The 68,887-nt window shown below is 56.1% G+C and overlaps 2 protein-coding genes and 1 long non-coding RNA gene across 3 annotated transcripts; 1 reads left to right on the forward strand and 2 right to left on the reverse strand.

Annotated features, from left to right (window-relative positions):
- Positions 1–12,847: 12,847 nt before the first annotated feature.
- XKR5 (XK related 5) lies at positions 12,848–34,934 on the reverse strand. Its single transcript, XM_072775802.1, has 7 exons — positions 34,855–34,934; positions 33,288–33,471; positions 24,714–24,898; positions 23,614–23,823; positions 21,595–21,764; positions 16,682–16,793; positions 12,848–14,482 (listed from the first exon to the last, which is right to left on the reverse strand). Exons 1-7 carry the CDS (start codon positions 34,910–34,912, stop codon positions 13,344–13,346), a joined length of 2,058 nt encoding a protein of 685 aa, XP_072631903.1. The 5' UTR covers positions 34,913–34,934; the 3' UTR covers positions 12,848–13,343.
- A 2,419-nt stretch (positions 34,935–37,353) lies between these two features.
- LOC140605434 (uncharacterized) lies at positions 37,354–38,349 on the forward strand. The gene is made up of 2 exons (XR_012008095.1): positions 37,354–37,781; positions 38,092–38,349. It is a non-coding gene; the product is annotated as an uncharacterized lncRNA (long non-coding RNA).
- A 5,850-nt stretch (positions 38,350–44,199) lies between these two features.
- Positions 44,200–55,328, reverse strand: DEFB1 (defensin beta 1). Its single transcript, XM_072775803.1, has 2 exons — positions 55,125–55,328; positions 44,200–45,038 (listed from the first exon to the last, which is right to left on the reverse strand). Exons 1-2 carry the CDS (start codon positions 55,183–55,185, stop codon positions 44,890–44,892), a joined length of 210 nt encoding a protein of 69 aa, XP_072631904.1. The 5' UTR covers positions 55,186–55,328; the 3' UTR covers positions 44,200–44,889.
- Between the last annotated feature and the right edge of the window lie 13,559 nt (positions 55,329–68,887).

The raw sequence follows: 68,887 nt of genomic DNA on the forward strand, positions 1-68,887 counted from the left end.
CCCTGGTGTGCATTCGCGTCCACTGTCGGCGTTGCACGCTCCTTGGGTTTGCACAAAGGCATGAAGACACGTACCCCCCATCATGGTATCATGCAGAGCAGTCTCGCTGCCCCAAAACCCCTCTGCGCTGGGTCTACTTACTCCTCGTTTCCCCCGACCCCGGCAGCCTCTGCTCTCTTTGCCGTCTCCATCGTTTTACCTTTCCCGGACTGTCACAGAGGTGGGATCACGCGGTGCGTGGCTTCTCAGACGGGCTTCTTCCCCGCAGTGACCTGCGGTTAGGGCTCCTCTGTGTCTTCTCATGACCCGACCGCTCACCTCCCTGCAGCGGGAACACTCCTCCCCTGTCTGGATGGACCGCTGTTTCTGTGTCCGTCACCTCCCGAAGGACATCTTGGCTGCATCCAAGTTTGGGCAACTGTGGGCGAAGCTCCTATAAATACCCACGCGCAGAGTTTCGTGTGGACGTAAGCTGAAAACCCCTTTGGGTACGTTCCAAGGAGGGCAACTGCTGGGTGGCGCCGTGAGAGCGTGTGTAATCTGTGAGAAGTTGCCCACCGCTCCTCCGGGGTGGCGGCCCGTTCCCCAGCACCCCCCGCCCCAGGGCTGAGCCCTCCTGTGGCTCCGACGGCCTCCCCAGCGCCGGGTGTGGCCACGGCTTCCAGATTTCGGCCACGCTTGCGGGTGGGGAGGGCTGTCTCCTGGATTTCAGCGGCATTTCCCTGACGACATGCGACGTGGAGCGTCTTTTCACATGGCTTATTTGCCATCAGGACAGCTTCTTCCCCACACAAAGGCAGATGCAACGACAGAGTCGCCCTGGGCCGTCACCGGGACCTGGATATTGGCCGTGTTCTCAAATTCTCCATTCCTGAAATTAGTACAAGAGCTTCCTGAAGACAGAGGCTGTACCTCCTGCCTAGGTAGCAGCTTGGGCCCGAATATTCTGGGCCGTGTCTGCTTGTGTGGTCACAGACTACTTCACCAACCTGAGCCTCCAGCCCCTCATCTGGGAAACGGGAGCATAACAGGACCTACTTTAGAGAGCTTGCTAAGAATATACACACCGTAGCTCGGAGCCCGGCACGTGGGCCACACTCAGGAAGGACAAGCTGATGGCTCGTTATTTGGAAGAACACCTAAATTCTGTGAGTTCAAAGAAGAGCTGAGCCGAGCCAGGGCAGCCGATACCATTCTCCGATACCAAGAAACGTGAAGCCGGCAAGTGGGGTGATTTCTTGCATTGTTTTCTTACAAATATTTTTTTCCTAAAAGAGGCGGCCTAGGAGCGTTTGGGTAATGGGTGGCTAGAAAAGGTTAAAACAAACAAACAAACAAAAAAAAACACGCCATGGTGGCAGCTCACCGCAGTCTAACTCCCAAAGCGAGCGTTTGCTGGAAAAACACAAGTTATAATTTCAGAATTAAATTCAGAGAGCAAGAGAAATTAAGCTAATTTTGGGACTTCACCCCGGGAGTCTGGCTGAAATGTCAGCAGAGGGGTCAGCTGGTTAATGGAAGTCGGGTTCCTGTGGCTCTTACTCACTTTCTCGACTCCGCTCAAGGCCAGCCCTGGCCTGGCCTCCTTCCTCACACCATTAACACGACAATTAATGAAGTGCTGGACCAGGCCCAGACGAAACACTTGTTTAGAGCACTTCCTCTCCACTTCACCGGCACAAACATCTATTCTGGGTTTGGGCTGTTTTCCAAGCTGGGTTACATGATGATAAACAAGTTTTTTTTTGTTGTTGTTATTTTTTGGGTTTTTTTGGTAAGTGAAATTTTAACCGGGCACTTCACAAAACACAATTAAAAGAAAGTTATTTGGAGAAACCATTGAGCGGAAAAGTTAGAGACGTTAAGAGTTGCAAGTGGTTATAAAAATGTTTTCCACTAAGCTCTGTTTATTCCTTGGCATTTGAAAAGACCTGCTGGGACACGTTTCTGACCAGCAATATGCATTTCCCACAGATTTGGGGGCTTTCTTATATAGACCATCAATAATTATCTATCTTCTTTTAAGGATAAAAATGGAAAGTGAAAAGTTCAAGAAATCAATTAGCTGGCTTGAATCTGCTGAGAAATTCAGAACAACGTTCATGGCCGAATTTTACGAAGTAAATCAACATAATATGAAGAAGTAAATTAACCCAGAATGACACAATGAAAGGATAGTTCCCATGTAACCTCATAAATTTCCTGCTTGATGGATTTCAAGTCTCTGATTTCTAATAAAATTCTCATGAGAACATAGTATTGCTCCATAAAAACTCCTGAACTCTCCCCATGAGAAACGGCTGGTTTATAAGGGCACACGGGTTCATGGCTGTAGTTTATTTATTAAAAATTTCTCAGTAAATATATCACGGTCCAGCGGATAGCGCCCCACAATTACGGGGAGGCTGTGTATCATTTCTCCTGTCCCCAAGTATGAAGAAAAACAAGAAGAAGCACGTCAGGAACTCTCTAAACCAGGAAAAAAACAAACAAAAAAACCCCCCAAGAAACCCTGTAACCTTTTTTTTCTTTCTAGGAGAAAGTTCTATGAGAGCTGCTCCTTGATGTTACCTTTGGCCCAAAAAGGTCCCATAGGATTTTCACGTTTGCCTTAGCAAAGTCTGACCGTGCCCGCCAGATGGTTGACAGTGAGCCCCGAAAGATGCGGGACGGAGGCTTGGTGTCATCGTTGTCCCTACCGTGGGGCATGCCCTCCCGCAGAGGACAGCGCAGGCAAAGGCTGCCGACGGGGTATGGTAAGTTTTGAGGGACTCGCACGTCTCGGAGGAAAGTTGTGTCATTACATGTAGTCACAAAGACCAGGAGGTCATGGCTTACATCTCTTCACATATCTGCCACCTGGAAAAATAATCTTCACTACACGCTGTGCTTGTAATCTGTGTCAAATACTTGGCCAAAAGCATGTTGGGTCTTAGCCTACTTGATTTGACACACAATCCTAATATGTCGGCTGTCACTGTCACCCCTGCTGTGGAGACGGAGACTTTACCCAGGAAGGTGAAGTCATGGACCTCACCAGGAAGGGAGCAGGGATTCCAACTCAGGGAGGCTGCTGAATGTCAGTGCGCTACCCACCAGCCTGGGCCTCCAGCTACCCTCCAGCCTGGGCCTCCAGCTACCCACCAGCCTGGGCCTCCATGGTGCACTACCCACTGGCCTGGGCCTCCAGCTACCCTCCAGCCTGGGCCTCCAGCTACCCACCAGCCTGGGCTTCCACGGTGCACTACCCACCAGCCTGGGTCTCCAGCTACCCACGAGCCTGGGCCTCCATGGTGCACTACCCACCGGCCTGGGCCTCCAGCTACCCGCCAGCCTGGGCCTCCAGCTACCCACCAGCCTGGGCCTCCAGCTACCCACCAGCCTGGGCCTCCACGGTGCACTACCCACTGGCCTGGGCCTCCAGCTACCCTCCAGCCTGGGCCTCCAGCTACCCACTAGCCTGGGCCTCCACGTTGCACTACCCACTGGCCTGGGCCTCCAGCTACCCTCCAGCCTGGGCCTCCAGCTACCCACTAGCCTGGGCCTCCACGGTGCACTACCCACTGATCTGGGCCTCCACAGTGCACTACCCACCAGCCTGGGCCTCCAGCTACTCACTGGCCTGGGCCTCCATGGTGCACTACCCACCAGCCTGGGCCTCCAGCTACTCACCGGCCTGAGCTTCCATGGTGCACTACCCACCGGCCTGGGCCTCCAGCTATCCACCAGTCTGGGCCTCCATGGTGTACTACCCACCAGCCTGGGCCTCCACGGTGTGCTGCCCACCAGCCTGGGCCTCCACAGTGTACTACTCACCAGCCTGGGCCTCCACGGTGTGCTACCCACCAGCCTGGGCCTCCACAGTGCACTACCCACCAGCCTGGGCCTCCATGGTGCACTACCCACCGACCTGGGCCTCCACAGTGCACTACCCACCAGCCTGGGCCTCCAGCTACTCACTGGCCTGAGCTTCCATGGTGCACTACCCACCGGCCTGGGCCTCCAGCTATCCACCAGTCTGGGCCTCCATGGTGCACTACCCACCAGCCTGGGCCTCCACGGTGTGCTGCCCACCAGCCTGGGCCTCCACAGTATACTACCCACCAGCCTGGGTCTCCAGCTACCCACCAGCCTGGGCCTCCATGGTGCACTACCCACCGACCTGGGCCTCCACAGTGCACTACCCACCAGCCTGGGCCTCCAGCTACTCACTGGCCTGAGCTTCCATGGTGCACTACCCACCGGCCTGGGCCTCCAGCTATCCACCAGTCTGGGCCTCCATGGTGCACTACCCACCAGCCTGGGCCTCCAGCTACCCACCAGCCTGGGGTTCCATGGTGCACTACCCATCAACCTGGGCCTCCAGCTACCCATCAGCCTGGGCCTCCATGGTGCACTACCCACCAGCCTGGGCCTCCAGCTACCCACCGGCCCGGGCCTCCACGGAGATGCCTCCTTACCCCCAAAGAGGATGGTGTGACTCCTGAGGGCTTTTCAGGATTGTATCCTATTCACCCAGGATTCTCTTCCAACGATCCTCGGGTTCCCAGCCAACATTTGCGAAGCACCTGTGATGAGTTAATGGAACCTGTTCGTGATGTGCCACATCCGATCTTCCGGGCGAGCCTACAGAGGAGGTGAAGCCTCTGCCTCTCGTGTAACCCTCTTCTGCTGGGCTCCATACCCAAGAGCTGGACTTCATGTTTCCAGCACCTGGCACTTACAGGTGCTTGATCTATTGTTTCGATAGGAATTAAGTTTTGGGGATCCCTGGGTGGCGCAGCGGTTTGGCGCCTGCCTTTGGCCCAGGGCGCGATCCTGGAGATCCGGGATCGAATCCCACGTCGGGCTCCCGGTGCATGGAGCCTGCTTCTCTCTCTGCCTCTCTCTCTCTCTCTCTCTCTCTCTCTCTCTGTGTGACTATCATAAATAAATAAAAAATTAAAAAAAAAAAAAAAAGGAATTAAGTTTTGGTCCATTGCTGAGAAGAGAGCATAATTAAGATGGTTGTTGTTGTTGTTGTTTGATAGACTATTTTTTAGGGCAGTTTTAGATTCACAGCAAGATTGGGGAACAGTCCAGAGACTTCCCACGTCCCCTGTCCCCACCATGCACAACCTCACTCGCTCTCCACATCCCTGCCAGATAGTACCGTGTCACCACTGATGAACCTACGCCGACTCATCACCATCACCATCACCAGGCCAGAGTTTCCATCAGGGCAGGACAACGCTTGATGTCGTCATTCTACGGGTCTAGACAAAGGTCTAATGATGTGGATCCACCATATAGTATCATACGGAAGAGTTTCGCTGCCCTAAACGTCCTCTGTGCTCGGCCTGTTAACCCCTCCCCACCAGACCCCTGGCAGCCCTTGATCTTTTTACTGTCTCCATAGTTTTGCCTTTTCTAGAACGTCCTGTGGTTGGAATCACGCAGTGTGTGGCTTCTTCCTTCCACTTAGTGATTTGCTCTTCGGGTTTCCCTGTGTCTCCTCAGGGCTTGACGGCTCATTTGTCTTCAGCACCGTCGGCTAAGAAGAGCATAAGTCTCCCCTTGCAGAAATGGGAAGCACCCTCTAGCTCCGTGGACTTCAGACTAAACGTGGGAGCCAGAAACGCCCTAGAGCTGCGGGCACATTCCGGACTCCTCTGTCCCTAACGAGACATGGAAAATGACTTTTTGTCCTTAGTGGCAGCAGCAATGGGCGCCTGATCCACAGGTCCCCGTGATAATAACGCACCCCGTGGGGCAGGTCACCCACCTGCAGGCCGCTGTCCCGCACGTCTGGAATCAAGACTGAGCACGCTGAGCTCCACGAGTTGAGGGGCCTGCAGGGTATTTCACAGATGCTGACTTCAAATTCAAGGGCACTGGCTATTGAAATTGGAAGTTCCTTGGACTCCTTTCCTGGGAAATGGATAACCGCGGTTTGGAGCACCTCATTATCTCAATCAACCTTTAAGCACAGGATTTCGACAAAGACAGGTCCCCCGCGGAAGGCCCCCAGCGCCCTGAGCGCCCCCAAGGTCGGGGTGCAGCCCCGGGGTGCTTGGGTGGGTGACTGGAGGTGAGGCGCTGACACCTGGAGGATGCTGCAGGGGGAGCACCGGTGGCGAGCCTGGAGCGGCTGGAGGGGCCACAGCGCCACCTGCTGAGCGCGCGGCCCTGCGTGCGGGGGTGGAGTGGGGGGTGTGGGCAGTGCACCTGCAGGGGCCGCGGCTGGGCCGCCCAGGGCTGGGCTCCGGGTCGGGGTCAGACCCCCCTCCCCCCCCTCGGGGACCCCAAGTGCCTCGGGACTGTGAGGTGCACAGAACGCCTCCGCCCGCAGGGTCAGCCAGGCCCGCGGCCTCCCAGGGCGCTCACCTGTGCGCGCTGCAGGTTCCCACCCAGCATCCCTGGTTGTGGCCCAACAGGGTCACCTTGGGGGGAAGTGAGAGAAGAAGGCCCTTGGCCACTTACTTCAAACCCGAGTCGAAACCGAGCCAGACGGAGCTTTCGGCTGGCAGGCAGTTAAGACAGATCGCCCCAAGATCCTGGAAGTTTCTAGCACCTTACAAGATGCACCCTGGACCTGTGTCTGCCTGACTCAGAGGAGCCCCATTCCTCCCTGGCCACTGGGTGGAAATAGATATCGGCCCCCGGACTCTGAGACCTTTGAGGATGGGAGGTGGAGCCCGAGGGTCTCCGAAGCTTTGCTGCCCCCTCCGGGGTGGCTGGCATCCCGAGCAGCCGCCTCCGTGGTCCACAGCTACAGCTGATCCCCTCCGTGTTCCCAGAGCTTCCGGCGACGCGGGGGGCACAGGCGCCTGACACCATGTGGATTCCCTTGTCGCGTGCCGCTCATCTAATCAGGGCCACTTTCTCTCCCTGTGAGGCCTGCAGGGCCTGGGAAGGGTCTCTGGCCCACCCTCTAGCCACCGATGAGGTTTCTGCCTCTTGGGCCAAGCAAGGTCACGAGACCAAAGCAAGAGGCCCCCAAACGATGTTACGGCTTTGGAGCAACTACAGGGAAGCTTTTAGTGAAAACCAGCGTGCCTCTTCATCAGGATCCAGGATGCATCTGCTTGGGGACCAGTCAACACCCAGGATGGGGGTGGAGGGGGCTCTCGTGGTCCGTGATCCCAGGAGGCCTGTCAGACTGGGTGCAACTCTCCGGAGGTCGTCTGCGTGAGGGATGGAAAGGAACAGAAGGCTCCTGTCCGTGGGCAGGATGGCTCACCCTGCGCCTCGGTGGGCCTGAGTGAGAATCCTATAACCTAGCCAGGCCAACCTATGGTACCCCCTACAGGAGAGGAGCCTGAGGGTCAGGGAATTAGGGAAGGAGTCCAGACGGAGGCCCCGTCGAGTATCTCCCACCCGGTCCCCCCACCACGCTGCGTCGCTCCAGGTGCAGAGAGCCCAAAGCTCACGTCTGTGCTGGACGAAACTTCAGGTGTAAGGACAAAAAGCAAAAAAAAAAAAAAAAAAAAAAAAAAAAGGCAAATCTCTGTTCTTTTATCAAACATTCTGTCTTTTAAAGTGAATTTAAGTGTTGCCTCTAAATGCACAATTATCAGGTCTACACGACATCCTTAGTTGACCTCGGTGGGTTGCTGTTTGTGTTTTCTTAGTTTCAGTTTAAAGAACACAGTAAGAACAAAAGTCCATAGTGTTTATTCCGTTCCTGGCCTCAGCTTCCCCCTCGCCCCCTCCGCCCCCACCCCAGCCTTGCCAATTTGTAAACAAATCAGAAAAATCCCCAATGGGCTGAAAACCTGTCCACGGTTTACTCCAGCTGGAAAGAATTGTGCTCCACCAGGACTCAGACCCCGTTTATAATGGAAACCCTGACGGGCAATGTTGTGATTATAGCCTTGCCATAATGAATGGATCTGTGTGGTCAAAGTCACGGATTTTTCCATGGTATTTTTCCATGGGAGATTTCCTCCCTGAGAGATGTGAGCTTGAAATCTGGATTATAGCTTTGACTTTAGAGCAGGATCTCCCCTGGCATCCAGATACCTTGAAGTTGGTGATTATATGGACTCTGGTGATCATGATGGGCAAGAGGGGATCTTAGTCAAAATGATTTTTTGGCAAGATTGATGAGGACAGGGGGTAGGGATTTGGTGTCAGGAAACTTGTACCATCTCCCAGATTTTTAGCCAGGGAGGGTGGACTCTGCTCTCTGGGCCGGTGGCTACGTTCAAGGACAAAAAGTGAATAGGGCTGAAGGGTATTAGGGTGACCAGCCATCCCAACTGGCCTGGGGGCGGTTTGGTGTCAGCCCTGAAATCCTGCATCGCAGAAAACCCTCTAGCCCTAGGGAAACCAGGATGGTTGGTCATCCTAAATAGTATGGAAAATTGAATTAAATTCAGGAGGGCAGAAAAGTACTAGCCTGTTTTACAGAGGTTTGAAGTACAATCCTTTCTTGATGCCTAAAATATCTAAGTATAATCAGCATTTAGCTGTTTATTCAGGAAACAGCCAAAAAGAGCATTTGAATGTCCTGACTGTGCGGCACGATGTAATGTGAAAAACCACGCCAACCACTATGATGCTGGCTAACAACTTCAGAGCTTAACCTCTCCTCCGGTTTTATTTTATTTATTTTATTTTATTTTATTTATTTTATTTTATTTTATTTTATTTTTATTTTATTTTATTTTATTTTTATTTTATTTTATTTTTATTTTTATTTTATTTATTTTTATTTTATTTTTATTTTATTTTTATTTTATATTTTATTTTATTTTATTTTATTTTATTTTATTTTATTTTATTTATTTTAATTTTTCCTCTGGTCTTTTGGAGGCACAAGCAGAAGGAGGCACAGCACGGGGATGTCGGCCCCCCCAGGAGGCTGCCGCCAAGGGTTCCGGCACCCCGGGCCTCTGCACGGTATCTTGGCTGCTCTGCAAACACCTCTGGTCTCTGCAAGAGGGATGCGGGAGAGAAGGCAGTCGGAGGCGCACCGGGGGAGCTGGGAGCTGGGGTTCGCTACCTGAGCCCCCACCTACTGCCCTCCCCGAGGCCCCGTCTGGATCCTCCCGCAGTTGCTCTGGCTGCCTCCTCAAGGGCTCTGAAAACCGCCCTTCGGGACTGGTATGCTGCCTGGGATCAAGGGGAGGGAAGGAACACAGCGTCAAAACTGAGGCCAACGCGGCCGCGGTGGGGCCAGGACGTGGGGCCAGGACCTGGGTCTGGAACCCCCGGGCGGGCCTGGGGTGAGGTGAGGGGAAGCTGTGCGGGACCTCGTTTTCTGGCTTCTCAAGAGATTCTCCAGGACACGACTATCGAACCTCTCTCCGGAGTCGCTAACACCGAGGTTTGGGATATGCAGAGCATCTGCCTCTGGATTTATAAATTCTGAGCCTTGGGGCACCCGCGGGGCTCAGGGGTTGAGCATCTGCCTTCGGCTCGGGTCGTGACCCCGGGGTCCTGGGATCGAGTGTGGCACCGAGATCCCTGCCGGGAGCCTGCTTCTCCCTCTGCCTGGGTCTCTGCCCCTCTCATGAACAAATAAATAAAATATTTTAAAAAGATAAATAAATCCAGAGCCTCATCAGGCGTGCATTAACCCCTTCTGCTGTCGTCAGTGCTGCAGCCACAGGGCTCAGGACCCTGGGACACGAGGCAGCAGTGGGGGACCGCCGCGCTACCCCCCGCCCCACGGACGTTGGGCCTGGCCACACGGCTCGTTGAGGCCATGGAGCGTGGGCAGGACTGGCAGGGCACACGATGCCCCCGGTCCTTGGGGAGTTTCTGGCCAGCGCGTCCACTGTTCCCCTCCCCCGGGCACGTGGGGCACACGGCCTCTGACCGGCAGCCTGAAGCAGAGCGCTGGGGACCCCCGGGCCCCGGAGGGAAGCCCAAGTGCTTGCTGCTTTAGGCCGCCCCCGTGTTTCTTCGGCACCCGTGGCTCGTGCGAACTTGCCCGCACCTCCTCAAATCGGGTCCCTCTGCAGGTGTAGCGCTCCACGCGTGTTACAGAGCAGCTGTGACAAGGTGCTCCACACTTGCCCTTGTCCGAGGCTCCCTCCTGAGGTCATGGGAAGACACAAAGCTGTTGTGCTTTCGTAAACATCGAGCTATAACCGGACACACGTTTTATCAGTTTCAGGTGCACATCACGGTGATTTGACGTTCGCCTCCGTTATGATCTCATCTGTCCCCTCGCAGTCAGACTTTGTAGATAGAAGGTGCAAGACAATGAGAAGCAGACGCATATTTAAGTGGCCACAGCCGTGGGGTGGGGGCACTCCTACAGAGACAAGGGCCGAGGGGAGCTCATGGTGGCGTCACTCTGCTCCCCTCGGACGGGGGTCTGCACCTGTTGGGCCGCGGGAGCCTCTTCTGCACAGGACTCGGTCGCATCCTCCCGTCCTCGGGCATAGGCAGCAGTAGGAGGAGAGCAGGGGCCAGGCGCTCGCTTCCTTGGGGCTGCCGGCCGGTCACCCCGGTCACCCCGCGGCTGGCTGCGTCCTCGCCAGCAGCACAGAGGGGCTCTCCGGGGCCCAACAGCCGCCCTCCCGGGGGGGCAGATGCAGCCAGCTGGGGTGCCTCTCCTCGGTTTCCAGAACTCCACCCCACAACTTTGCAGCAGGACTCACGATTCCCCCACGTGAGCAGGGGACAGGCTGTCCTGCCAGAAAGGCAGGGGGCACGTAGCAGTCCCACGGACACCTGCTTCCAGGACGGCTTGTTCGGAGGGAGCCTGGCCGGCTCAGTCAGTGGAGCGTGCCACTTTGGATCTCGGGGGTCGTGAATTCGAGCCCCACGTCGGGGTGCAGTGATTATTTTAAAAAGCAAAATAAGAAATGAAAGCAAAATGGGACTTCGGAAAGCTTTGCTTATGGAAGTACAATCCTTGGCCATCCAGGAAAAAACTAGAAATTCGATTGCCCTCACTGGGTGTTTACCTGCCACGCGCCGCCCACCGGCTTACTCAGTCCCCAAGACACATGCTGCCACAAGCAGCGTGCAATTGCTGCACAAACACGGGCATCAGCCCTAACTCCCTGCAGGTTCTGGAGAGCCTGGGTTTCCCAGCTCTTTAAGGACGCCGGGAGTCCCTTTCCTGCACCCCGTGTGGCTTCCTGGGGCACAAAGGAAGGGAAGCAGCCTTAAGTGAAGGAAACCATGCGGGCAGGTGCAACAGCAGACGGAAGAGAGAGACCCTTGGGGCTGAAACCACGGAGTGACACTGGCGCCCGAAGTTCTGGGGAGGGCGACTCGCGGAGGCAGTACTGCCAACAGACTGGATGCACAATGTGGTGCTGAGCTGAGCCAGCGGCTTTTAAGCTACTACTGAGGGGCGCCTGGGCGGCTCGGTCGGTGAAGCGTCGGCCTTCAGCTCAGGTCAGACTCAGGGCGCTGCGATCGAGCCTGCTCAGAGGGGCGCCTGCTTCTCCCTCTCCCTCTGGCCCTCTCCCAGCTCATTCTTTCTCTCAAATAAATAAATAAAATATTTTTTTAAGCGATTACTAATATTCTAGGGAGAGACGCGTAGCCTCTGACGTCTGGGAGCTGGGCCGGTGCCCACAGTCAGGTCACGTCTTCTGTCGGAAGCACACGAGGTCGGAATACCTGCCGCAGACGAGGCCATGCGGAGACGGAGGTAGGAAGCCCACACCCTCCGAGCCCTTTCTCTGACGGGTCCCTGGGCCGCCTGCAGGGGTTCGCGCCCCCTGGCTGTGAGGGGTCACGTGCGGCACCCCCCCCACCCCGGGCTCTCGGCCTCCAGGGCCTTGGCCCTTCCCTCTGTGTGTCTCGCTGGTGCCCCAAAGACCCCGACCGCAAAGACTGAGACAAGGGGTGTAGTGAGGTGGAACCGTCTGTCCGGTCGCTGATTCAAGGTAGCGAGGGCATTCGGTCCCCGCTGGGCCCCCGCACGGGGGGTGACAGGCCAGACGTCCTGGCTCAGAGAAGCGCCTTCTCCCGTCCTGGGCAGAGTCCCCAAGGCCGTAACCCACGCCTTCCTGACAAAGAGCCTCCCCTTGAGCAAACCCTACTCAGCCCCCCCACCCGAACTTAGCAAGAATCCTAAGTCGACGTGAGCAGAAGCCTCGCACTGGAGGTCCGACCACCATGCGCACCTGGTCCAGCTCCCCGGGCCGTCCCCAGGTGATGTGGGGCCCCTGGCCTGCCGTCACCCGAATCCTCTCTGGCTGCTTTAGCCAGAGCCTGGCCCTTACCCCTCAGGAGACTTCCACCCCCAGGTCCCCTCCCTGCTCCTTGGCCGTCAGGCCCCGACCGTCCACGCCGTACCCGGGACGGAGGCCCATGTGGGCTTTCCTCTTAACCCCTTACTGCAATAGTCCTTGGTAGCTTCTAGTTTTGAGGCTGTCCAGCTCTGGTTTCTCTCCGACACCCCTTCCCGGGCAGCGGCCCGGGGCTCCTAGGGCTACCTGCTGTCCCCGAAGTCCTGAGCCACCGTCTGCCATCCCCCATTGGCGTCTGTGGCCAGCAGCAGGGACGACGACAGCCTGGCCGCTCACTGTGAAGTCCCCCTACGTGGCCTCTTGGGGCCTGAATAGTGTCCCTGGACCCAGAGGTGTTCGGTCAAGGCGGAAAGGACCACCCGCCGGCAGCGCCCCGCCGTCCGTGTCTGCACGGCCTCCTGCATCTGCGGGTCGGGACTGTGCTTTTCGAACCAGCTCAGAAGGAGGCCCACGGAGAGGACGGAAACGCCCGTCCTCAGGAACCCATTTCAGGGGAGAGCTGAGCTCACAGGGAGCCTCGCACATGGACCAGAGTGGGGGGACCGTGTGGGGGTCAGGGGAGGAGAGGAGCCCCCTGACTTAGCTGCCGGCCGGCTGGCCTGGGGGAAGGAGGCCTGCGTATTCAGCAAAAAAAAAAAAAAAAAAAAAAAAAAAATTTTAATTTTTTTTTCCTGCTAGAGGAGTCTCAGGATATTTGCATTTTCACGTAGGCCTATGATTGTAAGCACCGCTTTCTCCTCTGCATCATCCTCCTACGAGGTTTCATGGAAGAATGCAGGAAGAAGACGTTTTCAAGAGGTTAATGACCACTCAGTGTCGGGAGAAGGGAGCTGGAGTAAGAAGCCGGATGGAAACAGAACCAGAGTTCTGCTCTGGCTTTGCCTTTGAGTTTCCTAGAAGCCACAGCAGCAAAAGTAAAGTGAAACAAAACACAATGGGATCATACGGTTCCTAAGAGAAAGCAGGCAACTTTGACGGGACGCCGCTGTGTGTCCTCCCCCGACTCTGACGGGCGCGTGTGCCTGTGCACACGTGTGTGTGTTTGCAGGGGAGCTCACAAATGGCCTGGTCCAGTCCCTCGGGCTCCAGTTGTGCAAACTGAGGTCCAGAGGGGATGCGCTGGGGGTTCGGGTGTCAGAAATGGGATTCTCGGGTCTCAAGGCCCAGCGGGTGGCCGGCCTGCTGTCCCACCCGCCGGGCCGGGCTCAGATGAAGACACCCGGCCAGGTGGTGAGCCGGGCCTCCGGCTGCAGCCCCGCGGGCAGGCTCACACTTGGGAGTGGACGTGAGGCAAGGCTGGTCTGCGGGCCACAGGCTCCGCTTTGGCAGGGACAGCAGTTCTGGAAGGTTCCGGTCCGTCGTGGGCTCCCGCTGCTCCCCACGCTCCGAGCTGCCCGGGGCTGTGCCCACGAAGCTTCTAGAGAGGCCCGGGCGGAGGATCGGGCTGATGTCGGCCATGGCAGCAGGAAACGGCCGAGGGGCCGGCCGAGGTGGGGACCGTGGCCTCCTGCCCGGGGCGCAGGTGTGCGGAGTGGCCTGGCCGCCTTCCTGCTGCGGGGACGGGCCCCCCTCGGCCGTGGCGCTGAAGTCCCGCGTGGAGCCCTCCAGGCCCTGCGCTCCTGTCCGCGCCCCCGCAGCCCTGCCCTGCAGCGGAGAAGCCGCGCCGGCTCCCTCCCCCGGGCGGCCCTGCGTCGGGGCAGGTGGCCGCTTCTGGCCGGGCGCTTGGTTGTGCTTGTCGCCGGCCAGAGACGTGAAACTGGACGCTTCCAGCAGGTCGGCTTCTGCGCTCAGGACACCTGGAATGCCAGAGCCTTTCTCCGAGGCCTGGGGGCCGGGGGGTGACGGGGGGAGCTCTTGCTGGGGAAACAGGGGCGTCCCCTGCTGCGCGGAGTGCTGGCCCACCCCCCGCGCAGGGGGACCAAAGCGGCCAGGACTGTCTTCCCCAAAGGCTGCGTTGATCTTAGACATGTTCCCCGTTTTCAGGGCAAGTTTCAGCAACAGCCAGTGATGGTGACTGAAGAAAGGGTCCTCCCGAGCGGTCAGGCTCTCCAGCCCGGCCTCTGGGGGTCCCCACTGTGGGCCGGGGGCCCTCCCCAGCGCGGTGAACTCGCCGCCGTCCTCCTGGCCTGCGCCCGGGCTTCCCCGTGCTGGAGCCGGACCCCGGGGACAGGACTCCGCGTCTGCTCCATCCCCCGCGGCGACGCCTCGGCCCTGCCGGCCGCCTGCAGACGGAGGACGGAGCAGCCCGTAGGAAGTTACCAGCGACACGCTGCCTGGAGAAGGAGACAGAGAAGCGCACGTGGTGACGCTGTGTTGCACCCCGCATCCTCCCCGCGGCTGGAGAATTCCAGAGTCTGGAATCCTGGACAGAGGAATATAAATGGGATCCGCAACAGCACCGTTGGGGGCACCTGGGTGGCTCAGTGGCTGAGCATCTGCCTTTGGCTCAGGTGTGACCCGGGGTCCTGGGATCCAGTCCCGTAAGGGCTTCCCTGCAGGGGGCCTGCTTCTCCCTCTGCCTGTGTCTCTGCCTCTCTCATGAATAAGCAAATAAAATCTTTAAAAACAGAAAAACAAAACAAAAAAACCCCAGGACTGTTGTTGGAGCATCAGAAATGGATATCTGGGGGGAAGTTAAGGAGGCTCCAGCTTCTACAAGCTGCAAATGTTTCTAAACTGAACCAAGTAATAACAAAGTTTAATCCTATTGATACCATGACTTCTTTCTTAGGGCAGCTGTAGCTGAGCCTTCTGGGTGCCTGTGGGCACACGTGCACATGTGTGCGTGTATGCGTGTGTTTGCGTGTGTGTGATGTCCAGTAGAAATGCTGATTTTGCTTTCAAATAACTGGATCAAATACTCAGAATGCAGCCATCCACACGCCAGCTGATGGAGTCCAAAACTGGGGGGGGGGGGGAGGTAAGGAATAACCTCAAAAACAAGACCCAAGGAAAGGTCAAACATATCCATCAAAAACCCCATATCAAGGAATTTCCATGAGCAGCAACAACACTTCCTTTGTGCATAAACATCTTAATCACATTGTTGTCAGTTTAATTTATTTTGATCAGAAGTGTTGACTACGGCAATAATTTCTTTAACAGAGCATTCCAGTAACCTCCCACGTTATTTCCAGTTTCCTGTTGTACTAGATCAAGTGCCTGGTTTCAGGGCGCTCGTTATAAACAGCATTTCTTGCTGAATTACCTGAAGTAGAGGCGGGCAGGAGCCGCAGGGGGGCTGGCAGACTGCTGTGTGTGGAGCTGGGGGGCCCCGAACAATGATCCCTCCGATCCTGCCCGAGGACTTTTGGGGGGATGAGGCATGGGGGGGGTGACAAAGCAGGCCTCCAGCGGGGCATGGAGACAGCCTTCCCGCGGAGGAGTGTTGGCTCCGCGGTGACCCCTCCAACCGCTTCCACACATGATTCTGAATTCTCACCGTGCCGGTGGGGAGACGGCCCCTTCTTTTATAATGAGCCACCCAAGGTCAAAAATTTGGGCAACTCACCCCCCTCCTCAGGCAAGTCCAAGTACATGCATTTAATGAGTAGCCTTTCTGCGAGGCCGCGTCATTCACAGGGCTCTGGGCTGCAAACCCAGCCTGGCATGCAGTAGGTGCTCAATAAATGTTGGTCAAGGGGGGCTCAGGATGTGAACCAGGGCTGTCTGCTTTAGAGCTTGAGCACCTTGACGGTAGCTCACCCACCATCTCAGGCCGTCTGGGCCCCCAGCTGACCTTGCCCCCGGCTCCCTGCTCCCTCTGCCTTGGGTTACTGAGAATGAAAACATCTCTCCTCCCTCTTTAATTTTTGTTCCCCAAGTGCAGAGGGCGGCTCCCTTTCAAGCTTACACTCGTCTGTCAGCTGGGGGGGCACAGGGGGCTCGGCACCCGGAGTCCTTCATTCATAAAACTGAGCTAAGTATCCAAGCCCACCAGGCACCGTCCTGGATGCCGCACGGGAGCAGCGTGTGAATCCCTCGTCCGCCGCCCACAGAACGTCTGATTAGGGGACACTACCTAACCTCCTCTGTGCCACCCTCCTCAGGTCTGACCTGGGCGTAATGCAGCACCCATGTCCTAGGGCTCCTGTTGGTAGGTAGCACGTGGTGTCACTTCTGGGGACCCCTGCTCTGTCTCTCCCCCAGGGCTAGGATGCTGGGGTGGAAGGGACAGGAAGTCGCATGCTTGACCCCAGCCAGAACCCCGGGGACAGGAGGCCCCACCCACGAGTCCTTTAGGATAGAAGTGGACAGTCTGGGTCCAGCGGGTCCGAGCACAGTCCAGCACGGCACAGGAAGGCCGGGCTCAGCTCTGAGGCCCTGGTGTGGACATCCTGCAGCTCCCTTCGGTGCTCCGCACCTGACCCGTCCCTCCCCCTGACCCCCCTGAGCACATTCCCGCTCTTAGAGTTAGTGCACTGTAGAGTTGGCCGGAGGAGGGGGAGCAGGAAGGCGACACCGGGCCTTACCAATCAGAAATCCAGACGAGACTCCAGCGATGGTCCACAGGCTGGTCTGGGAGGCGCCCTGGAGAAAGTCGGTGGCCAACAGCAGAAGGACGATGTTCTCCAGCAGCATAATCTACGGGACCAAAGGGAGAGTCAGCACCCTGGTCGGGTGCGCGTGGCCTCGGGGACAGTGTCCTTCAGCCTTGGAGGCTCTGTCCGCGATGTCCCCTGGGGTGATGCCCACGGCCCACCGGGCCCCCCAGAAGCAGGGCCAAGGTCTGAAGGAGCGTCTCTGGCCCCAGTTCTCAGAGCAGGTCACTAAAGCATCCGCAGAGTCATGATGCACGGGGGATGCACGGGCGCAGCCCCCGAGGCCACGGCGGTCCCCTCCCCGCGTCAGGCAGGGCGGAGGGAGGAGACGGCCACTTCCAACCGCACACATGTCACGTCCGCACCTTCACTGTCCCCGTGTACCAGTTTTATAATGCGATCATCGCACGTATCTGCAGGGCTCACCCTGCCACTGCGCTCCAGTAAACTAGCGTCACAAACTTCCCGAACGGTGTTGGTATTGCTTTTTCGATTATTTGCCGCTTTAAAGGTAAATTTGGGAGGCTCTCCCGCTGGCCGAGCCCGGAGCCTTCGCCCGCCGTCCACCACGGTACGGTGGCAGCTTTTACAGAAGGCTCTTGGCCCCCCTCGGCTAGGCTGGCTTCTTAATTTGGGTTTCTAGCTCGGCTGTTTTTTTTCTTTTTCTTTTCTTTTTTTTTTTTTTTTTTTTTATATTTTATTTATTTGACTTTCCTGGAGTTAAAATGGTGCCCATGAACAACCACGCAAGGCTTTCGAAGACTATTGGCCCAAGGGCGTGACAATTCAGTTTTTCTTAATGCCTCATACATGGTGTATATCATCTTCTTCTTTTTTTTTTTTTTTTTGGATTTTATTTATTTATTCATGAGAGACACACAGAGAGAGAGGCAGAGACACAGGCAGAGGGAGAAGCAGGCTCCAAGCAGGGAGCCCGATGTGGGACTCGATCCCGGGTCTCCAGGATCACGCCCTGGGCTGAAGGTGGCACTAAACTGCTGAGCCCCCCGGGCTGCCCTAAACATACCATCTTCTAATTATGCCCATTTTATTTCCTTATTCTGAAAAATATTCTTATATGTATAAAAACTGGAAACCAGGGGCAGCTGGGTGGCTTGGTGGGTTGTGTCTGTCTCTTGGTTTCAGCTCAGGTCATGACCTTGCAGTCAAACCAGGAGAGAATTAAAAGCATTATGAAAGCGACTTAACCATCCTAAGAATGCCCACTCTCCCCAGGCCTTTGGGGCGTGGGCGGCACCGTCTCGAAGGACCGGCAGGCATTATTTCAGTACTGAATGCCCCTCTCCATCGGCCCCATCCCTCTCTACTCTTTAAATCAACTGCGCAGCTCATCAGCTATCTGGTCCCGCTGAGTCACATTCTTAAGTTCGTCTGCAACCTCTTGCCATTTTCATAGTCGTGATCCTATCGCTTGCTGCCTGGGTCCTACGGTTTCCTCTGTCTTCCATTCCCTGCCCACAATCCCTCCTCCACGCCACTGCCAGATGACCTGCTTCCCCTCAGGTCAGACCTTGTCATCCCTAACACACCTGAACGTAGCCCCATCTCACCTTGGGGTGCTCAAGACCCCGCTCCCTGACGGTGCGGGCCATCTTGTTTACAATGAGTCCCCAATTTTCCTTTCCAGAGTCCGTCCTCTTCCAACATGCTGCCCCCACGATGACTGTGCGGGCTAACGTCACGGGCCAACCCGCCTGGGCTGAGGGACGCCCGGATGCTGGTAAAACGTTATTTTGGGGTGTGTCTGTGTGGGTGTTTCCATTCGAATCTGCAGACTGAGTAAAGAACATGACCCTCACCCCCTCACCAGTACAGGGGGGCCCCGTCCAATCTGTTGAGGGTCCGAATAGAACAAAAAAGTGGAGGAATGACAAGTTCTCTCTCTTCTTGAGCTGAGACATCCATCTTCCCCTGACCTTGGTCATCGGAGCTCCCGCTTCTTGGTCTTTTGGACTCGGACTGAATCACACCACGTTTTCCTCGTTCTCTGGCTTGCAGGAGGCAGGTACCATGGCCTGTCTCAGCCTCCAAAATTGCATGAGCCAATTCCCCTAATAGATCTCCCCCTACCTCTGTCTATAAATCCTGTTTGTTCTGTTTCCCTGGAGAACCCTGACCAACACAGGGACGTTCCACCGATGAAGACTCCCTGACCAAGCCTGACGCAGATAGGCATCGCTAAGCCCTCTTCCTGACCCGGCCTCAAGCCTGGCCTCTAAAAACTGCAGTCACGCAGCACGAATGCCTTTGTCGGCCTCCCTTCCCCCACCCCGCTCACATTAAGAGACTTGAACAGTCACACAGCTCCCAACAACTCAAGGCTGCATCCCTAGGGTGATGAGCTGGCCCCAGTTAAGCCTCTGCCTAAGAAAGGTAGCACTGCCAGGAAGATTCACTCTGTTCCAGCCGAAATCCGGTGAGAGACAGACAGGCCGTGAACCCCCTTAGACCCCTTAGGTTAGAAAGCTTGTGCTTACAAATCCTTCCTCTGCCGTCCAGCCCTGCCTCCTCAAGGACCTGCGGGCTGTCTCTCTGAAGCACAAACATTCCAGATCACCCTCCCCGCTTGGGATGGGGGTGGCCGTGGGGAGCACCTTGCTCTAACTTGCAAGAACACTGCCCCCCATCATCAAGATATGCATGTGCACTACTTCCCCTCGGCTCCCTGAGTCTTTATTTTGCTTCTGCAGCTTTGCCTGACATGCCCCTTCCCCCTTCTCCACCCTTCCTTCAGGCCAACCAGGCTCATCTCCCGAGACCAGCTCGAATGTCCCCTTTTGTAAAGCCTTCTCTGATGCTCCTCTCTCACCCTCTTATGTTCCTGGGGTTTTGGGACCATCACTTCTCTGGTCACAGAGGCTGCATTCATGGGTCTATGTCTTTAGGGCCACGGAGGCTCGATCTGCCCACACTCCAGTCCCTGAATCCATTTCAGGAGGCTGTACATGCACGAGGGAGCTGGTAACAAGGGCAAGAGGTCAAACCTGGCTTTCCAGGGTGTTCCCAACTCATCCCGAGGCCGGTCTCCCCCGCTGCAAGGGAGAAGGTAAGGGGAGGCCTTCTCAGTGAGGCTGCCCGTGGGCACCACCTGGCACTGCTTCTGAAGGACTGATGCCAGGGCCCCACTCAGACCCGCTGGGCCAGAATCACTGGCAAGGCACCTGTGATCTACGTCCAAAGCTCCCTGAGTGCCTCAGACCCCCGGCCAGGCTGAGAAGTGGGGCCCCGGGGCCCTCCCGGCTGGAACACGCTTGGCTGCGCTTGCCCGGCCACGTGGCCTGTTGGTTACGGCTGGACTCGCAGCATCAGACCAGCTGCCTCTGTCTCACTAGATGCCTGACTTTGGTGGTGGTTGTGGTGACAAGAATCAAAGAAGACTTTATTGATAGAAGAGTCAATCCACCAAGAAGATGTAACAGTTATAAACCGATGTGTTCCAAACATCAGAGGTCCTAGATTTATTTATTTTTTTTAATTTTTTAGTATTACTTTCGGGTAGAGGTCACTGGTTCATCAGTTTATATAACACCCGGTGCTCATCCCGTCACATGCCCTCCTTCATGCCTGTCACCCAGCGACCCCAGCCCCCCAAGCCCCTCGCCTCCAACAATCTTCTGTTTGTTCCCTACAGAGTCTCTCTTGGTTTGTCTTCCTCTCTGATTTCATCTTGTTTCGTTTTTTTCCTCTCTTCCCCTATGATCTTCTGTGTTGTTTCTTAAATGCCACACATGAGTGGGATCATATGATAACCGTCTTTCTCTGACTGACTTATTTTCGCTCAGCATAATACCCTCAAGTTCCATCCACGTCATTGCAAATAGCAAGATTTCATTTTTCGGATGGCGGAGTCATATTCCGTTGTATATATAGACCACATCTTCTTTATCCTTTCATCTTTTGATGGACTTCTGGGCTCTTTCCACAGTCTGGCTATTGTGGACACTGCTGCTATGAACATTGGGGTGCAGGTGCCCCTTCAGATCATTACATTTGTAATAAATACCCTGTAGTGCAATGGCTGGGTCATAGAGTAGCTCTATTTTCAACCTTTTGAGGACCCTCCACACTGCCTTCCAGAGTGGCTGCACCAGCTTGCATCCGCACCAAGAGTTCAAGAGGGTTCCCCTTTCTCCGTGGATGCCTGGCTTTTTACACCTCAGTTTCTGCATCTGTAAAATGGGTTTCATCTCACTGAGTATTGTGAGAAATAAGACAGTTGATGAGCTTAGGACGGCGTCTGGTGCATGATGATCCTGCCCAGAACGTTAGAATCTACTACTGATTCCATCATTACTCCCAGGCCCTGAAGACGAGAACAAGAAGCCGCCGGAGGGTAGGGATAAGTCCTAGCACAGAACCTACAGAAATTCACATGCTTCATACTTTTGTTGAGTGAATCAGTGAAAGAAGCAGCCCAGACCTTCCCGCTTTGACCTTGGGGACACGGTTTCCATTATTTAAGCAAAGCCACTAACCATTAAAAGCAGAGCTGCTCCAAGCTTCCAGCCCCATCCTCCTTAGAACGTGGATTTCCAAATACTCTGCAGTCTTTTGGCTTTTAGAACAACAACAACTACTACTACTACTTTCTCTTTGCCAGCACAGCACAATTTACCCCAAAGGGCGTACTCATGGATTCAGAGCTTGTCATCTCTGTTCAAGACAGTAATTCCTTTTAGAATTTTTCCTAAGACCAAGCTGTTGCTGGTCACAGAGATATGCGTGCACGACTACACACACTCACACACACATGCACTCGGAACGCACAAAACCAGTAAAATCAGGCATCAAGAAAGCACTTTCTCGCTTTCGCCAACACTTGCCGTATAGAACATGGCCATCCGGTGTCTGGACGGGCTGTCCCAGAAGTTGAGGTAGCAGAGGATGTACACGGCCCCCACGAGCAGATTGAACAGCCTCCAGTGGCAGGTGCTGTCGACGACGTCACTCTGCTGGGCCACAAGCCAGAAGGTCATCACCAGCCAGTGGGCACCTGGAGGAGGCGGGCCGAGGGCGTCAGGGTGCGGGAGGGGAGGCGGGGAGGGGGCGAGGCAAGGACACGGTCCTCTCTGCTCTGACCACACCTGACTCGGCCTCCAGGAAGGCCGCTCAAAGCCCAGAGGAGATTCCAGGAGCACGGCAAACCAATACCTTTTATCTTTGCCCCGATTATCCCATTTGAGCCTCATAAAGGGCAGGGAACCGATTTGGGGACGAGAAAACAGAGACTAGCTTCAGTGACCCCTCTGCATCGTCGCTCCCGGGCGCCCAGCACTTCTAGTTCCCGGAGGAGACCGAACCTCGAGGCTCCCCAGGTGTTTAGTCACCGCTTCGAGAGCCAACGGCCTCTGCGTCCCAAGGAACAGGCTGCACGTGGGCCAGCTGTCATGTTCATTCCTGTATTTTAAGATGAATAATATCTCCCTGAAGTCTGAGCTGAATTTTTTTAAAAATGGGTAAAACAGCTAATCTTTCTTTGGGAGCACAGTTTCAGGAGTTTCTCCTTTCTGCCGACAGGTGTATTCATGCTCATTCGGGGCTCACGTCGGAACAGTTCTCAACGCCTCCTGTCCTCTCGCAGCACGAGCACACCGTTCCTTCCTGCACAGCGTACTCCCTGACGGCCAGAGGAGACAGCTGTCCGTGGCAGGGGACACCCGGACCCCTGCGGGGCTGCTGTCTGTACCCCGTGCGTCTAGACTGAGCTGGGGACGGGGGGCTGGCTGGGTGGAGATGCCCTCCTGGAAACAGAGAGGAGGCCCCAAATCTGGCATTCAGAAGGACTCCTGGAGGGATCTCAGAAGCTACAGTGCGTGCCATCTGCCGTTGGATGGGGTCAGGACAGGCAGGACCCTGTGCCTGTTTCTCTACAGGAAAGATTCCAGCCCGTGATCCAGAGCAGGGTCTCCGAGCAGGCCCCACGGCAGCTGCAGGGGGGCCCCGGGGCGGGCAGGGCGCCGAGGGCTGGGCTATCTAGGTATGGGAGCAGGGGCGCCTGGGGGCTCAGCGGTGGAGCGTCTGCCCTCGGCTCAGGGCGGGACCCTGGGGTCTTGGGATCGAGTCCCGCGTCGGGCTCCCTGCAGGGAGCCTGCTTCTCCCTCTGCCTGTGTCTCTGCTTCTCTCTGTGTCTCTCATGAGTAAATAAATAAAATCTTTAAAAAGAATAAAAAGTGGGCAGCCCAGGTAGCTCAGCGGTTTAGCACCGCCTTCAGCCCAGGGTGTGATCCTGGAGACCCGGGATCGAGTCCTGCATCGGGCTCCCTGCAGGGAGCCTGCTTCTCCCTCTGCTTGGGTCTCTGCCTCTCTCTGTGTCTCTCATGAATAAATAAATAAAATCTTAAAAAAAAGTAAAAAGCTATGGGAGCAGATCCCCAAAGACAGGTACTCACAGTCGCCTCCCTGGACACCCGTGGGGCTGCAGTCGACCCCACGCTCCTGAGTCTGGACTGGGCCCGACAGCTCTGACAGGCAGAGGGTGGCGGCAGCCGTGCTGACCCACAGCCGGGCCAGTGTGAAGGGACTGGGAGCCTCCCGTCGCGTCCCCCTCGAATTCCCAGCAGCCACGTCGCAGCCCCGCGGACTCTGCTGCAGAGAAGGGGCCCAGGAGGCGCCCCGGGACACCGGGCCCGGGAGCCGAGACACCGTGTGCACGGCAGCCCTGGGCAGCCTCCCAGGAGTCCAGACAGCCAGCATCCTACTGCACCCACCCGCGATGCCCCCAGGTGCCCGGTGAGCCCCCCAGACCTGAGGTTCCTGGTTGCAAACGGTGCCTTTAAGGCATGAAGTTCTGGGAGGCGGTTTGTGACTCCGCAAGTGACAGCTCGACCGGAAGCGCCGCTTACCTCCAACCACCAGGACCCAGGCGTGGTAAGCCCTGGAGAAGAGGGCCAGGCTGAGGACACGGGCCCCCAGCATGCCCATCCTCCAGAGCTGCTGGCAGAAGAGGGCGGCCCACGGGGCGGGCAGGCGGCCCGGCTTCAGGAGGCCCGCGAGGCGAGCGTAGCACACCAGAGCCCAGGACAGCGCGGCCCAGGAGCACAGGGCGCTCACCCCTGCAAGGGAAGCGGACGGCTAAGCTCGCCGGGATCGCAGGGGGCGTCCCTCACCAAGCACCCGGGTGGCCGGGTAGCAGGACAACTCTGTGCACAGACGCGGGGACACGGGGGAGGTCCCTCCTCTGCAACGCGGTGGGCGCTGCGCCCCAGCAAGCGAGGGGAGCGCTTCCTTCCTGGCCCCCGATGTCTCGGCCCAAGCAGCCGGACGGCCCTGAACACCGTATTCCCTCCCCCAGGTGCCTACACAGGAGCTTTAGTCCCAGAAATAAAACCAGGACATAAATGGTGCCAGGCCCCACAGTAAGGACGACAGGAGGACCGCGCAGTCGTGACTTTTACGTATGTCGTGTAAGCGCACGCAAGAGCGGACGCTCGGCACAGAGGAGGAGGAGGAGGAGGAGGAGGAAGAGGAGGAGGAGGAAGAGGAGGAGGAGGATGGGGGAGAATCGGGAAGTGCCCAAGAGAAAAGAAAACAGAGAGAGAGAGGCAGAGCGAGCCTTCGCCGTCGCACATGCAGGCTGGACCCACGTCTGCGGGCCAGAGCCGCTCTATGTCCACGAGGCTCTCGGGGCCCAGCGCCTGGCTGCGCCCAGACGGCAGGGGAGAAAGGGACGTACTGGCCCGGTAAGGAGCAGCGTGGGCCCCTCCCCAGGCTGTTTTCAAGGCAACGCGGCCACCTACACTTTCTGCTGTGTGGACGGGCCCCACGCAAGGGCTGATCCCAACCACCGTCTCGTGCTGCTGAGCGCGGGCTGCCCTCTTTGTCCCAAGCAGGGGCCGTCTTGGAAGCCCAGGCCTCACTAGTCAGGCGCCCACTTCTAGTCCCCTCCAGAGGTCAGAGGGTCTGGCCTCGGGGTGGGGGGGAGCGGGGGGTGAACTCTTCTCACCTGGCACCAGCTCTGTGAAGTCTGAGGCGAGGAAAACATGCGTCTGAAGCAGCAGGTGGGGCCCGGTCTGCATCAGGGCTTCCAGAAGGCGGAGGGCAGACAGGTCGGCCTCCTGCAGCAGCAGCTGGTCGCGGCGGGAGGCTTCCCCCTCCTTCGACAGAGCGGAGGACGCAGCGTCCCAATGCCTGAGGAAGAACGGGGCCGGGTGCAGCCTAAACGGGAGGCCCCACACCCCTGCCTGCCTCCTGGCTGCGAGACGTCGGGCGTCGCACCGCAGGAGCTGCCCTGTCTCCACAGCAGGGCCCCCACCTCGGGCTGCACCCTCAAGTCATCAGGCCTAGCCCAGCTGTGCCAGGGCCATCCTGCTGCGGGGGGCTGGCCGGAGGCCCACTGTGCCCCACGTCGGGGGGAGGGCAGGGGACGGAGCGGCCCGACAGGCCTGCCGGGGCTGCCCCCTCCTAAACTCCTCTGGGAAGCTCTGCTCCGGGGACGTGGGGACGGCCTCAGGAGGCGGGGCTCTGGGGGGTCAGCGGGGCTGGGTGAGGGCAGCAGGTGTCCCCTGATGGGAGCAGCACCCGTCTGAGGGGGAAGAGCGGCCGCCGCCCTTGGCGCTCCGAGCCCCCGCTCACACGCCCGGGGAAGGCCGCGGGAGCACCGGCAGGGTCACCGTCTGCAGCCCAGGTCCCGGGCGCTTCCGTCCTCCGGGGCGCGAGCCCCCTGCCTGTTGTACCGTCCGCCGTGTGTGCGTGTGCACACGCCACATCCCTACGCGTGTGTCACCACGTGCGTGTGCTGGAGGAAGGAAGAAGTGATGCAGCTCGGGCGACGAGGGAGCGGCGGGGACGGCAGGAAGGGGCAGGTGAAGGCAGACGGGGACCGGGCGGCCGACAAGCAGACCTGGGCTTCCAGCCTCTGCGGCACACTCGTGTGTGGGAGCCGGTCCGGCGGGGAGGACACGCGTCCTCGGAAGCAAGGCAGAGAGGGGCCCGGGTGACGGTGACGTGTGAGACTCGGGGACGGGCAGGCAGTGGCTGTGGCTGTGCGTAGGCCCGGGTGGCCCGGGGACACCGCGGCGGGACAGTGGGGGCGCATGCACAGAGCCCGGGGACCGTCCCCACTCAGGGGCCCGCAGGAGAGGGAGAGGCAGGAGATGCTGGGGGGACAGACGCAGGACGCAGGGAGCGGGCGTGGGGCCCTCATCAAGGGCCACGGGAACCGGGTGACGTGCACGACGCCAACAGGAGGCTGGGGCGTGCAGGGCCTCGTCTCCGGAGGCAGGCGGCCCAGAGGCCAGTCCGCAGCGGTGCAGCTCGGCGGTCACGCGCCACGGGGACGCAGCAGCCCCCCCAGGCCGGGCCACCTCCCTAGGGCCGAGGGAAGGACTCAACACCAGGGAAGCTTGGGAAGGTTCCCGTTTCACTCTGCTTCCCATGCACCCACCCAGGGACCTGTGGCCGGGCTCCCGAGGCTGCTGGAAGGGGCGTGGGTCCCCACCCCCTGCCGCCCCAGGAGCCGTGTAGCGTCCGCCAAGATGAAACCACCGCCAGGCCCACTCGGCGCCGTGGACCTGGGGCTGTGGCGCAGGCTCCTCCCCGGTGCGCCCCCGGCCGGCAGCGCGCTCGGGGCAGGGCCAGGGCTGCTGACCACACCTGGCCCTGCTTCTCCCAGGGAAGAAGAACCGGAGGGAGGTCACTGTAGTCACCTGCTCCTGAGTCAGAGCAAGCTGCACCTTAAGGTCACCTGGAAAGCTCCCCCCAAGGGTCCCCCTTGGACCCTGGCTCTGCCCGCGACAGGCCCCACTCTGATCCCGGGCCAACGGGTCAGGGGCCAGCGCGGACGGGGGTCCCCTTTGAAAGGGGTTTAACCCTGGTTCCCAGGGCTCGGGAAAGATGCCCCAGGAGGAGTGTTCCTTTTTCATGACCTGGAATCCCAGAGGGAGCAGTTTTCTTGCTGAGTCTTTGAAGCCGTGATCTCTGACACGAACATCATGTCAAGAGAAAACCCCAACAATGAGGACAACAAAGAAGGTCCCGACTAAGCATCAGGGGCCGCAGCTTTCCCTCCAGGCCCGAGCCATGTGTTCTCCCAAGGTTGCTGAGGCCTTGGCCCACTCAGGGGGCTTTGCCACCTGCTGGAGACCACAGAGGTAGGCCCAGAGGAAAGGGGAGCCTGGCCTGGGAGCCCCACGCCCGCGGGGGGAAGAAACCGTACGCCCTTGAAGTTTAAGCAGGAAGAAAATCGGATCTAACGGAGCCGCAGATCCCGGGGGATCGAGTCTGGGGCCCGAGGAGGTGGTCAGCAAGGGCTCCCGGCAAAGGAGAGGATGGGCGGACGGGAGCAAGGTGTTGGGGAGCACGTGTGGGGCGGGCGGGGCTGAACTGTGGGTCCCCGCTGGGGACAGTGAGGTCGGGGCAGGAGCCTCAGGAATGAGCCTCAGGAACGGGGGCTTGGGCCTCGTTTCTAGGAAACAAAGAGCCGGGGATGGGGTGGGGTGGGGTGGGGGGATGCAGTCCACCTGGTTTTGTGACTGGGCCATCTGGACCCCACGGCAGCAAGAGGAAGTCAGGCTGACATCACTGGGTCAGGCTCATAGGGGGGCCCGGGGGGGGGGGGGGTGTGGGAAGGGGGAGGGCTGGTCCCTGGCTCCTGGGGGTGCTGTCTCATTCCGCGTCCCCACCGACTCCGGCCTGCATTGCTGGCTGCCTGCCCGGCCCCTGCGCTCTCCGCACTGTGCCCACTGCCTCTACTGTCCTCACGGCCATCTCCCGAGGGGCCTCATTTGACTGTTATCCTTTGCTTGAACCTTCCCATTGGGTCTCCCACGCCCAAACTCCTCCCGGCAGCATGTAGGCCCCCCTGCAGGACCCAGCCGAATCTGTCTCCAGCTGCCCTCCTCCCATCTAGAGAATTCTTACCCTGCGCTCCCCCTGCAGCAAAGTCCCAGTGAACCAAGCACGCTGGCTCTGTGAGCCTGGCTGCCTCCGCACCAGTGGGGGGGAGGGGGGCTGCTTGCTGGGTGGGCCGTGCCCTCCCCACCCCCCCGTGCTAGGGCTCCCTCCCAGACTTGAGCTTTAGTCACCCGGAGGCCTGTGCTAAGTACAGGGGCTGGGCCCCAGGCCCAGAACTTCTGGTTCCACCGATGCACTTGGAGGATCACGGGAAGTCTGCTGTGGCCCGACACGGGTCCAGAATGATGGGTGGCTGGTCCCCGACCACCCCAGGCTGTGCCCTCAGCACTGCGAACACCTCTTCTCTGCTCTGCGGAGTTCCCTTTCAGCTGTGTCCCTCCCCACTTAGGCCTCACTCAGGACCACATCTCCATCACGTGTTTCCAGGCCCTTCTGCCACACACATCTCCACGCGTGAACAGGGGCATACCGAGGGCAGCCCAGGTGGCTCAACAGTTTAGCGCCGCCTTCGGCCCAGGGCGTGGCCCTGGAGTCCCGGGTTCGCGTCCCACGTTGGGGTCCCTGCATGGAGCCTGCTTGTCCTCTGCCTGTGTCTCTGCCTCTCTCTCTCTCTGTGTCTCTCATAAATAAAAAAGGGGGGGCATGCTGAGCACATCGCACCAGGGGATGAGGGTGTAAGACTTCCAGTTGCATTAGGAACACACGCTCTAAACGGACCTTTGGAAACACAGTAATTAACCTAAGTCTGGACGGAAGCTCCTCAGCAAGCTCTGATTCGTCCTCACCGATGGCTTAAGCAAAAAGCCACACGTACCCGCTTCATCCAGAACAGTCTACCCCAGGCCACAGCTTGAAGAACACGCATATACTCCCCTCCATCCTCACGCTTTTCCGCGATGCTAAACCTGAGATAGTGAACAGCTCGAGGTCTTGGCTATGGCTGTTCCTTCTTTAAATTTTTTTTTTGTTGTTGTTGTTGTTATGGTAAAATGCCCATAACATTTGCCATCTTCATCATTTTAAGTGTACGGTTCAGCGGTATTTATGATTTATTAAATTAACGTAATTTAAATCGACACTACAACTGAATAGGTCCTTAATAATTTGTAGTCATTCACCGCGGTGTGCAACCCAGGCCCACCAACCATCTCCAGAACTCTTCTCCTCTTATAACCCTGACCCTCTGCACCCATCAAACATCAACTCTCCACCCCCTTCTCCCCATCCACACTCCAGGACCTAGTGTCCTCCTGCCCTGACTCACACACTCGTATTTAACATCACGATGAGATCGAAATACCCCCCCTCCCCGCAAACACCGTTCTAGTTTCTTAGTGACACTGAGTACCCCGAGGACCTCATGTAAGTGGATGATACGATAGTTGCCCTTCGGGGACTGGCTGATTTTGCTTGGCATAAAGTCCTCAAGATTCACCCATGTTGTAGCACGTTTGTAGAATTTCCTTCTTTTTAAAGACTAAGTAATACTCCCCTGTGTGCACAGACCACATCTTGCTCATCCATTCGTCTGCTGATTTGCTTCGCTCGCTTTGCTTCACGTTCTAACTACTGTGAGTCATGCTGCCGTGGGTATGGGTATACAGATACCTCTTCCAGACCTTGCTTTCAAGTCCTTAGGGAATTCCACCCAGAAGTGGAATGGCTGCATCACGTGGTAATTCTGTTTCATGTTTTGAGGAGCGGCCCTACTTCCTCCCCCAGTGGCTGCCCCGGTCTGCGTTCCCACCCCACATCCTCACCGACACCTGCTGTGTCTTGCCTTGTTGATTTTAGGTGATAGCTCACTGTGGTTTTGATTTGTATTTCCCTGAGAACGAGTGACGTTGAGCACGGTAAAAGTATTTTACGTACTCTTAAATATTAAATTTTTCCTCATCTATGCCAGCTTGCCTTCCTTACAGATCCTTAACGTTCACCTCATCTTTCTTTTTAAGAACTTTCAGCTTCCGCTAAAGAAAAATTTCTAAACCAAGGCAGGTCCTAAGGTTGGGATGAATTGGGTATTCCTTGATCACTTCATGCTGAGGTTCCAAATGAATTTATAGGCTTAAATATTTTTTTTAAAAGATGCTGGGACCATGTAGCATTATAGTGGAAATATAAACACCACATGGAGAAAAGTAGCTGACTTTGTTTAAACAAGTAGTCACTAATGGCACGGTCAGTTGAATAGAGTCACACTTAATATATATATATTATTTGGAATAAATATTATTATTGGAATAAATATAATAATATAGCAAAATATATATTATTATCTACATATTATTTGGAATAAAAATACATGTTTTCAGTGCTTATATTTTTCATAAGCCACTGTGCCTCAAGAGGTTCATGTTTTGTTGGTTTTTCTATTATTAGTAGCTGCTTCTGCATTAAAGTCACTTAAAGTGATCCATTCTTAAATGTTAGTCAGGATTGTGCAAAAAGCAATTGTTTTGGCTCCTCCTACAGGTGCTTTTGCAAAACTGCACTTTCCTGAAACCTCTTTGCAGGCCCTGAAGAAAAGTCTTGCAAAATTCAGGGTGGATTTGCTTAAAGACAGCATGTCACCCAGTTTTCTTGGTGGGAACCCAAACGGCCAGATCCTGGATGAGGAATAGATCAGCTGTTTTCTATTTCAGATTTCAAAGCTTTCTTCTAAGGCAGTGGATTTCTGTTTGTGTGTTTGGTTCACTTTTAAAATTTCAGAAACACTGCAAGCCATGTAGCTTCTTGTGCCTGCTGGGCTGTTTATAAAACTTGGAGCCATATTTTATTTTTCTCTCCCTTCGCCTATGCTCTTTGGTTTTCTTTCTTAAATTCCACATATGAGTTAGATCATACGATAATTGTCTTTCTCTGATTGACTTATTTTGCTTAGCAAAATGCCCTCTAGTTCCATCCATGTCCTTGCAAATGTTAAGATTTCTCTTTTTTTGAAGATTGAGTAATCTTTTTTCTTTTTCCCTTTTCTTTTCTTTTCTTTCTTTCTTTGTAAGATTTTATTTATTTATTCATGAGACACACACACACAGAGGCAAAGACATAGGCAGATGCAGACTCAATCCCAGGACCCCGGGATCATGACCTGAGCCAAAGGCAGATGCTCAACCACTGAGCCACCCAAGGGCCCCGATGCCTGAGTAATATTTCATTGTATATATATCACATCTTCTTTATCTATTCATCCATCAGTGGACATCTTGGATCTTTCCACAGTTTGGCTATTGTGGTGGACACTGCTGCTATGCACACTGGGGTGCAGGTGCCCCTTTGAATCACTGTATCCTTTGGGTAAATCCCCAACAGTGCAATTGCTGGGTCGGAGGGTAGCTCTATTTTCAACCTTTTGAGGAACCTCCACACTGTTTTCCAGAGTGGCTCCATCAGTTTGCATTCCCACCAACAGTGCAAGAAGGTTCCCCTTTCTCCACACCCTCGCCAACATCGGTCATTTTCTGACTTATTCATTTTAGCCATTCTGACTGGTGTGAGCTGGTATCTCATTGCAGTTTTGATTTGCGCTTCCCTGGTGCTGAGTCATGAGGAGCATTTCTTCATGCGTCTGTTGGCCATGTGTATGTCTTCTCCGGAGCAATGTCTGTTCATGTCTTCTGCCCATTTCTTGACTGGATTCTTTGTGTTTTGGGTGTTGAGTTCGAGAAGTTCCTTATAGATCTTGGATACTAGACCTTTATCTCATCTATCATTTGCAAATATCTTCTCCCATTCTGTCCGTTGTCTTTTGGTTTTGTCGACTCTTTCCTTTGCTGTGCTTTGGGGATGGGGTGATTGGGTGCTGGGCATTAAGGAGGGCACGTGATAGAACGAGCATTGGGCATTACATTCAACTGATGATGAGTCTTTAAACTGTACCTCTGAAACTAATAATACACTGTATGCTAACTCACTGAATTAAGAAAAAACTTAGAACCAAATTTGTGGCTGTGAACAACTGTGTATTTTCACTTTATCCTGTTTTTTGACATATCATTACTGTTTCTGACTTTTCTCATCTTTTTTTCCCTTTCAAATTATGTGGTTTTTTTAAATTCCCCTAATTTTCTAAAATAAAAAGAGATACAGATGACTAGTTGTTTTTCCTGAGGCCTAATTTTCATGACTCTCTTCCTTTATCCAACTTTAGTGTTAATACATATCAGCAACACACAGCACCACTTACTAAATTTGAGGGAGCATGGAGAAGAAAAGACTGTGGAGTCACAGGTGGACACCACAGAGTGAATTGTAGGCCTGAGACAGCCCCATCCCAGCGGAAGGCACTGGATCAGAAGGGCCCTTATATAGTCCCAGAAGGCAGACTTCTCGGGCAATTAGTCTAGAAGCTTCTCTCAAGTGACTAGCATCCACTCAACTCTCCTTTTGAGTTATCAAATGTTTGGTTATTTGTCCTCAAGGGCACCCCAGCCCTTAGTGGGTTTCCTACTAGGCCGGGCTGAGGGAAGGGGCTGACAATCTCTCCTGTGGTAGAAGGTGCCCAGTAGGGCCTCAAATCTTTGATGAGTCTGAGGCAAAAACCATCCTTGCTCTCCTCCCACAAGTAAGAGTTCCATCTTTTCAGAGGAGCCACACTGCTTGGACACAAAGGCCCAGCTTTGGGCAAAACTGTTGTGGTTACAGATGTGCTTTTGGTGCCTTCAAGAGATGGAGGGCTCCAGCTCTGAGGGGCCCAGTCAAATCTGGGGTGGTTGCCCGATGTCTTTATTAGAAGCGTCCTCTACCTCCTATTTGAGATTCTACGCTGTATGGAAAGGAGTCATTCCTTCTTCAGATTCAGCTAAGAAACCAGAAAACTTATTTCAGTTCCTCCAGAGAAAGCCTTGGGACAGGCTGAAGGCATAAGCCACCAAGACAGCTGATAGCACAGCCTGAGAGCTAATGTGCGCCGACTTCCTGAACACCCTTCCCATCCTGGGCATCTATGACTTCACAAACACGTGAGCGGCATGGCCTCAATAATCCCCAAACTCTTCTCCCCTTTTTTATTGCTGACAACTATGGGATTATGAGGTGGCTTAGAGCTGAAATTTGCCATTTAATAAGCTCACTGACAGACCTCTCCAGACACTCCAGGTACCAGGGATCCAGGTTCTCCCAGTGAAAACAGGATCGTACCTACAGAGGTGAGCCACAGGTAAGGCGACTGGGCACTAGGCCCATTGAGGCTGCTCTGTTTATGAAAAAAAAAAAAAAAAAAAAAAAATGGGCCTGGCTTCTAGATGGCTTCATCCTGAAAAAAGGCCTTGATGCAAATGTCACCAGGCCAGCTCCATGGCCTAGTCTGTGCTAAATCCATGTCACCTTCTTCAACCGGTAGCAGGACTTTAAATACAACTGCCCTAAGCGAGGCACTTTCTATGGCTCCAGAGCCTTGACCAATAAAATGAAACAAGAGGAAGACAGAATTTGGCCAAAGACAAAAAAAAGTTTTGAAGGGTCACAGCTGCTTCTGGGAGGCGCTTCCTGATGACAGAAATGCTCAAGGAAGAGGGGATGCCTGTATGCGAGCGGGGGTTCAACGTGGGGGCTTTGGGCTTTCTTCCCACCCTGAACATTGATGACCCTCGGGGCAGGATGCATGTGCTCCTACTGCACTTAGGAAATCACGCCCCGCAGGTGAGAGGAGGCTGCGCGCTCTTACCGCTTCCACACGCCAAGCTGAAGGAGGTGGAGCACGACCAACAAGCCATGACCTTGCTGTCCATCTGCCCGGAACCACAGGTAGCTCAGAACCTGGACCAGGCAGCCCGGCAGCAGCAGAGCAAGGGCCAGCCAGCCCCAGAGGAGCTGTCCCGTGGTGAAGTAGTGAACCACGCAGCAGAGGCCTGCGGGCCGAGACGGGAAAGACAAGCGGGTGAGCGGGAGGCGGGAGGGGACAGTCAGTGAGGGACCTGCCAACGCTGCCCCCCCAGCACCAGCTGGGCTCCCACTGACCCAGCCCAGAAGCAGGCAGTGCCAGCTGGCGTTCTAGACGGGTGTGAGGTGGAATGAAGGCGCCAGGGCTTTCCGGGGGTCCCAAAACACCAGACACCACCGTCGCAGACAGGGGCTGTTGGATTGCGTAGGATAGCACGCACAAAAAGTACCTGGTACCTGGTACGTGCATTTAAAAACGCTAATCCTCCTCTCTGGGGATTTATTTTTTTAATTTGTGAGGCTGCTAGGGCAGGGTAACATAGTGGACAGAGACAAATGTAGGTTAGGATCTGCACTCCCAATCCGTGACAGTGGGGGGGGGGGGCTTGTGGGCGCGCAGCACTGCTAGATGCACGAATCACTGTACTCCTTTCATAGGATCATCGCTTGGGGTTTCCAATATTAAAGTTTAAAATGGATTTATGGGCATATAAAGCTGGGAAAGTAGTGGAAACAGCACTGCCCAGTAGGAACCCTGCAGGTCTGGACGGAGGGCCGGGAATGGCCAGGCTCTGTGCTGGGAGTGCTGGCCAGCCGGCCTTCCTGCTCCCCTCCCCTCAACACCCCCTCCCCGAGGTAAAGCAGGGTCTTGGGCACAAGAAGCCTGTGGGGTCACCGCCCGCCTAGGCCAAGCAGCGAGGAGGAGGCCCTAGTCGGTGCTAGACGCGGGGGAGATGGAGAGGACAAGGTCTGCGCGGCCTCTGGGCTTCTGGGCGGGTGCTACGGGGAGGGTCCTGTGTGGTCCGGGCCTCTGAACCCCCTGCGGGGCGCCCCGGGCACCCACGGGGACAGCGGTGCCAACTGGAGACCCCAGCGCCCAGGCACCAGGTCACTCCGGGGGGAACGTTGAGGGCAGGGCCCGGGTCCCAACACGGGCTGCAGGGGCGCGGGGGGAGGGGGTGAGGCTCAGCAAACCCCTGCCCGCCCGGGACCCGCGGAGGCCGACCCTGCAGCAGGGAGCCCGGCGGGCGGGCGGGGCGGGCGGGGGCCTCCTCCGCGGCACCGAAAGGGTTACCGAGTTCAAACCAGAAAGGGCGCTAAAGCGTGTTGCCAACGTGCGGCCGGACGGCGGGGCCCCGGCGGGCGACCCGGGCCGCGAACCCCCACCGACCCGGGCCCACGGGGACTCCGGCGCGGGGCGCAGGCACGGCCCGGCCTTGGGGGGGCGCGGGCGGGAGGGCAGGTGCCCGGGTCCTGGGAGGCCGCGGGGGACGCGGCGGGCGGGGGCGGGGGAGGGGGCGGGGTGGGGGGAGGGGTGGGGGGCGGGCGCGGCCAAGGCGCCGGGCACTCACGCGCGCTCTGCTCCGCCGCCTGCAGCAGGGCCGACAGCCCCAGGGCCCCCGCCGGCATCCTCCGCGCCGCCGCCGGCCTCGCCCCGCCTCCCGCCCCGCCCCCGCCTCCCAATCCCCTTCCCCTCCCCCCGCCCTCCCCCCCTCCCTCCTCCCCCTCCCCGCCTCCCCGACCCCCCCTCTCCGGCCCCTCCCCCTTCCCCTCCCCCTGCCTTCTCCCCCTCCCCGCCTCCCCATACCCCCGTCCCCCCGCCCCCCGACGCCTCCCCATACCCCTTGCCCCCAGCCTCCCCGTCCCCCTCCCACTCCCCCTTCCTCCTCCCCGGCCCCGTCTCCCTTCCCCTCCCCCTCTCTCCTCCTCCTCCTCCCTCGCCCCCCACCCCCGTCTCCCCGACCCCCCTCTCCGGCCCCTCCCCCTTCCCCTCCCCCTGCCTTCTCCCCCTCCCCGCCTCCCCATACCCCCGTCCCCCCGCCCCCCGACGCCTCCCCATACCCCTTGCCCCCAGCCTCCCCGTCCCCCTCCCACTCCCCCTTCCTCCTCCCCGGCCCCGTCTCCCTTCCCCTCCCCCTCTCTCCTCCTCCTCCTCCCTCGCCCCCCACCCCCGTCTCCCCGACCCCCCTCTCCGGCCCCTCCCCCTTCCCCTCCCCCTGCCTTCTCCCCCTCCCCGCCTCCCCATACCCCCGTCCCCCCGCCCCCCGACGCCTCCCCATACCCCTTGCCCCCAGCCTCCCCGTCTCCCTCCCACTCCCCCTTCCTCCTCCCCGGCCCCGTCTCCCTTCCCCTCCCCCTCTCTCCTCCTCCTCCTCCCTCGCCCCCCACCCCCGTCTCCCCGACCCCCCTCCCCGGCCCCCTCCCCCTTCCCCTCCCCCAGCCTCCTCCCGCCCCGCCTCCCCATACCCCGTCCCCCGCCCCCCCACGCCTCCCCATACCCCTTGCCCCCAGCTCCCCCGTCCCCCTCCCCCTTCCTTCTCCCCGCCCCCCGCCCCCTGTCTCCGCCTTCCGACCCTCCTCCCCCCTCGCCCCCCCCGCCCCGACCCCCCTCCCCACTCCCCCTTCCTCCTCCCCGCCCCCACCGCCCTCGCCCCCACCCCCCCTCCCCGCCTCCCGACCCCCCTCTCGCCTCCTCCACCCCCCACCGCGCCCTCCTCCCCTCCCCCTCCTCCCCTCCCCCTCCCGGTTTACCCCGCGGGGCTAGCGTGGGCGGGGCCGGGCAGCCCGGGGGTCTGGGGGGGTGGGGGGGGAGTACCCGGCAGGCGGCCCCCGGGTGCGCAGGGCCGAGCTCTGGGACCTCCCGTCGGTGCCCCGGACCAGCTGCGTCGAGGCCTGCGCCCATCGCCTCCTCGAGCTTCCTCAGAGGGCGTTGGCCCTGCTGCCCGCCCGCAAATCCATCCCGGTCCCCGTCCCCACGAGGGTGGCCCGAGGGCCCGAGGATGAACGGGGGTCGCAAAGCGCAGGAGGTGAGCGGGAAGGTTCCCGATGCCTCCCTACACCTGCGCCGCCGGCCTCGGGCCCAGGCGGTGCGGCCGGCGACGGGGAGGGGGAGGCGGGGTGTGGACTCCCGAGCGGGCGGGCGATTCCCCGGAGCACTCGTGCGTTTCCTTTGGGGGCAGTTTGCAGCCACCGTCCCTGAGGCCAGGGCACTCGCGCTTCCCGTGGGGTCTGCTGTAGGGCTCGCACTGCTTTAATCAGAGGCGGTGAGGACTGCCCCCGGCCCTGCAAAAACCCTGTCGTAGAAGCAGCCACCGCTGAAGAATCTACCGTCTTGAAGGGGGAAGAGAGTTGGACCGCGCAGGGGACCCGTAGAGCGAGGGGGGGGGGGCTGCAGTTTCCCTTCACCAAAATCAAGCCCCAGGCCAGACAGCCTCAGGCCTTCCTGCAGCCTCGCTGTGGTGCTTCTACAATGCTCTGCTTCCTGGAAGGTAGGGCTGCTTCGGCCTAAGAGGCTCCCTGCCCTACGGTCCCATCGGAGCCTCCCGGAAATCTCTAGACCCTCGCCCTCTAAGCCCACACAAGGGTACAGTTCCAAGGTCTGCGTTTTCATTTCTTTAGCTGCCGTTTATAGCAGCATGTGGGGGCCCCCGAAATGTAGGTCCTGACCCCTAGTGCACAGGTCATGCTTGCCTCTACTCTACATGTGCTCACATGGCTGTTCCTGCCCCACTGTCTGTCCTCACACCTGCCCCCATCCCTTCCTGGTGCCTGACCCACCAACCCAACACCCCACCCCTGTCCTGGTGCCTGACACCTCACCCCGACACCCCACCCCTGTCTTGGTGCCTGACCCATCACCCCGACACCCCTCCCCAGTCCTGGTGCCTGACCCGTCACCCTGACACCCCACCCCTGTCACCCCGATACCCCTCCCAGTCCTGGTGCCTGACCCAACACCCCAACACCCCTCCCCCATCACCCCGACACCCCCTCCCCTGTCACCCCAATACCCCTCCCAGTCCTGGCACCTGACCCAACACCCCGACACCCCTCTCCCGTCACCCCGACACCTCCTCCCCCGTCACCCCAACACCCCTCCCAGTCCTGGCGCCTGACCAGTCATTGCGACCCCCCAGTCCCATTCCTCCCCTTTCCCGTCCAACGGCAGGGCCCAGGTGGAGCTGGAGGCGCTGGGAAGCTGTCCCTCGGGCCACCACAAGAAGAGTGTCTTCAGCGAGTTGGTTTGGGAAACTCGGCTCCTGGAGAGGCGGTTGTGGGGGGCTGCGGGTGGGGCGCTGGGCCCAGCCCGGAGCAGGACCGGGCGCCGTGTTACCCCGTCGGCCACCTGAGGGTGAAGTCCCCATCCAGGCTCCTCCGTCCGTCGCAGGAGGCCCCGAGCCGCTGTTCTCTGCCTTCACCGGGGAGATGCAGGTGCCCCTCGGAACTGCGGGGTGAACTGAGGGGCGGAATTCAAGACCTAGCGCTCCCTCCTTTAAAAGTACGTGCAAAAACGAATTGCCAATGCAGTTTACTATGGAGAGTCACGGGGGAAGTTTGGGGGGGTGCATTGGGGGAGCCACTGGAGGAGCAGCCCCCCAGCAGCTCAGAACGGCTGTGCCCGGGCCTCGCGGAGCCGGGCGGTTAGCTGACGGCTGGCAGGAGGCCTGGGCGCTGGCACCTGGAGAGAAAGGGAGACGATTCTAAGAGATTCACATCAAAGCCACACAGGAACAGTCTAACTTTGCGGCAGGTTAATTCAAATATTTCAAGAGCCTAACTTCATAAGTTGTCATTTGGAATGGAAGCAGGGAAGGCTGATGCTGCTGTGCGTAGACGCGCCTCCTGCCCGTGCGGACCCTCCCCGACCTGAGGAAAAGCCCGGCCCGGGCGCACCAGAGGTCTCCTGGCTCAGAACTGCGGCAGGAGCTCGAGGATGTTGATGAAGGGACTTCGTAGGTCCTCTCGATTGTTTTCTTTGCTGTGGCAAATGCCCAGCTGTGTTGTTGTTTACAAAAGAAGGAAAGAATAATCGTGGTAGAAATGATAAGACTTTGGTCTAAAATTCACGCCTGTTCTCTCTTTTTTCCCTTAGAATGACCTCATTGTTTTTTCCTGATGTGTTGCAACATCTTTTCTTTTTGAAAGTTTTTATTTACATTCCAGGTAGCTAACATACAGCGCGATACTAGTTTTAGGTGTGCAATATAGTCACTCGACACTGCCTTACATCAGCCGGTGCTCACGGCGACAGGTGCACCTCTTCCCCACCCCCACCCACCTCCCCTCTGGGGACCAACTGTTTGTTCTCTGTAGCTAACAGGCTGTGTCTTGGTTTCTCTCTCTCTCTCTCTCTTCCCTTTGCTCATTTGTTTTGTTCTTAAATTCCAAATACGAGTGCGATCTGATGGTATTTGTCTTTCTCTGACAGACTTACCTTGCTTAGTGTTATACTCTCTAGCTCCATCCCTGTCATTGCAAAAGGCAAGATTTCATTTTTTTTTTAATTTTTATTTATTTATTTATGATAGTCACAGAGAGAGAGAGAGAGAGGCAGAGAGAGAAGCAGGCCCCTTGCACCGGGAGCCCGACGTGGGATTCGATCCCGGGTCTCCAGGATCGCGCCCTGGGCCAAAGGCAGGCGCCAAACCGCTGCGCCACCCAGGGATCCCAAGATTTCATTCTTTTATGTCTGAGTCATATCCTATTGTGTATGTATCCCACATCTTCTTTATCCATTCATCAGTCAAAAAAATAAATAATCCGATTAAAAAATGAGCAGAAGACACAAACAGACATTCCTCCAAATGCAGACGCTCAGCTGGGCAACAGACACATGAAAAGATGCTCGACATCTCTCATCCCCAGGGAAATGCAAATCAAAACCACAGTGAGACGCCACCTCACACCTGTCAGAATGACTAAAATGAACAACACAAGAAACCACAGGTGTTGGCAAGGGTATGGAGAAAGGGGAACCCCCTTGCGCTGTTGGCGGGAATGCCGACTGGTGCAGCCACTGTGCAAAACAGTATGGAGGTTCCTTAAAAACCTAAGAACAGAGCTACCCCACAACCCAGCAATTGCACTACTGGGTATTTACCCAAAGGATACAAAACACTCATTCAAAGGGACGCACGCACCCCGTGTTTATGGTCTACAGTAGCCAAGCATGGACACGGTCCACGCGTTACGACACCTCAGTGAAGCGTGTCTGGTTTTCAATGTCATAACAGTCCAAATTGCTTCATGCACAATCACTCTGTCCCTTCAGATTCTCCTTTTCCTATGTTGCGGCTGACAACTGTGTTTTTAGGAAATTAGCCATCTTGCCATCTTTGTGACGTCCCCAGGGTCAACCCTCTGCAGAGCTGCACCATCTCACCCTCTCCTCTCCTCCCCAAGCCCCCAAGGTGTCCTCCCTACTTCTGCAGGTGTGGTGGCAGGTGACAATCGCAGGTGCAGCTACCGCTGAGTTACAACTGCAGAGGCTGTGCACTCCCCTGGGGCCCGCAGCAAGACCAGGAGACCTTGGTGCTGTGCTGGTGGGAGACTCCAGAGACCCACTGTTTACATTCAAGGGTCTGGACGTTTCTGGAAATGGCTGGACTCAGGTCGCCTCATTGCCTGTCACCAGAGGGCCATCTACTGGGTGATATCAAAAGACAGGGGCAAAGGCTGCGCCAGATGGAGGCTGGTGGGGACAGTCTGAGCCTGGACCCAATGTCCTGGGCCTGGGATGGAGGGGGAAAGCTCCACAGAGCCCTCAGAGGACCAGCAAATGCAGCCCACAGAGAGCTGGGGTCAGGTACGTGGGACGCAGAGGAAGCAGCCAGTGTAGGGAGGCATCGATAAGCAGCCCATGGAGCAGAAATCCTGCTAATCTGGTAAAGTGTGTTCTTCTGGAAGAGCAGATGTGACGCAGCCCCCCATCCAAAGGCCTAAGTCAAGGGAAGCAAGGGGCAGAGGTAGGACCCCCTTCCCAGCCCTCACCGCCCCCCCAGGTGTAGCCTATACATGGGGCAGGAATGTCCAATAGGATGTGAGATTCGAGTTTAAAAATAGCCCAGCCTACATCTTCATGAGCAGAGGAGATGCTTTAATAATTGAAGGTTTCCAAAAAGTCATGCACTGGGACTGAGACACCATTAGTGGCATTTGGTTTGTGACCTGATGAGCTGAGATGTTTCCTCCAAACCGGGGATAGTTTGTTGAGTGAATTCCCCCAAAATATTCCATGGCTGAACGAGCACGTGTGGTATGATTTGAAGGGAGGCAAAGTCAGGGTCCCAGAGGTGGTGGGGACGAGCGGAGCCGGGGGATGGCTTGCCAGGTCTTGTTCACTGTCAGCTGCGATGCTTCCAGCGACTGCAGGGATCTCCTCTGTCCTTGCACGTATTTGCTCATTCGCCGCTGAGTCAGACTCCGTGTCACCGATGGAGGCTCTTCAACCCACAGGAGCAGAAAAACCAGCTCATTCGGGAGCCAGGCAGACAAGGAGCTGGTGGGGGGCCCTGTGCGGGTGGCCAGCCAGGCCCCTGGGCACCTGCCGTGGGACGAGGTGGCGTGTGCGCACCTCCCAGAGCGAGGACAGAGAGGACAGGGAATGCCCGTCCTGCTGTTGCCCAGCATCAGGCATCTCCTGAGTCCTCCTACTGACCCTGGGGGGGGGGGGATTTATTCAGCCAGGAAAACTGAAGTATTTGGGGGGGGGGCATGCAATAAATTAGTCCTTCTTCCCCCCCTTTTTTTAAAGTGTTGAACCAGTCTCCAGGGAGCCATGACGCCCCATGGGCCCAAGTGGCCAAAGCAACGGCAACTAGATGTGCAGAAGAGGAGGGGTCGGCCCACCTGGGGTGCCGTGCGGGCTTCCCTTGCAGGAACCCCCCTCCCTGGTTAGGGGCCACGTGAGGAAGATGAGCATGGGTGGAGCTGCTGTGCTTTAGGCTGGAGGGGTGGCCTGCAGCCCACGGGTCCCTGGCCCTGGGATGACTGAGTCAGGACAACACTGTCTGCCGGGGTGCACGGGTCACACCGAGGAGCGTGGCTCCAGGTGGGGTAGTCTACACATTGGAGGTGCGCTCCTGGCTGGGGCTGTGCTCTAAGGGTCGGCTAGCCCTGCTCGGGGCCGTCTCTCCCCAGACAGGAAAGACCTCTTTGTTTTTTCATATTTTTTAAAAGGCATCAAAACATAATAAGCAGCAAATAACATGCATACAGCCCAACATTGGAATCCGTGGACCTTGAGGGTAGCGATGGGCTTCCAGAATGTGGGTGGGCCTCGCCCAATCAGTCGAAGGCCTCCCCAGCTCACACTGACACCCCCCCCCCCCCCCCGAGAGAGAAGAAGGACCTGTCCTAGCAGCCAGCCAGCCTCTGGACGTGCACAGCAGCTCTTGTGTCCATCTCCAGCCTGTCGGCGCACCTCCGTTGGAGTCTGGACTCGCCGAGGCCCCAACTGAGCCAGTTCCTTAAGCTCTTGCTCGCCGTATATACACGCGCACACACGCACACATGCACTTCCTGCTGGTTCTGTTTCTCTGAAGACCACAGACTGATCCGGGAGCCTTACCTCTGAGGGTGGCCATGTGCACGAGGGGCTTGGGTTCTCTCCTGTTCTTGCACGTATGTTGGAGGAGCATTTGGAGTAGCCTCCTCTTCCCTCCAGTAGCAGGGAGGTCCCGCTCCGGGAAAGCTGACACAGCCGGGAACACCACCGGCTCTTAGTGAGATCAGAACAAGAGCACTCCCTGCAGCTGCAGCCCAGCTCCCTCACTGGACAGGGTGGCACGCCCTGAGCGCTCCCCAGCGACGCAAGTCAGGAGTCAGGAGGCCGTTGGTCTGCATGTGTTTTTGCTGTCAAAAGCTGAAGTATGGAAAAAAACCAAAAAACCAAAAAAACAAAACAAAAAAAACACAAAAACAAAAACAAAAACAAAAACAAAAACAAAAGCTGAAGCATGGGTGCCCGGGTGGCTCAGCGGTTTAGCGCTGCCTTGGGCCCAGGGCGTGATCCTGGAGTCCCGGGATCGAGTCCCGTGTCGGGCTCCCGGCATGGAGCCTGCTTCTCCCTCTGCCTGTCTCTCTGCCCGTCTCTCTCTCTCTTTCTCTCTCTCTCTCTGTGTCTCTCATGAATAAATAAATAAAATCCTAAAAAAAAAATTGCTGAAGCAAAGCCAGGCCGAATCGTGTGTGGCGCACGGTGTTCCCCGTGGCTCTGTCGCGCCCGAGGGGTGATACACGGTCCCCTTTCCCAGGGATTCGGCTCGCAGGGTCTGGCTCTGCGGACGCGCTGCAGAGATGCTACAGGTCCTCGCTGGTTGTTTCACGTTCGCGTGCAAGCCCTGTCTGACCACAGCGCCCACGCACTGTCCCTACAGCCCACCGACCTGCTCTGGTGGACACGCCTCACCCGGGGGTCGGCGTGTTGACCGACCCTGAGGGCATGTGCCTCATCCTTCCTCAGGGACGCGGGGACGCAGCGGGGCCAGGAACTGTGTCCGGAGGTGCCTCAAAGCAGTACTTGCTCTTCGTTAAGCAGATGCTATGGTCGGAGCCAGAACTGGCCTTGTCACTGGTCCGAAGTCAGGCGGATCGCGGGCACCGGCCAGCCCTGCCCCGGGCCCCGGGCCATCTCCCCTCCGCCGTGGCTGGGGCACCGTCGTCGGCGTCCCGGTGATCGCAGGTGGAGGCTGAGACGCGGGGAGTGGCGGTGACCCGGGAGCCCAGGGTGCATCCCTGGGGGAGACAGAGAAGCGGGCTGGCCTCGCTGGTCCTGCTGGGGGGGGGGAGTGGCCAGCGGCAAGGGCCTCGTCACCAGAGGACAGGGTTTGGGGGGTGCCGGCGCTCTGCAAGCTGCAAGCCTGCAAATGCCTCGGGCAGGTGGGGGCGGTGAGTGCAAATGCCCAGGAGAGTCCGGCCGGAGGGCGCAGGCATGGCTTTGCAAGGGGCTGGGGGCAAGCAGCCTTTAAACTGGGCACTCAAGGCTGGCGACCCCAGTAACGGAAGCCCTGGGACCAGACGTCCCTGGTCCCTGAGGGGGATGGGCTGCCACCGTCGTGCTCGGCTCTTGGTTCCGGGCCTGCTGTTTCTGGGCGCGGCGCTGTCGATGGTGACGATGGTGACGTCCTCCTGGGTCTACGAGCGTTTGCTTGTGATCACCTGAAGTCCTCCCGGCAGGGCCGGTGGAGTCGCCACAACCTCGTAAACACCAACGGATGTGAGATAAACACAGAATGTGTTTTTTTTTTTTTTTTTTCTGCCCGAGGAACTGGGGTCTTGGGAAACCCTAAACATTGGCAGCCCTAAGTGGCAGGGCTTATCTGGGAATCTGTTTTTTGATTTAACATCCGGAGGAACGCTCCCAGGGAGGACTTCCATATCTTGAAGAGGCAAGTGGATGGCGTGCCTGAGATTTCCTTTTTCTTTTCTTTTCTTTTCTTTTTTAATGATTTTATTTATTTGAGAGAGCGAGAGACACGAGCAGGGAGGAGGGAGGAGGGGGGAAGGAGGAAGGGCAGAGGGAGAGGGAGAAGCAGGGAGCCCGACGCGGGGCTTGATCCCAGGACCTTGAGCTCAAGACCTGAACTGACTGAGCCACCCAGGCCCCCCCGAGGTTTCTTTTCAAAATAGAACTCTCCTGGATTATTTCTTAGCTTTTTTGGGGTGAGGGAAAGGCCTAGATGCGCTGGAATTAACCACCTGTTGTGTGAGTGTCACAGAGAAGGCCCGGTGGGGGCTCACGTCCACACCACAAACCAGCCTCCTCTCACAAGAGAGGGCTGTTAATGATGGAAACTGTGTCTAGGGGAGGGGGGCAAAGGTTTCAGAATGTGTGATTTTCATTTGTGCTGATAATTTATCAACGTGGAGCATGAAGTCGTCGCTGCCAGAGTAAGGACACAGCAGAACCACGTGTGTCATGGGAGTCGTAAAACATTTATTGGGCGAAGGGGGAAAGTGAGCCATCCTGGCTCACCAACAGGGGTCTAGAGGCTGGAGGAGTGGGAGGAGGAGCAGCGGCCGTGAGCGGTGCTTCCGTCGCTGACTCCTGGCCGGGTTGTGGGATTGTGGAGCGGCAGCCCCTGCACGAGGCCTGGCGAATGGGAGCTACGAGTGCTATGGCCATAGCGGAGGCTCTGCAGGGCTGCGGTGGACCAACCCACGGCTGTGGGCCCCGGAAGCAGGAAAGGCAGCAGCTCCGGGCCCTGCAGATGGGTTGTTTCACAGAAGAGGCTGTGGAGGCTGCGGCATTTGGGGTGAGCTGCTGCTGGGACCAGGGAGGGCCTCGTGTGCATCGTCCCCTCCTCGGGTGTCCTGGATCTCATGTGCACACCCTGCATCGCCCACACGTTGGTTTGGTGATGACATGTATGTAGGTGACATCGCTCAAGCTTGGTCAGCACCCCCAGCCCTATGGGCCTGCCCTGGCTCTGCCCCTCTGACCTCCATAATTTCTCAACTTCTTCCAACAGGAGATAAGATTCATTTTGGTCTGAAAGAGGTATGCTTAAAAAAAAAAAGTCTTCTTTTATTAAAACAACGATTACAAATACTTCACTGGGCTCAATGGACTTCCACACACTCTCTCCAACGGGCCCAGCTCAGAGTCAAGGCATGCAGCACTTGGCCTTCCCGCGGTAACAGGTGCCATCGATCCTGGTAAAGAGCGGGCAAGGGGAGAAGTTGCAGGTGCCTCCTTTCCTGGCACAGATGTACTGGTCAGACCTCTGGCCGATACCCGTAAGGAAGCCAGCACCTGTGAGAAGAGAAAGAAAACACTTCAGACTCATGGCTTGCGGCCACGGTGACTCTAGAACACTTGATAAAGTGACCCTTTGGGAAGCACGTCGAAGAGCCTTCTCTTCCAAGAACTTTGCACTCAGTGTATCTCGGGGGCTGCTCCAGAGACAAGGCATCGCACGGGGCCCTCATTCTGAGGTCCCTGCCAGCTGTGGCCAAACGGAAGCCAATGATGAGCAGTGGGCTTCTGGGTGGGTGCAGTTCCCTTCTGCCCAGGGAGCTTTAGGGTGTGCGGGGAATTCACGTTAGTCCCCAAAGAAGTATCCTACTACATCGTACTAAAGCCCAGACACACATCTTGCTTCAGTAATGCTGAAGTGTGTTCCCGACTCTGGGAGCATTCCTAAACTACCCACCCCACTCCCATGCTGCCTCGCTGTACCATCCCCTCCACATCTTTGCTGAAATCTGGGATCCTTTCAGGTCACCTTGAGAGTATGGCCACGCCGTAACGCTTTCATTGGAACCGGTTTCACTGTTTCTGCTTTCTTCCCAATATCTCAGAATCTCATCGTCAGAAGGTGTCTAGATGAGTCTTCTACTCGATCCAATAGAGAACGAACTGCCCACGCTCTTCCCAGTAAGTGACTATCAAGCCACCGTTTTGCTTGCCTCCATGGATAGGTCTTATGGACTGAATTGTGTCGCCTCCACCAAAATGTGCATGCTGATGTCTTTCTTCACTGGCCAGCGCCCCAGCATGTGACTGCATTTGGAGGCAGGGCCTTTCAAGAGCTGATGAAGGTTAGATGTGGTCATAAAAGTTGTCTCGAATCCAATGGGCCTGGTATCCTCATAACAAGAGGACATTTGGACAAAAAGAAGGACGTGTACACGTAGAGGAAAGGCCACGTGAGGGCATGACAATAGGTGGCTGCTCGTGAGCCAAGGTGAGAGGCCTCAGGAGAAATGTTAACCTGCTGACACATTGACCTTGAACTTCAAGCCTTCAGAACTGGGAGAGAATTGATTTCTGTTGCTGAGGGAGACACCCTGTGCTATTTTGTTATGTCCGCTCCAGCTGAGTAACACAACAGGCCATCACCATCCTGGGGAACAGTCCATTCAAATGTCATGTGTCTCTACTTATCAGAAAGATGGTTTTCATACCGATTGAGATTGTCCTCTTACTTAATCCATATCCCTGTTGCAGCTATCTCATCTGACCTAGAACTGTGAGTGTCTCATGACTAGATATTTGGCAATGTTTGGGGACATTGTTGGTTGTACAACTGTGGGATATGTGGGGTGGATATTACAGGTATCTGGTGGGTGGAGGCCAGGGGTGCTGCCAGAGAATGGGATGCACAGAACAGCCCTCGTAATAGAGAATTATCTGGTGCTAAATGTCAGTAGCACCAAGGTTGAGAGATTGTGGTGTAGACCAGTGGTTCTCCATGCTGCATACACATTCAGTCAGCTGAGATACTCTTAAAAATAGGGACTTAACTGTTGTAGGGTACTGTTGTAGAGTTTATGTGCTAAGATTAAAAAAAAAAAAAAATCGTAGATGCATCTAATGCCCAGTAAAGAATCGAGGGTCTCTGGGCCACTGGTTTTCAAATTTTAGTCAGAACTGACAGTAGAAAGAAAAAAAAAAAAAAAAAAGAACTGACAGTAGAGAATTCCCTTGTCAAGACTAAGGGCAAGGATCCTGGGGTCCTAGGATCGAGTCCTGCCTGCATCAGGCTCCCCACAGGCAGCCTGCTTCTCCCTCTTCCTGTGTCTCTGCCTCTCTCTCTCTGTGTCTCTCATGCATAAATAATTTTTAAAAATCTTTTTTTTAATAAAATCTTAAAAAAAAAGACTGAAGGCAGACAGGAAGGAAGCAAGGACAGTGCCTTCTAGTAATATAAAAAATTAAAATTATTAGGAATTTAGAAATTTGAATAGTTCATGGAAATAGAAAAATTGGAAATATTCTATCCATATAGAACAAAATAGAACAGACTTGAACAAACTTGAAAATTTAGTTGAGATAAAAAAAATCTTAGAAAAACACAACTCACTAAAATAAACAAGAAGTAGAAAATATAAATAGTCCCATAATTATCAAAGAAATCGAATCCATAAATGAGACTCTTGGCTCGGATGGCTTGGTAGCAAATCCTACCAAGCAACAAATAAGAAATAGTGTCTACACAGCACACTGTTTTTCAGAATGGCAAGAGAAAGAACATTCACCAGCTCATGGTATGATACCAACATACATGGTCTTAATATCACCATCTAAAGAGATGAGCAAGGAAAGAAAAGGCAAACTACGGCTCAACCTCCCTGACCTGCAGAGAGGCAATGATCCTATATAAAATGTCAGCACACAGAATAAGTAAATAAATAAAACCAGGTTCAGTTTATTTCATAAATCCAAGCTTTCATTGAACATTTGAAGATCAACCTGTGCCTGTTAATGGTTAAAATAGAAAAATCCTATGATCATCCCAACAGATGCAGAAAAACATTGGGAAAAGTCAACACTAATGTATGATAAGAACTTAGACGGAATTTCCTTGATTTCATGAAGAAAATCTGCAGAAGCCTATAACCAGCAGTACACGTAATGGTCAAACATTGAAAACTTTTCATTTGAGATACCCAGCAAGACCAGCCTAATTTCGATCATCAATTGCATTGAACGTTGTACTTGAGATACTAACCATGGAAATAACAGAAGGAAAGAAAAATGATATAAAATTGAAAGGAAAAATAAAATTGTCACGATTTGCAGGCATTATGATTATATGTGGACAGTCTAAAAGGAATTAAAAGCAAATTTAATTTAAATTTAGTTTTCTGTATATGAGATCAATATAAAAAAATCAATTTTACTTCTGTGTATTGGCAACCAATGGATAAATCACCATATTGAAATGAAAATAAATGAAATTAAAATGAATCACCATATTGAAATATCAAATACCTAGTATTAAATCTAAGAAAATACAATACTTCTATATGCAAGAAATATAATATTCTTTGATAAATTAAAGAAAAACAGAATAAGTGGAAGTGGTATGGTTAAGCCCTGGAAGATTAATTTTTTTTCTCAAATGTTAATTTCCTCCAGATTAATCTGTAGATTTAACTCAATACCACAAAAATATCAAGATTTTTGCAGTAAAACTTGACAAGTTTATTCTAAAATTTATGTGAAAATTCAAAGGACCAAGAATAGTCAAGACACTCTTGGAGAAGAAGGTAGGAGGACTTGCTTTACTGGATTTGAGACTAATTATAGATCCACTGCAATTAGAGTGTGGTAAAGACACAAGGACAAAACATACAAATGGAACAGAGTAAAGAGTAGAGAAAGGGACCCAGGTGCATGTGTGCAGAATCAGTGTAGACCATCCACTTAGGAGAATAGTAGTGGGGAGTGGCCTCCTCAGAGCTGGTTCTGGGACACCTGGATATTCATATTGAAAAAAAAAATAACTTTACGCTTAACGATGTGGCATTATCTATCAAAATTATAAATTTCTTATTATTTTTTTTAGATTTTTAAAATTTATTTATTTGAGAGAGAGAGAGTGAGAGCATGAGCAGGGCAGAGGGGTAGAGGGAGAGGGAGAAGCAGACTCCCCAGCTGAGCCGAGCATGGGGCTCGATCCCAGGACCCCAAGACCATGACCTGAGCCGAAGGCAGATGCTTAATTGACTGAGCCCCCAGGTGCCCCAACTTCTTGTGCTATCATCTATCTATCTATCTATCTATCTATCTATCTATCTATCTATCTAATATGTGAATAACCTAGGATACACTAGCCCCTCCCGCATGTACCTAGCCAACTGAGAAGCACACACAAGCCGAGCTGTACTATTCAGCACGAGTGCCGAGGTGGCAAAAGTACCAGAAATATAGGAAGTCGTTACCAGAAAGGTCAAGCGAGGATTTCCCCCGGGGACGGAGCAAGGGGCGGGTGCCCGAGAAGCCTGCAGGGGTATTTCTTAGGTGCCAGCCAGGTCCTACGTCTTGACTTAAACCCTGGTCCCCGGCTGCTTGTTTCATAATAACTCATTAAGTCGTACATTCCTGGTTTATGCTCTTTTCTGGATGCATGTGATGTTTTGCAGTTAAAAAAGGAAAACAAGTAAGAGTTGCTTCTGAAAGGTCTGCATATTTCCGGAGCCGTGCACGCCCCACGGTGCGTGTAGCCGCTGGTGCCCTGCCCCGTCCTCACGTGGGTGCAGTGCACCCTGCCCGTGGGCTCGGGGGTGACTCGCACCCGCTCTTCTCCCCTTCCCCGAGGGCGACAGCACTCCCCGGGACTTGGGGCTTATTCCTGTCTAGGTCCTCACCAAGCTGGCCTGGGAAATGCCATCCAGCTCATCCTGTGACGGTCACCATAAACCAGAGGAACATGGAAAAAGAGAAAACTCGCTTCTGGGTAAGAATGAGGGGTGAGGCGGAGCCGAGGGGGCGGGCCCGTTGGGAAAGCAGGCGTGTGCCGGTTTCTATGCTTGCCCCAAAGCAGGGCCTCTTTCAAGCGTACATTTATTGACCCACTACGGCTGGATTGTCCGTCGTCCCGCGTCCATGCAGCTGCAACACCAACGACTGCTCTAGTTGGCGGCAGTAACAGGTGTTGGTTGAAGGAAGGAGGCTGGATTCGGTGGCGGGGAGCTCAGTGGGTCCGTCGCGGGAGAGGGCAGGGAAGGGAAGGAGTGGGTCTGGGCACGAGCACGGAGAGGCTGGATTTTGGGGGTCATCGGAAGATGTATCTGCATAAAGCAGGGACCACGCCTTTCCACGCTACTCAGGGAACGTACCCTGCGCAGGCCAGACGCTGGTGGCTCACGGAGCAGTAGGTGAAACCATAAAGATCAGCGGGGCGCCTGGGTGGCTCCGTCGGTGAAGCGTCTGCCTTCAGTGCAGGTCACGAGCTCAGGGCCCTGGGATCGAGTCCTGCATCGGGCTCCCTGCTCAGCTGGGGGGTCTGCTTCTCCCTCTGCCCCTCCCCCTGCTTGTGCTCTCTCTCTCTCTCTCAAATAAATAAATACAATTTTTTTCTTTTTGAAGAAGATCAACACAGAGGGAGGCCTTCAGACTTTGCATAGAAGAGCCACAGAAAGAAAACTTCTTCGAGAGCCTTTGAAGAACAGGAGACAGGGAGGGGAGAGAAGGGGGACGGAGTGAGGGGATGGGGCGGATGCATGGCATGAGCTCAGGCTGTCATTCTGCTTGGACGTGTGGGCGCCGGTCAGCGGCGCGAGTGGGCCCCCCCGCCCCCAGCAGAGCTGGAAGGCAAAACTGGAGAGCTGTGGACTCAAGCTGTCAGTTGCTTGGGCTAAAACGCCACCAGGCTGGGGTGAGAGGACAGCGAGTGGCCAGAATGATAAGGGGCTTTGCGAAGGAGGAGGCCCCCCCGCCCCGGGCGCTCCTGCCCAGGACGCTGCTGCCGGAGGGGGCTTGCGGGCAGGTCGGCAGCGGGACCTCCAGCTGCCTGGGCGCCCCGGCTGCGGCGGGTGAGGAGCAGACACGCAGGCCAGGGAAGGCCTCTCCGGCTCGGCCACGGTGGCTGCAGACACCCCTGCCCACGGCGGGGCATACGGGCACCTGGTGGCGGGCAGCGGCGCAACACAGTCCCAGGGGCAGGACGACCTACCGGAGTCACCGGGGGGTCACGGTGGGTGAGCGGAGGCTCTTCCCCTGCTCTGTCCTGCCGGGGAGGCCCTGCCCTCGAGCAGATGGGCCCTCCACGGAGGCCTGCGCTGGAGGCTACAGGACTGACTTCAGCTCTGGGAATCTTCCTTGGTTCGTTTTTTTAAGGATTTTATTTATTTGAGAGAGAGGAGAGCGGGGGTGCAGGGGGTGCAGAGGGAGAGGGAGAAGCAGACTCCCGGCTGAGCCTGCCCCGCCCCCGGCCCCCACCAGGCTCCATCCCAGCCCGGGACCCCGAGACCAGGACCCAAGTGCACAGCAGGCGTCGGGTCCCTAGGCCCCCGAGCCGGCAGGCGCCCTCTCCGGGGCTGCTTCGGCTGTCTGGGGACGGAAGCAGCGCACGGGGACTCCTGCGGGACAGGCCACCAAACTCCAGACGGGGCTGGAACGGGACCAAAGGCCCGAGGCCCAGTTCCACAGACACGCGGCCCACGGGGTCTCTGCTGGCCACGGCCTGCTCGGCCCGTCGGCAACGCCCGGTGTGAGTTCACGGGGGTTTCTAATCCAGGTCCTGCCTCCGTGGTTCTTGCGGTCCACACCCAGGAGGATACGGGGTCTGGGGCCACATCTGGGATCCAGTTCTTGTTCCAGGCTGCCCGGGGACTTGAAAGGTGACTTTTCTGAGACTCGCCGCCAAAAAGAAAAGCTCCGAACAGATGTGCAAAGTGGGGACAGCCGCCCCCGTGTGCGTGCGAGACATGCTGGCACCTTTGGACAGATGACATTTGCACAACTGCTTTGTGGGGACAGGTGCCTTAGCAGGTGCCTCTGCGGGGCCTGGTTTGGGGGCCGCGGGGCCTCGTGTCTGAGGTGAGGGGGAAGGCGTTTTCCTCCACGGGACCCACAGGCCGCAGCAGGCGCATTCCTGGTGGCTGGTGCCAGAGGTCAGACAGGTGGAAGGAATTTGGGCAAGCAGGTTGGGGTGGGGACCGCGGAGTGAGACACTCAGGTGTGAGCAAGGGTGCACGAGCGGGGCGTCCTACTGCCTAAATCTTCATTTTAAAGGTGAGGAAACTGAGGCCCACACACCCGGGAGGGTGCTCAGTACCCCGGAAGGGAAGGAGGGAGGATCCTGAGGAGTGGCCTGTGCCTCCGTCCCCCGGGTTTGGTCAGCTGTGCTCGAGCGAGGCGCGAAGCCCTGGGAGAGGGCGCAGCGGCTGCGGGACATCCTCCCCGTGACCCCGGGGCCACTTTGCTGTCGGCTGGCCCGCCTCCAGCCCACGAACCACCTGACTGTCAGTCTCCCAGTCTACAAAGCCTGGGGCCCACCCACACCTGCGGTTTCCTGCCGCACAAGACCTCACTCGGGGCGGCCCCAGAGCCTCCCGGCCCCACGACCCCCTCTGTCCCCACACTCGGTGCCTGGAGGGCGTGCAAGGCCCGGGTTCGAGTCCTCCCTCTGCCTGTTAGCTGTCCTGTGGGTCTGGCCGAGGTATTTATGCGCAGAAGGAAGATAATGATTTATCCTTCCCCACAGTTTGGGGAGAGGGTGGGTGGGGTGAAGTTAAAATGAGAGCTTTCGGGGTTTGCTGCTCTTCCCCTCCAGGCTCTCACCCCTGATATCCCTTCCATGTGGTTTGTCTCTTTCCCACGCGCCCTACGTCCTGGCACTAGTTCGGGTAACTCGGGGCAGCATGTGCAGGTGCCACCGCGGCCAGGCCGCCCGGAAAGTCGGTGAAGTAGGCTGAGGCAGGGCGACAGGGAGCGGTGCGGCCTGCGGGGACCTGGGGGCAAGCGCCCGTCCGGGGAGCCGCCGCGGGAGCTCGCTGCTGCTGCTTGGGGGAGTGTGGCTTCCTTTGCTTGTGCTCTTAACAGAAGATACAAATCCGAATGTTATGTGACGCATCCTGAGTTTTGAATGGCAAGAAGGAAGTAAAAAAAAAAAAAATTTTTTTTTCTCAAATGCCATGAACACCAGAATGATTTCCATCTTTCCTTTCCTTCTCAGCTTCCTCCAGGAAGCCTTCCGGCCCCTCGAGAGCAGCTCCGTGCCCCCCCCCCCCCACGTGCTCCCTCGGCACCCTGTACTTAGTGGCATGTCACAACACAGTGGTAATTACACAATTAATTATAAAACTGGGTTTCTTGTCATGCTCTGCTTCTAGAACGTCAGGTCATGCGATCCAGGACTGTGTTTTCCTGGCTCTTCCCCTGTTCCCAGGGCAATGCCTGCACACGGTAAGTGGCTTTAACTAAATGTCTGTTGCGTCAGGGGCGCCCTGGGCGGCTCAGTGGGTGACGCGTCTGTCCTCCGGCTCAGGTCATGATCTCAGGGCCCTGGGATCGAGCCCCTGCGTCGGGCTCCCTGCTGAGCCCCGGGAGTCGGCTTCTCCCTCCGCCCCACCCCCACTTGTGCTCTCTCTCTCTCTCTGTCTCTCTCTAACAAATAAATAAAATCTTTAAAAATAAACAAATAAATATTTGTTGAGTCAGTGAGGGCACAGCCTCAACCCATCCTGATTTCTAAACCTGGGTTCTCATCCAGCTGATGCAGGGGACTCACGTGGCCTTGTCATGAGACATCAGTCCGTGTTCACAGAAAGAAGATCTCTATAGGATAAAAGGGGGCAACTCTTTTTTGTTTTTTTTTTGTTTTTTTTTTTTTTTTCCTGATAGAGACAAAAACTGCTAAAAGAGAATGTCAAGCCTTGGTCTCCTGCTGTGACCCCGCTGTCATTCACTGGGGTGTGTGAGCCTTGGCTTCCCCGTGTTGTGAGGGGATGAGCCCTCCGGGGTCCCCCAGGAGGGGGTGAAGTGATCCCTTGAGAGGGCTCGGGGTGCGTCCCAGGGCAGCACCTGCGGGCAGCAGCACTCAGCCCCCCGAGGGCGGCCAGGGAGGCTGCTCCTGGGGCGGCTGAGTGGGCCCTGCGTGCTCTCCGCCTCCCTCCGCTCGCTGCTGTTCCTGGACGGAATGCCTAGGACATTTGGCTGCCCCTGAGTAGCCTTGGCAACCCTTTCACGTTCTCTGCGTCCAGGGAGATGCTTATCGTCCGAGGAGGCGGCGGCAGGCTGCAAGGAACCCTTCAAGCTACCAGGGGGGCCCTGGCTTTTCCGAGCTTGCGCTGACCTGCGGTCAGAAGTGGGGCCGGGCCGCTCCGGACTAACGCACACGTGCCCACGCGCAGCTGAAACCAGCGTGTACGCTCCCTGTGTGGCAGGCACCCGTATTTTCCATTGTCTTGGAAAAAAAAAAAAAAAGTGGTGGCGACTCGCTACACCGATTCCTCCACCCCTCGAGTGGGGCCAGGCTGCAGACGTGCAAACGCTGCGTTGCAACACTTTCGTGCCCACTTTCCAGGAGGGGGGACTGAGTCACGCTCGGAGCAGCTGTGGCACGTCTGCGGGATCCAGCGCGGGCGGCAGAGAAGCACAGTGGCATCTTTCAGAGGATTTTGGAGCTTTCGTGCTCTACGTGTCCCCCCACCCAGCGTGACCCGAGAAAGAGCTCGGGCACGAGATGCATGATTTGCTCAAGGCCACGATGAAACGTGTCGCCCGGTTGGTTCAATGTGCAGCGTCCCGCATCCTCCTCCACCAGGCACGCTGCTTTTCTGACCCAGGGGAGCTGGCATTTCTGGCCTCACAGGAAGCTCCCTCCTGGGCACGGGGGAGGTTTCCCACTCTGCAGAGGCCGGGAGGGCCTCCCAAGGAAGGCTGAAGACCACCTGTGCACCCTGACTGCGTGAGGTGAGTCAAAGGTGCAGGGTGAGCTGGCTTCGTGGGAGGGGCAGGTGGCACCTGCTTGCAGGCCACCTGGGAGGCCCCACCCGGCGACCGGGGTGAGCCGGAGCCGACAGCCTACACGTCTCTCAACCGGATGGATGGGAGGCTGGCCTCTGGACGCGAGGAGCCGTGTTGTGGATGGAGTAACTGGTCCCCTTCCACAGAGGATACTTCCTAGACGTCCCAGACACAGACGGAGGGGACAGGAGATGCCCGGGCTGCCTGACACTGGCTGCGCATCCCGGCCAAGCCCTGAGGGCAAGGGGCCCCAAACACAGTCAGGGATGGAGCCCTGAGTCTGTCCCCCGGCCGCTGGGCTGCCCGGTGGGCCCGGGAGCATCAGCCAGGAGTGCTCCCTGCAGGACTGGGACGTCAACCCCAGGTGCTCCCTGCAGGCCCAGGAGCCTACGCCCGGGGTGCTCCCTGCAGGACTGGGAGCATCAACCCAGGGTGCTCCCTGCAGGCTTGGGCCCTTGGGCTCTGGGGGGTCGCTCTTCAGGTCCCAGGCTCAGCAGCTTGCCCACCGCCGGCTGCCTAAACCGGCTGCTCAACCTCGGGGATGGTTTCCTGCCACATCCCCACCCCGGGACAGCAGAGGCGGCTGTCATCAGAGCTCAGACCCTGGACCCCCGGCGCAGGGCGAAGCTCAAAGCTCACCTGGGGGCAGGTAGGAGAAGAGAAGGCACAGAAGCAGCAGCAGCAAGTAGAGAGGCCTCATGACGGCCGCAGGCTGGGCCGGGATGCCCAGAGAAGGGAGAGAGGCTCCTCGCAGGCCGGGCTTCCTGAGGCTTCTGGAGGCTTCCAGGGGCTGCCAGAGGCGGGAGTGCCTCGGTATTTATAGGGCAGGGATTGCACAACCGCAGAGGTGATCTGAAGGGCGGTGTCGCAATGCAGAGTGAAATTCTAATAAATAACCTCTCGTGCCACTTGCCCCGAGTCGTCGGCGAGTCACGTGGACACGTTTCTCTGTCTGGCTGCGACTGGATTCGGCTCTCAGCCCGCTGATCGCTTTCCTGCCTCCATCGCTTTGCCTCTTCCAGGTCGTCACGTAGGTGGAACCAGACGGCATGTGGCCTTTTCAGATTGGCTTCTTCCGCCTGGGGATTTGCCCTCAAGGTTGCTCCCCGTCTCCTCATGGCTTGATGGCTCATCCCTTCTGAGCGCCGGGTAGTGAGTGTTCCACTGTCTGGGTGAACCAGGGTTCACTGGCTGAAGGACCTCCTGGTTGCCTCCAAGCTGCGGCGAATCTGAACACAGCTGCCGTGCACGTCTGGGTCAGGCTTTGTGTGGATGCGAAACCCTTTGTGTGGGTATCAAGGGGGGCGATTGCTGGGTCATATGGTAAGAGGTTCAGTTTGATTAAAAACTGCCCACCGCTCCTCTGGGGTGGCGGCCCGTTCCGCAGCCCCCCCCTCCCAGGGCTGAGTGCTCCTGTGGCTCCGACGGCCTCCCCAGCACCCGGTGTGGCCACGGCTCCAGATTTCGGCCACGCTCGCGGGTGGGGAGGGCTGTCTCCTCGATTTCAGCTGCATCTCCCTGACGACATGCGATGGGGAGCCCCTTTTCTTGTCCAGCCTTCCTTTTTTTCCACCTCGATGCATGTTCCTAGGAAGCTCTCAGCTACGGCTTCCCGGGAAGTGAGCCCCTGGTGGGGCCTCTGGGAGTCCGAAGGCCTGGTTTCCAGACGGGGCTGAGTCTTCCCAGCCTACAAGGAGGGGAGTCTCAGTCCTTCAGTTGTCAGGCTGAGGCGTGGTGTTAGCTAATATCTGAGGATAGCTCGAGTTCCCATCAATCCTAAAGATTTAAACATGTTTTGTCTGTCGTTAATTTTCATAATTCTGCAAGCAGCTTTCGTAGTGACTCAGTTTTCATGAGCAACAGCAGCAGCTCTGGCTGGTTAGGCAACGGAGGAGTTTCCCAGGGGGACGGTGGGTAGCTCACAGGGGCCTGGGCCGGGAGCTCAGCTCCCAGGGACACTGTGCAAACTGTGCCTGAGGTCTGGTGTGATGTGGACCCCTGTGCCGTGGCCATGTGTGTGAGACACCAGGCTTACTGGCCTTCACCACCACCGGCAAAGCGCCATCTGTGCCAATGCAGCACCTTCCAGATGATTCCGTGGCAGCCCTGCCAGAGAGAGGGACATAGAGATGCACAGAGACAGACAGGCAGGCTAGGGTTGGGCAGCAGGGGCCTCCCTCCCCTGCCCTTCTCACCCTGGGCCCCACCATCGGTCCCGCTGTCCCACCAGCCCTGGGTCAGGTTGGCAGAGCTTCAGTCGCAGACCTAGCTGCAAGGGAGCCTGGGCGAGCAAGGCCGCCACGTATTCAGCACCTGCCGCAGGGTGTCCTTGCCTTTCACGAAGCTCTGGAGTTAGCGCAGTCCCCAGACACCCAGGAGGGTTAAGATGCCGGGTGAATAGAAACATATGCAAGGGCTTATTACATTCAAATGCATTGATTCTTTCACGGGCCGGGTCAAGTGCACTCATTCAATTCCCGTTATGTGCCCGGAGGTCTTCTGGTGGCTTGGGGTGCAGCGAGGAATGGGCTCTCTGGAGGCCGCCTGCACACATCTGGCTGGGGAGGCAGATGGGCACACAGGTGGTTACCATGACACTCGGCAGGTGCTCTGATGGGGACGTGGTTGGGGCGGGGGCTGGGCCAGGCCGGTGCCAGTGCTGGGGCTGGAAGGGTATGTACGCGTACATCACGCCGGTCGGTGTTGGGGCACGTCCTTAGCAGTAGGGAGGCTTTGGAGGACTGGAATCGGGGGAAGTAAGTGGAACAGCCGGAGGGAAGTGTGGAAGGTGGATGGAGAAGGGACTGGCCGCGGGAAGACCAGGCGAGGCAGGTGGAGCTATTGGGATCCCAGCTGAGGTCCTGAGAAGGAGGGAAGGGACACAGACTCGAGGGATAATTAGAAGCCAAAGCCAGCCCGCCTGGTAGTAGACCGAAGGCGCTAGATTTCCGGTTCGGACTAGGTCCAAGTTGCATTGTACGTGGAGATGGGCTAAAGGGGAGGTGCATCTGATTCAGGAAACGGCGGTTGCGGGAATGTTTGAGCGTAAGGAGCGGCTGGCTTCGGGTTTCCCTGGGGGCGTGAGGCCACAGGGGACACCCCGCGCTGAACTGCGTGGGGAGCCCCGGGAGACAAGCCCCAGGACTCCCCAGGAGGGGGGATGTGGGAGCTGGGGTTATTCCTCCCCACACCCTCACTCACTGGTTAAAGCTGCTCCGAGCAGGAAGCTAATCCCTAGGCATTCACGGGTGGCAGAGGCAGGTGTCGGCTCTCGGGGGGCAGGTGATTGCACAGAAATGGTTGCGGGGGCCCTGGCGGGGAATGGGATCTGGAGGGAAAGAAGGCTTCTAACAAATCCCAGAGAAGATGGGCGGTGAAGGGAGCATGAAAGAAAACCATGGTTGGGGGGGAGGTGGGGATAGTGCGTGGAAGTCTGGGGAGGGGGCATTTTCAGAGGGAGAAATGCAGAAAATGCAGAAAACGTTGCGTGAGAACAAGCATTACAGAGTGTTTGCCCGTCTGGTGAGGTTGTGAGAGCAAGCCCCAGACTCCTAGGTGTGCTGGCTTCCAGGTGGCTGTAGCAGGTATGAGGGGCCCCGGCCCTGCCCGAGTCGCCGACACTCCAGCCTCCGGCCCCCGGGGTCCAGTCTGCCTCCCGCTGACTCGATTTCCCTTCCCCACTAGCAGTTTTCTCCTTAATCTCCGGCACCTGACGGTGCCAGCTCCGTTCTTTTGCCCTCGGTTCTGTATCCACACCGGCTCCCGATGCTTCCAGGCCTCCCGCGTGGTTCTGGTGGTGTCGGGGGGCAGGCTGCCTCGCTGTGTGGCCCAAGGCCCCCGGCGGCGGTGGGGTCCCAAGTAGCCAGGGCGAGAAGGCACCGCCACCAGAGAGCCTCCGGGCGGGCGGGCAGCGTTGGAAACGGGACAGCAGCCGCACGGCTCCCAGCCCCCGGCTCGTGCTGCTAAGAAGCATCAAGAAAATCGAGCTGTCCGTCTCGTTGACCGGGAGGCGAGGTCACAGATGGCCAAGTGAGGAGAGACCCCGGCTCCTTGGCTCCGTTTTGGGGGGAATATGCTGCAGTGCCTGCCGGTTAAGGGAGGGTGGGCGGCAGGCTGGGATGCACCCATCGTGTCTAGGCTTGTGCGGAGCCTCCAGCTTCTGTTTCGCGTAGCCATCCGCCCTCCGGAAGCTGCAGGCCAAGTTCAGGGCCACCTCTCCCGGTGAGGCCCAGCCCTTCCGATCTCTCCCGCCCATTCTCTTTGTTCACAGCCGGTTGGATTTGGCACCTGCTGCCTGGGACACTCTTGGCTTCTGTTCCCCCATGTGTGAAACGGGGGGACAGCATTCCCAGGGGTCAACGGTGCTGGTGTTTGTGGTGTTCACACAGACTGGCAGAGGGACCGGGGCTGGACTCACGTTGCCCCCCATACAGGGTGCATGGAGGGGAATGCGAACAGCCACATCTACGGACCGCTCACAGGCACTGGGCTGGATGTGTAACTTGGCTGGCTCCTCAGTACAGATCCACTTGATGGCATTTCAATACTTAACGACGTAACAACGGTATGCTGAGCACCGCAGGGGTGAAGAACATTCCCTGCCTCTGGGGGCTTGAAGTTCCTGGCGGTGAGCTGTGCTCATGTTCCCCATCACCTCCTCTGAGAAGCCCTCCCTGACTTCCACACATCACCCTGAAAGTGGCTGGGGACCTCTGAGCTGCTCCGTCTCACCCTCCTTCCCCATCACAGTGACCGTCACGTGCTCTCCCTGCTTGTCCCTACCCCCCACCCCCCGGCCTAGTCAGTGAGGTCTGAGCGAGGGGCTGTGTGGGAACCCCCTTCCTTTCCCACCAGGAGGGTCCAGTGTGCGGCAGAGAGAACCAGACACCGTCCGGAAGAAATGCACGAACAGAAGTGATTGACCCGAAAGGCCTCGGGTTTACAGTCTCCGGCCCTCCCTCCGTCGGGAGGGCAGCCCCTACGCCCTTACCGCCTTCTGGGGAATGGTAGTCATGGGATACTTTGTGATAGAAAAGCATGAGTCAGGGTCTCTTCAAGGAGGAACCTAAGATTTAAGGACATTCCTGTGGGGAGAAAGGAAAAGAAAATCTCTGTGTGTGCGTGTGTGCGTGTGTGCGTGTGTGCTCATAGTCATAGAGGCAAAGAGCCCAGAGCCTAAACGGAAAAGCCCAGTGTTTAGGTCTGGGAAGGGGAAGGGGGCTCAAAGGGGCGGGCCGTGAGCCAACCCTGCCTGTATTCATTCTGCACATTTTTATTCGGGGTGATCATTCGGTTAATGGGCGCCGCGTGCTGTTCTGTGGCTGTGCGTGTCCCGGGAGCAGTGGGCACAGTCCCCAACCTTCCCCTGGCTGCGCTCATGTGCACCAGACCTTGACTGTGGTCTGCTCAGGTCACCTCCTTGGCCGGCTGGTCTCCAGGACACCGTCTCCCAGGCCTCGGTGCTGGCCGCTGCCCGGAGGCAGGAGCCGTTTGGGTCAGGTGCTTGTCACACCTTGGGAGCATGAGACCTGTGCGCAGAGGCGAGGGCGGGCAGGTGGGGAGGGCCGGGCAGGTGGGTCGCAGCTGCCTCGCGGCCCCACAGCCGGGATCAGGTGAGATGCTGCCTTCCACTGTGGGGTTGAACGGTTCAGGCCGAACCCGGGCTCCCCCGAGGCCTGGTCTCCACGGGTCTGTGGGAGCCACTCCTCGGGACGGGGGTGCAGGGGAAAGAAGGGCAGAGGCTGACAGCAGCTCCCCAGGGCAGGGCCGGGGGCAGACCCCACACCTGTGCATGCACCCACGTGCGGAGCCTCGGAGGCCACGGGGGGCAATGAAGTGGCCCCTGCGGCAGCAGACTGGGCTGTGATCCTGCGCCTCCAGCCAGGGGCAAGGTCCCTGTGCACATGGCATTGAGCTGCTGCCCCGCTGCCGGGGAGACCCCACAGTCCCCACCAGAGGCTCGTGTGCATCTCCGAAGTATAAGATGAAGAAGTGACAGATGGTGAGAGGCGTCCGACCAGCACCGCTGCTCGCAGCTCTTGCTTCAGGCCGGCTCCGCATTGTCCCCGCCGCCCCGGGTGCCACACCTGCACTGGCAGCGCCACCGGTACCGAGCGAGGGCCCAGAATTGAACCCAGGTGGACGGACCGTGGGGAGGGGGCCGGTCTCAGCCGTCTTCCCTGCTGCCCGCGTTCTTCACACAAACCACAGACATTTTTGTGAAAAGCTAAGACGATTCTGCTTGCGGATCCTGAACGGGACCGCGGCCTTGCGTTCTGCTTCCTGCAGATTAGGGATTGCTGGCGACTTGGTTTCTCTCCGCCCGCGGTGTTTCCCTCTGCCGCTGCAGCGCTGCCTACGTGCACGTCTTCACACGTGCAAGGGCTTTTATTTATTTTTTTTATTTTTTAAAGATTTTATTTATTCATTCATGAGAGACACAGAGAGAGAGGCAGAGACACAGGCAGAGGGAGAAGCAGGCTCCATGCACGGAGCCCGATGTGGGACTCGATCCCGGGTCTCCAGGATCACATCCTGGGCCAAAGGCAGGCACCAAACCGCTGAGCCACCGAGGATCCCCTGCAAGTGCTTTTTTAAAAAGCAAAATGCCATTACTGTGGTGGAGCGTGCTTCGTTTCCGATGTTCATTTGGGCATTTTTTTAAATATCATTGGATCATTTTTATAATGCACCTACACTGCACCTGTGTTCCATCTATGATGGAATACTTTAAAAAAAAGATTTATTTTAGAAAGAGAAAGTGAGAGAGTGAGCCCACATAGGTGGGGGCGAGGGGAAGAGAAAGAGAAAGAACCCAAGCCGACTCCCAGCTCATCACAGAGCCCGACACGGGGCTCCATCTCCCGACCCTGAGATCATGACCTGCACCCAAACCAAGAGCCAGACGCTCCACGGACTGAGCCATCCAGGTGCCCCTTCGGCAGGATATTCTTGAGAAAATAACTTTTGTTTGGAACTTATGGTAAGATACATAAAACATAATATTTACCAAGCTAACCATTTGAATGTACAGTTCGGAGGGGTTAAGTGTAGTCACACTGTTGTGCAACCGTCACCGCCATCCAGCCCCAGAAGCATCCTTCTCCCGAGAGGGGAACTCTGTGCCCGTTAAACACCAACACCCCTTCTCCCCGGCCCCAGCCCCTGGGAGCCTCCACTCGGCTTCCCGTCTCTGAATCCGACCGCTCTGAACCTCACGTAAGTGCGATCACGCGGTATTCACAAGTCGTCCAGTTTCATTCATGCTGCGGCAGGTGTCAAAATTTCCCTTCTTAAGGCTGGGCAAAGTTTCAGGGCGCTTTGAAGAAATACAAGATCAGTAGTAATTCTACAGCTGAGGAAAGTCCCTAACTCAGGACCCTCTTCTCTGCTCACCCTCCGTCTCCCTGTACTTAGTAGGGCAAAGCCTCCCTAGAGGTAATCAGCCCGCACCCCAGCTGCCAGTGATCCTCCCGGGAGGTGTTAATACCTCTGATTTCTGTACCAGAACTGATGCTTGGACAGTGTCCCCCCCTAAAATGTAAACACACTCCATGAAGGTCACATGGTCGTGACCAATTGATCCCCCTCAGGCAGCTGCAAGCCTGCCTGTCCCAGCTCAGGCACGGGACCGGAGCAGAGCCCTGCGTGGGTGCCAACTTCCACAGTGATGCTCGAGTTGCCATGTACGGCCCCGTAGAATCGTAGCCTCATGGCATCCGAGCAGGAAAGGACGTGAGCATTTCCTCTGCAGAGTCCCTGGTTTCCATGGAGACATGATGGTTCTACCAAGTACCAACAAGTCCCACGCTCTGGGCCTTGCCCTGCTTCCCCCAGAACAGCCCAGATACATCCACTCTCTATGTCAGGGCTGAGGATGAGCTTCTGTCCGACAAAGGGTTTCTGGGAGTTAGGAAGGAAGGGACCAAACAAGTCTAGCTCAACACAACCAGATGTTTTGCAGATACAGAGACCAAATGCAGAGTGAAGGCATGTCTGCAACGTCCTAACACTTTCGTGAAATGGGGACCATTGGAGGTGTCTGTAGCGAGTCTGTGTCTGTCCCGGCCCCTGGACCTGGCCCCTCTGGCCTGGCTAGGGTGGCAATGCTGCCCAGAAGGTCCGGCCGGTCTCTCTTCACCCTTGCGTGAGGCCTTCATTTCCAGAATCTCTGATTCTGAGCATACGTGGGACTCTGAGATCCTTGATTTGTAGGGACTTGCTTTTTGTCTCACACTAAAGCCAACCACAACCACACCTGCCTGCTGCTGAATGTCTGCTGGGTTGATTTTTAATGTTGACATTGTTGAAAACAGAGGCGATTGAAAGAATACCAGAAACCCAGGGGGGAATTTATTTTGGTATGTGAAGCAAAAGAGTTGCTAGACCCCAAAGGAAGTAAAACCAGTTTTGAGTGTGCAACTTCATTCCCCAACAGAAATCCCCTAGACCAGTTCCCGCTGTAACCAGCTCTTCCCATTGGTGATTTGAACACCGACTTTCCTTCTTGTAAGTAGGTAATGATGTCAGAAGTCTGGAACTGTCGGGGTCATGAGGATCTGGGAAAGCCTGGGCTGGAGCCAGGAGGTAGGATGGTCAGGTGGGAAGCCTCCGGGAAAAAGTGCCGGAAGGCCAGTCCTGAGTCAGAGCTTAGGTACAGCCGGCTGTGTGAGATCTTTGACAAATTACAGGCTGTTTACCATTCTTAGTTTCCTCTCTAGAAGAAAAACAACAACAACAGCAGCAAAAACAAACCACGGGAATTTTATGGGATTTTTAGAGACCAGTTTCCAAACTGGACAGCCCATTGCAATCACCTGGAGCATCTTTAGAAACAGCCCCCGAATTAGAATTGCCAACAGCAATAGTCTAGAATTTGTCTTTTAAATATGCTCCCCCAATAAACACAGATCATGCAATGCCATTTGCTCTATGTTCTCACGTATCTTCATGCATTTCTTTGATTTGTCAATGCACACTGTTTCATTGTGGCTTTTTAAAGTTGGGGTGAATCTTATAGTTAATCATAATAATTTTAATATAAAAAGTCTGTAAGATTATAAAGTATACTAAATAATAATGATGATAATTAATGTGGTCTCCCCTCCATTGAAAAGTAGGTAAAGAAATATGAATCTAGGGCGCCTGGGTGGCTCAGTCGGTTGAGTGTCTACCTTTGGCTCAGGTCATGATCTCAGGGTCCTGGGGTTGAGCCTCACGTCAGGCTCCCTGCTCAGCAGGTAGTCTGGTTCTCCTCTCCCTCTCGCCCTCCCCCTGCTTGTGCTCTCTCTCTCTCAAATAAATAAATAAATAAAATCTTAAAAAAAAAAAAAAGAAATGTGAATCTTACATTTACTGGCATTTTTATATTAAGGAAACACCTAATCTCATTTCCATTTTTATGGTAGTCTTAGGAAGTAGGCCTCGAGGAATAAATTATTCCCTTTTCATAGAAAAAGCAGGCTCGAGTAGGTTAGACAGGTTATTCTTTGATTTATTTATTTATTCAATCAATATTAATAATAAGCATCTTCCCTAGGAGAGGTGCCAGGCTAGGTTAAAGGGTTGCAAAGATGAATAAAGACCTGGTTTCTGTCCTCAGGGAGCTCGCAGGCTCATGGGGACATAGTTATACCCATGGCTGGATTGAATTATATTGAATTATGGCCCTAAAAGCCCCTTCGGGAGCTGCGGGGACAGAAGGATTGGCTCTGACTGGGGGTTGGGATCCTCCCCTCCTTCCCACTGTTGCTCTGTATCCCAGCCCCACACAGTCTGAGGGATTTGTCAGGGGCAACACCAGGCAGAGGAAAGGGTTTGACTCCAGGCACATCACTACTTGATTTATCCCACAAACGTGCACGGAACGCTTTTTCATCAATGCTGTGCTGGGCACACACGAAGATGGACGAGACAGGTATGCGTTCTCGATCTGAGCATGGCACACAAATATTAAAAATTTTGCGAGTGTTAAATTCTCTGACGGAGGAGCATGTGCAGTAGCACTCGTACAAGACAAGGTCCCTGGTCTCATCTGGCTGTGAGGTTAGTCCCTTCAGAGCTTGGGATTTGAGGCTGAGATTTAAGAGATGAGCAGAAGTCCAGGCAAAAGGAGTGATGCAGGGAGAGATGGATTAAGAGCCTTCTAGGCCGAGGAGAGAGGGTCCCTACGGGCCTTCCACGGAAGGAACCCCAGCAGTGCGCCACAGCTGGAGCTGAAAGACCGAGGGCGGCGGGAAGGAGGAGTGCAGGGGCAGGAGAGGCCCTGTCTCATGCCTCGGAGCACTGCTAAGAGTTGTGGATCTTGGGCACCTGCGGGGCTCAGTCGGTGAAGCGTCTGCCTTCGGCTCAGCTCACGATCCCGGGGTCCTGGGATGGAGCCCCGCGTTGGGCTCCCTGCTCGGCCGAGTCTGCTTCTCCCTCTCCGTCTGCCACGTCGCCCACTGTGCTCGCTTGCTCTCTCTCTTTCTCAAATATATAAATAAAATCTGTATTTTTTTAAAAAAAAGTATTATGGATCTTCCTCTGGGGACAATAGGAAACTGTAGAAAAATAATTTTTAAAAAAGATTTTTTATTTTATTTTTTAAAAAGAATTATTTATTTATTCATGAGAGACAGAGAGAGAGGCAGAGACACAGGCAGAGGGAGAAGTAGGCTCCATGCAGGGAGCCCGATGTGGGACTCGATCCCGGGGCTCCAGGATCATGCCCTCGGAGCCAAAGACACTCAACGCCGAGCCACCCAGGCATCCCTTTTATTTTTTAAAATATAAATATACATTATGGTAAAGCATACACAACATGAAATTCACCCTTTTAACCATTTTTCAGTGTGCAGTGTGGCATAAACATATCCACCGTGTGGTACAGCCATCGCCACTATCCATTTCCAAAGCAGTTCTTCTACCCAACCTGAAATACAACAATAGCACCCCATCCTCCTTCCCCCAGTCCACGGTGAGCTATTTTCTACCCCCTGTTTCTACCCGTCTGACTATTTCAGGAGCCTCACAGAAAAGGAATCATGCAGTATTTGGCCTGATGTGACTGGCTCATTGGACTCTGCATGCCTATTGTCAAGGTTCATGCCTATTGTAGCCTGTGTCGGAATGTCCTTCCTCTGTAAGGCCCGATACTATTCCATCTGATGTATATACCACAATTTATTTATCTATTCATCTGATGTTGGAGACCTATTGAAAGACAGAAAAGTACCATGGTTCCACATATGTTTTGTGAAGATCCACCCGGTTGCTCTGTGGAGGCTGATTTGGAAGCAGGTGGGAGTAGGTCTCCCAGTTGGGAGAAGGTTGCATGGATCCCGCCTAAGAGGATTAGGTGGTGGTGACGATGGTAAGAAATGGAAAGTTTAAGAACTACCTGGGAGGAGGAACCAAAAAGTGTGTTTGGGTGTGGGGGGAGCCAGGGAGAGAGAGTCAGGCAAGTATTATCCCAGGTGGACGGGGCTGCCATTTGAGAGGACAAGATGCAGATGGAGAGTTGAGGTTTAGATATGTGGGGTCTGGGAAGCATGGGGCCCTCCAAGCAGAGATTTCTCAGTCTGGAGCTCAGGGGAAAGCTGGCGGCTCAGATGGGACAGTCACCGGCCCTGAAGTGATCATCGAGGCCAAATGGATACATGTAACGGCCCCCGAGCGAGAGTGCAGAGAGGGCGGGGAGGTCCAGGAAAGGATCCATGAGCAACTTCCATGTTTATGGTCTAGTAGAGTTGGATCAGCCGACCCAAAGCAACGAGAGAGAACATTCAGAGGGGACAAAACCAGAGGAGTGTGGCGTCAGAAAACCCCAGGGAAGAAGAAGGGCTTTCAGGAAGAAGGTGTTGAGTGAGGCGAAGACTGAAGAGTGCCCGTCGATTCCAGCCCGTCCTTCCAGGAGAGGCAATGATAGGAAGGCGGTGGATATGGAGTGTGGGACGCCCGCCAGGCAAGGGTTGATGGAGAACTGGAGGTAATGGGTGGTTACCAGCTCCGTGTCTTCAGTCTAATTGTTCAACTTCTCTGAGCCTTTACTTCCAAATCTGCAAAATGTTCAAAAGCCATGCAACAGCTCATCCCAGCTGTGCTTTCAGGCGTGGTAGGTGGACGGGCTGGAGCCACCGCTGGAGCTGACGGGAAGTCCTGTCAGCACAAGACGACTTCCTTGACCTTGCACCTGACTCCCTGCTCTCCCTGCAAGCCAACAGCAGCGGGACTCTTGAGGAGTTGGCACGTATCCTCAACACTTGTCCCCTGGACCCTAGGGGGTGGGAGGCAGGATGAACATGGAGGGCCAGCCTCCTCCGCTGCAGAGAAATAGCTCAGGTAGTTGTCACCCTCTGGTGTTTGGTTTCTGGGAAGCCAGTGACAGGAGGGAGGAGACCAGGCTCTGGTCTGTGGGAGACTGGCCCCGCGGCCTTGGCAAGCCGCTGCTTCCCACCTCGGAGGTTCCTAATCGGCCAGCTGGATTCTTCTCCAGCGAGATGATGCTGCAATGCATTTCCTTATTGCAGGTGTGTCTGTTTTGCAAAGAAGTCCCTACCGAGAAGGTCGTGACGATGCCTTGGACAGAAAGATATGTCTCCTAGCCAAGGACTCACATAGCTATTGTCACATTAATTCCCCCAACAACAACTGGTCCGGGTACTGTGAATCCCATGGAGTGGACGCTGAGGTGTAGGTTTTGGAGGCCAGTGACCTGCTGGAGTGGGAGAGAGCACGTTCGTACCACTCAGTAAATAAGGTTCAGGTAAGGAATCATGAATTTAAATCATAGTTGACTGCATAGTTGACTGTTCCCTCTGCAAAAGGAGTCAGTTGAGCAGGCCAATGCCTGACGGAGCCCCAGCTGCTCTTTCCTTCCTAGAGAAAACCTGAAATCCTTAGCAGATCTTTAGAGACGTCCATTCCTTGGATCTCAGCAACTTTCCCTGGATTATCTTCCATTTCTCCGCTGTGCTCCCAACCGTCTGTAGCGTCCCTGCTCCTTTCCAACTCCTGCTTCTCCTGCTGGTCATACCTTTGCGTTATTTCCTGGGCCAGGAGGCCCTTTCCTAGCAACGCAGGTGAAGCTCCGCGCATCCTTCAAGGCTCGTGAACCTTTCTTGACCTCCCAACCGCTGTAACATCTTCCTCCTGGTGGATCCTTGTTGCACCTCATCCTTCTCTCTTGGTTCTGCTGTTTCTCTGCCTTGAATTAAAGTTGTTTGTCTATCTCTCCCCTTCATATTAGGACAGTTAGTAGGGGGTGCCTGGTGGCTCAGTCGGTTAAGTGTCTGCTTTCGGCTTAGGTCATGGTCGCAGAGTCCTGGGATCAAGTTCCGCATCGGATTCCCTGCTCATGAGAAGCCTACTTCTCCCTTTCCTCCCTGCTCATTCTCTCTCTCTCTCTCTCAAATAGATAAATAAGGAACAACTAGCCTTCAAGTTTCATGCAAACAAAGACCATGACAATAGTTGGCACATAATAAAAGCTCAGAGGCCCCTCGTTGGTTGGAAATGCCTCCACCCTTAACTGGTTTTGGGTTTGCTCCTGCCCACATCGACCCAGTCACGGATCATTGCAGTGTTCGTGAGGTCTCATCGTGAGGTCTCATGCTAGGTGTAGCGTTACCATGGAGAATAAGGTGTTTCACTGACTTTATCTTGGGAAAGTCATCCCATTAAGTAGCCACCTGTTTCTTCTGGATGCCCCCTACCAGCCAGCGGTCATCCTGGCCTGGTGTGTCTGCACCGTTCAGAAAGCTTCTTTTTAAAAATATTTTATTTATTCATGAGAGACAGAGAGAGAGGCAGAGACCCAGGCAGAGGGAGAAGCAAGGCTCCATGCAGGGAGCCTGTTGTGGGACTCGATCCCGGGTCTCCAGCATCAGGCCCTGGGCCAAAGGCAGGTGCTAAACCGCTGAGCACCCGGGCTGCCCCTGTTCGGAAAGCTTCTAATGCACGGCCAGACCTGCACTTGTTTGGTAATTACCTCAGCCCCTGACATGAGTCCAGCAGGTCCACTATCCCCACATTCCCATTTTCTAGATGAGGAAACGAGTTCAGCCACGTTAAGCTGCCTTACCTGGGACTTCACAGTTCCCGGGTTGTTTGGCTGCTCAGTCTTCTGGTTTCTGGTCCAGTGATTCCTCAGGGTAGGAAAAAACGTTCAAGAAATACACAGGTGAGGACATGGCAAGTGGGGAAGAGGCGCCCAGACACAGTGGGCAGAGGAGAAGGACTCCAAGGATCAGAGGCATGATCTTTGCACAGGATACGCGGCTTCTGGAGTTCCCACTGGGCTGGTGACGTGGATGCACAGTCGGGTCTCCGCTGCCGGAGCCCACACTGGCCAGGCTGGCTGGTGGGCGGCGAGCCCCCCCTGAGCTGGGGACCAGGGCCCACGGGAGGCCGGGCGTCTTGCA

Source organism: Canis lupus, chromosome 15, assembly GCF_048164855.1.
Source record: "Canis lupus baileyi chromosome 15, mCanLup2.hap1, whole genome shotgun sequence".
In the NCBI taxonomy this organism is placed as follows: domain Eukaryota; kingdom Metazoa; phylum Chordata; class Mammalia; order Carnivora; family Canidae; genus Canis; species Canis lupus.

What these genes read in the sequence shown, in the direction of transcription:
- XKR5 (XM_072775802.1), bottom strand. Translation starts at nt 34,912, where the DNA reads ATGCCGGCGGGGGCCCTGGGGCTGTCGGCCCTGCTGCAGGCGGCGGAG. An exon ending in CAGCTTGGCGTGTGGAAGCG is followed by an intron (nt 24,899 to 33,287) that starts GTAAGAGCGCGC and finishes GTTCTTCCTCAG; the next exon opens with GCATTGGGACGCTGCGTCCT. An exon ending in CTGGGTCCTGGTGGTTGGAG is followed by an intron (nt 21,765 to 23,613) that starts GTAAGCGGCGCT and finishes CGCCTCCTCCAG; the next exon opens with GTGCCCACTGGCTGGTGATG.
- DEFB1 (XM_072775803.1), bottom strand. Translation starts at nt 55,185, where the DNA reads ATGAGGCCTCTCTACTTGCTGCTGCTGCTTCTGTGCCTTCTCTTCTCC. An exon ending in CTTCTCCTACCTGCCCCCAG is followed by an intron (nt 45,039 to 55,124) that starts GTGAGCTTTGAG and finishes CTCTTCTCACAG; the next exon opens with GTGCTGGCTTCCTTACGGGT.